Source organism: Trichomycterus rosablanca, chromosome 4, assembly GCF_030014385.1.
Source record: "Trichomycterus rosablanca isolate fTriRos1 chromosome 4, fTriRos1.hap1, whole genome shotgun sequence".
Lineage (NCBI taxonomy): Eukaryota > Metazoa > Chordata > Actinopteri > Siluriformes > Trichomycteridae > Trichomycterus > Trichomycterus rosablanca.
This window is the reverse complement of record NC_085991.1, coordinates 15,640,689-15,701,636: the sequence shown is the minus strand read 5'-3', so window position 1 is coordinate 15,701,636 and position 60,948 is coordinate 15,640,689. Positions and strand designations below refer to the sequence as shown.

At 42.6% G+C, this 60,948-nt stretch overlaps 5 non-coding genes across 5 annotated transcripts; 2 read left to right on the top strand and 3 right to left on the bottom strand.

Moving 5' to 3' along the window:
- Window positions 1-3,520: 3,520 nt before the first annotated feature.
- On the bottom strand, window positions 3,521-3,592 carry trnap-ugg (transfer RNA proline (anticodon UGG)). The gene has a single exon. It is a non-coding gene; the product is annotated as a tRNA-Pro (tRNA).
- A 948-nt stretch (window positions 3,593-4,540) lies between these two features.
- trnas-gcu (transfer RNA serine (anticodon GCU)) lies at window positions 4,541-4,628 on the top strand. The gene has a single exon. It is a non-coding gene; the product is annotated as a tRNA-Ser (tRNA).
- A 1,180-nt stretch (window positions 4,629-5,808) lies between these two features.
- Window positions 5,809-5,880, bottom strand: trnae-uuc (transfer RNA glutamic acid (anticodon UUC)). The gene has a single exon. It is a non-coding gene; the product is annotated as a tRNA-Glu (tRNA).
- Window positions 5,881-6,730: 850 nt separating this feature from the next.
- Window positions 6,731-6,812, top strand: trnas-gcu (transfer RNA serine (anticodon GCU)). The gene has a single exon. It is a non-coding gene; the product is annotated as a tRNA-Ser (tRNA).
- Window positions 6,813-34,252: 27,440 nt separating this feature from the next.
- trnap-agg (transfer RNA proline (anticodon AGG)) lies at window positions 34,253-34,324 on the bottom strand. The gene has a single exon. It is a non-coding gene; the product is annotated as a tRNA-Pro (tRNA).
- Between the last annotated feature and the right edge of the window lie 26,624 nt (window positions 34,325-60,948).

Genomic DNA, 60,948 nt, shown 5'->3' with positions numbered 1-60,948 from the left:
TCTACGCTCTCTGGCCATTTTATCAGATATTATTTGAGTGGGGTTTAGCTCCACCAATAACAACTCACCTTGCTGATGTACAGTTATAGCATTAATAAGGGATTAATAAAGTATCTATCTGTCTGTCTGTCTGTCTGTCTGTCTGTCTAACTATCTATTTAGTCTACTTATATTCATTTGCAATATGCATTTCAGCTGATGATCCCTGGAGTGTGCAGACAGAGCCATAGACAGTATGAAGGGTGGAAGACATGGGCAGTCACTAAATCAAAACGAGGAGCTAGGCCTCAAGCACCAGTTTTCAGCAGACACTATCCAAGGGCATATGAGAGTTCATTGCCAATCAAGAATGAGAAGCACCAGGACCTCATGACAATGCTGGACTACTTACCAACTTCTGCTCGATCTTTTTATGAATCTCTGGAATGTGAATAATAATCAGATTGATCTAAATTTTACTTAATATTACATTGTTTAATATTAGTTATGTTTCATGGGGGTTTTAGTGGGGGTGTTTTATGTATTGTTTATGTAATGTAAAAATCCTAAATTAAATATAGATTATACAGTATAGAGTTCTATTAAAAAGTTAATCATCTACAGAAATCACACTTAAAACTGACTGTATATGCATTATATGTCATATATAAAAGATTAATGGTTAATTAAATGCAAAGAATAAAGGTTAGAACTAATATATTTGTTAATGTCACATATACTGTTTTTCCATGAATTGACTTTGGCAGTGGAGATAAACTGTTCTTCAACATTCTATAAAATAAAACCAATAATATAAAGCATTATTATAAGCGTTATCTCTAATCACCTTCATGAATGAATAAATGCAAGTCTGCATAAAGCACATTTTAGTTTTTTAATGTAAAAAAAGTTGTCCACAGGAAAAAAAAATAAAAAAAAATATTTCTCCTTAACAGGACAAATGGTTGATATACAGTGGGGGGAAATAAGTATTTGATCCCCTGCTGATTTTGTAAGTTTACCCCTTTACAAAGACTTGAACAGTCTATAATTTTTATGGAAGGTTTATTTTAACAGAGAGAGACAGAATATCAACAAAAAATCCAGAAAAAAAACATTAAATAAAAGTTATAAATTAATTTGTATTTAATTAAGGGAAATAAGTATTTGATCCCATACCAACCAGCAAGAATTCTGACCCCCACAGACCGGTTATGTGCCCATGAGGCACACAAATTAGTCCTGTCCCTGTAGAAAAGACTCCTGTCACAGAATCAGTTTCTTCTGTTCAAATCTCTCGACCACCATGGGAAAGACCAAAGAGCTATCAAAGGACGTCAGGGACAAGATTGTAGACCTGCACAAGGCTGGAATGGGCTACAAGACCATCAGCAAGAAGCTTGGTGAGAAAAAAACCACTTTTGGTGCGATAATTCGAAAATGGAAGAAATACAAGATCACAGTCAATCACCCTCACTCTGGAGCTCCATGCAAGATCTCACCTCGTGGGGTAAGAATGATTCTGAGAAAGGTAAGGTCAGCCCAGAATTACACGGGAGGAGCTTGTCAATGATCTCAAGGGAGCTGGGAGCAGAGAAATGCTGGATATGACCCAAGAACACCATCCCCACCGGGCTTTTTTTTTGCCTCCAAACACGGTGAGTGGAGTTGATGCCAAAGAGCTCAATTTTGGTCTCATCTGACCATATCACATTCTCCCAAACTTTCTCTTAATCATTCAGGTGTTCATTGGCAAACTTCAGACGGGCCTGTACATGAGCCTTCTTGAGCAAAGGGACTTTGCGGGCACTGCAGGATCTCAATCCATTACGGCGAAGTGTGTTACTAATGGTTTTCTTGGTGACTGTGCTCCCAGCTCCTTGAGATCATTGACAAGCTCCTCCCGTGTAATTCTTGACTGACCTCACCTTTCTCAGAATCATTCTTACCCCACCAGGTGAGATGTTGCATGGAGCTCCAGAGTGAGGGCGATTGACTGTGATCTTGTATTTCTTCCATTTTCAAATTATCGCACCAACAGTGGTCTCTTTCTCACCAAGCTTCTTGCTGATGGTCTTGTAGCCCATTCCAGCCTTGTGCAGGTCTACAATCTTGTCCCTGACGTCCCTTGATAGCTCTTTGGTCTTGCCCATGGTGGTCGAGAGATTTGAACAGAAGAAACTGATTCTGTAACAGGAGTCTTTTATACAGGGACAGGACTAATTTGTGTGCCTTTTGTGCACATAACCGTCTGACAGGTCTGTGGGGGTCAGAATTCTTGCTGGTTGGTAGGGGATCAAATACTTATTTCCCTTAATTAAATACAAATTAATTTATAACTTTTATTTAATGTTTTTTTGTTTAATGTTTTTTTTGTTGATATTCTGTATCTCTCTGTTAAAATAAACCTTCCATAAAAATTATAGACTGTTCAAGTCTTTGTAAGGGGGTAAACTTACAAAATCAGCAGGGGATCAAATACTTATTTCCCCCACTGTATGGTTTTTCGTTGGAAGGGCTCAAATATTGATTCCATGTCTGACACAACAAAATAAATTTCACGTCTCAACAGTATGGTAACAATTTTGCTGAACACTGGCATTTCATCAACAACATTAGTGCAAACAACAAGACCAGTGCGATACTCAGTACCACTACATTTTACCCAACTAGTTTGACTTATTTCCAAGGACAGATCAAGCTGAAAATAGTCTGAAACCAATTCATTGTTTTCAATTTCATTCAACTCTACAGTTCTCACAGATCCAATGCCTTTGAATGCTATTTGGTGTTTTAGTGCAAGAGACTTTGTCAGATTCTTAAAATTTAAATTGGGTTAATGAGGGCTCATCCAGGATTTGAACCCAGGATCTCTTGCACCCTAAGCGAGAAGCATACCCCTAGACCAAAGAGCCAGCCAGGACAGATGCCAGGGCATTTCTTTGACCTCTGTAGCTTAGCGTCAAAACCATGTTGACTGGTTGCACTGGGAAGTGTATTCATGACAAAACAAAATTCAATGCAGAGCTTCATTAAAGCATTTCTAACAGTTTAAGCATGAGGTGTCATTAAAGACTCGCTTTGTCAGATTAAAAGACTTGGAAGCATTTGACAGGAGCTGTGTGCAGTCCCACTGACTTTATGCTTCACACTGTTTACGTTATGTATCATGTTTATCCACCCAAACTGTACAATACAAACGTTGTGATGCTGTCTTTAATCGGTTAGTTATACAAGAGATTTTGCAACATTTACATTACCATGATATTTTATCTTGTCGTGATGACTTCATGCTCCTTGCTGTTTGGATTTCGTAACATTTTCAATGCTTTGAATTTGCCCAAAGATTCTAAAATCTGGAGAAGAAAAAAAAAAAGCATTAAGCTGACTGGAAGAATTGTTATGAAAGGTATTTACATCCACATCCAAGCTTACCAACTTCTACCAGTGTATCAGCATGTCATTTCTGTTTGATCATTAGATTTTAACGGGACACTTGATAAGTTTTTTGTATAGTTCAATGACATATTAGACTAAACAAGGGCTCGTCCGGGATTTGAACCCGGGACCTCTCGCACCCAAAGCGAGAATCATACCCCTAGACCAACGAGCCAGCAGGAACAAGAGTCTTTGACTGACCTTCAACACTATGTTGTCTGGTTGAGCTGGTAAGTGTGGTCGGTGCTTGCATTACAAAACTATCAAAACCTCCAGTATCAGTACATAGACTGGTTATAACCTCTTTTAAAGAGTTAAAACATGAACAATATTTAAAGGCTCCAAATAGTAAAAACATCTTTTAATTAGTCAACTGTCAGGACTAGGAAGCATTTGAAAGCTTTGTGCTGTTTTCATAAAGTACCTTTGTAACCCCATGTAATTAGGCAGGTTTTACATGTTTACTAACTTAATGCCACCTTTGATTTCTAATGGACTCCTTGCACTCATGGCTAGGACGCATTTCCATTTTCAAATAATGCAGCTTGGATGTTTTCGGTTGTATTGTTTACATTATCCGGAATACGCAAAACCTTAAATTTTTTGCTAGTGTGAGATTAAAATGAGTGTCCGGAGTAAAGTTTTCAAGTTGGAACAGCTCAAGAAATATTCAGAGCACTGTTGTGTTCCTCTTTGCTCAGCGTCAGCGAAGTTTAATGGAAGTTTAAGTTTTCATAGCTTCCCAGCTCAGAGAGACCTCAGGAGGCAGTGGCTAATAAACATCTGTCGGGACCACTTTACTATTTCGCCTCATACGAAGGTCTGTAGCAGAGATTTCTTACCAGACCACTTGGTTGAACCAAAAATCCCAGGTCAATAGGCTGCAATGTTTTCAAAGCAGACCAAAGTAATTCAAGAGAGCTTTTAAAAGTGCAGGCGAATCCCATCCTCGTGGAGGTGAAAGTACTTTAACGGACATAAGAGTAGTAGTTTAGATCGTCTGTGTTGCCTCTTTCCACCCGTTTTCAGGCCAATCCAGCCCTCTGAATCTCCTCCTGCCACACTTGATTACAAATGACTCACCTGCAATCAGACCAGAAGAGCATTCCTCATAGCTTGACCAGACGAGGTGGCCGAGTGGTTAAGGCGATGGACTGCTAATCCGTTGTGCTCTGCACGCGTGAGTTCGAATCCCATCCTCATAGGAAACAATACCATTTAAACTCTTAATGCATGCTCAGTAATCCAGCTCCACAAATCCACAAGTGAAGACTGTTAAAAAATGTGTGGTTACTATCTGTATGTCATTAACATTGTTCAATGTTTAAAGGCTTGGTTTTCAATGAGGATATGATTCGAACCCATATGTGCAGAGCACAATGGATTAGCAGTCCATCGCCTTAACCACCACGTCAGAACATGCTCTACCTCCATGAAGTAAGCCAAAAACACAATTGCATTAAAAAAAAGCATGTATAAGATGTGCTGTTTCTCTCTGGTGTTACAGTTGTATTTTATGTGAGTAGTACCAATATGTTGTAAAAGTGAGAGCTTTATTATCAGAGCTGACAGCAAGAATTTCAGGGGTTTTGATCAATGTTTAAAGGTCTGATTTCCAAAACCACACATGCAGAGCACAACGGATTAGCAGTCCATTGCCTTAACCACTCAGCCACCTCGTCTCAACCTGCCTAGAAAAATGTGTTTCTGGGCCGATTGGTCTGATTGATCAACCCAGACGGCTTGAACAGCTACATTGCCTTTTAAGAACTATCTGGGTGTTTACCAGAATGTGCACGCACACTGCATTAGTGAATTATCTGTTAACAGTCAGTTTTAAAGAGAACTAAAATAAAATGAGCTTTCTGCTCTTCAGTCTTTTACAAATCTACAAAATCTACATTGATCAATCAGACCAATCAGACCAGAAACAAGCAGGTAAAGCAAGACGAGGTGGCCGAATGGTTAAGGCGATGGACTGCTAATCCATTGTTCTCTGCACATGTGGGTTCGAAAACCAGACCATTGAACAAAACCCCTGAAACTCTTGCTTTCAGATCTGGTGCTGCTCGCAAAAAAAAGCAGAACTGTAATACCAAATACTTATTTCTGTCTTTTGACCAAGGACAGAATGGAAAACTTTGAAGCACGGTATACAAAAACACCCTGCCGTGACCCGGATTCAAACCGGGGTTGCTGGGGCCACAACGCAGAGTACTAACCACTAATACAATCACGGCATTCCAATGATCAGCCACGTCCAGCTCACGTCACCTGCTCCCTGATAGACTGCAGTCATAGTTCCAACAGAACAAGCCTCTTGAGCTACAGCAACATGGGGCAGAGGAACTAATAGGCAAAGTTTTGCTCGAGTCCTATCATAAAGACGAATTCCCATACCGGGAGTTGAACCCGGGCCGCCTGGGTGAAAACCAGGAATCCTGACCGCTAGACCATATGGAAAACTGAAGGGCTCACCATCGGCTGACACCAGCATCAGTCTCTTCTTTCCACTTTGACAAGACCTGCATTGTTGGATCTGAGGTACCAAGAATCATACACAAGGAGTTAGAAAGACAAAAAAGGCACAAGGTAACCGAGCCAGCCAGGAGTCGAACCTAGAACCTTCTGACACGTAGTCAGACACATTATCCATTGTGCCACTGGCCCCTAAGAGACTATGCTTGTGACTTTCCTGAAGCTCCGGCCTCATTTCTGTCTTTTGACCAATGAGAGAATGGAAAACTTTGAAGCACGGCATACAAAAACACCCAGCTGTGACGTGGATTCGAACCGGGGTTGCTGCGGCCACAACACAGAGTATTAACCACTATACAATCACAGCATTCCAACGATCAGCCACGTCCAGCTCACGGCAACTGCTCCCTGATAGACTGCAGTAATAGTTCCAACAGAACAAGCCTCTTGCGCTACAGCAACATGGTGCAAAGGAACTAATAGGCAAAGTTTTGCTCGAGTCCTATCATAAAGATGAATTATCATACCGGGAAGGAAGCTACGAGCTTGGCACACTTGTTTCTGGACATTTTTGCCCATTCCTCTTGGGCATGTCCTTGCAAGTTCCGTCATGTTTTTTTTTAGCTCCTTCCACAGATGTTTAATTGGATTCAGGTCTGGGCTCTGGCTCAGCCACTCAAGGACATTCACAGACTTTCTCCGAAGCCACTCCTTTGTTCTGTGAGCTTCGGGTTGTTGTCATGTTGGAAGGTAAACCTTCACCCCAGTCTGAGGTCCAGAGCGCTCTGGAGCAGGTTTTCCTCAACCAGAAAGAGCATTCCACAGAGCTTGACCAGACGAGGTGGCTGAGTGGTTAAGGCGATGGACTGCTAATCCATTGTGCTCTGCACGTGTGGGTTTGAATCCCATCCTTGTCGAAAACAATACCTATTAAGGTCTTAATGCATGCTCGATAATCCAGCTCCACAAATCCACAAGTGGAGACCGTTAAACAATGTGTGGTTACTAATCTGTATGTCATTAACATTATATTAAAAGAACGGCTGTATAAGATGATCAGTTTCTATTTGGTGTTACAGTTGTGATTTTTTTGTGAGTAGTGCCAATATTTTGCACAGAGCAGAAAGCAAGAGTTTCAGGGGTTTTGTTCAATGTTTAAAGGCTTGGACTTCAATGAGGATGGGATTCTAACCCATACATGCAGAGCACAATGGATTAGCAGTTTATCGCCTTAACCACCACGTCAGAACATGCTCTACCTCCATGAAGTAAGCCAAAAACACAATTGCATTAAAAATATATAATGTAAAAATATAAGATGTGCTGTTTCTCTCTGGTGTTACAGTTGTATTTTATGTGAGTAGTAGGGGTGTAACGATACATCGTTTCACGATGCATCGCGATGCAAAAATGTAGCGATGTGCATCGTGGACATCTGCGCGATTGTACGAGTGCACGTGCGTTCTGTAATTTATTAGTGATGGGTCGGTCGCGAACAATCCGGCTCTAAGAGTCAGCTCTTTAAAATGAACGGCAGGATCCAGAGGCGATTAGTTTTTTTTCCCAGGTTTTTTTTTTTCGTTAAAGCCGCACGTGATTGGTCAAGATGCGTGGTGACGTTTGTGTGTTTCCACTGAGCAGGAGGGGCGGGGTTACATACAGACACACACACGGACAGCGTGCACATGAACAGGAGGGAGTGAGAGAGAGAGAAAGAAAGAGAGCACTTGATGAAGTTTTACATTGCGCTTTACGTATGTTAGGATTTTTGGAACATAACATCATTATTAAACATAAATTCAATATGGGAAGTTTTACGGCATTTTCCAAGTTTTACGACATTCATGCCGCATGGCCCTTTGTTCAAAATGGCTCCTTGGTAGGGTCCCTCCAGATTCCTGCCGAGGGGGGGGAGGCGGAGCCTGTGCTCTTTAGCACATTTCATTGGCTCCAACAGCAGCGGCGGAGGAGGAGCCTAGACTAGTTTAAAAGAACGGCGCGCTCAGACGCCGGGGCTCTTTCTTTGGCTGTTGTTTTTGTAGATTGTAGGAGAAAGGAGCGCCGATCGGCTTAGCTCTGACTTATATTCACAGATCGTTTCTTACACTTAATGAAGTGTTTTTGAAGAGTACTTTCTGGATTCTCCGACTGCTTATTTCAGAGCCTCTCGACAAAAGATTCATCCTAACAGATGGTAGCAGAGGACGGTTCGTAGAGGCCTGAAATAGCATCAAATTGATTCAGCTGACTGAGCTAAAGACCGAGATTCCGAGGATCTTTTGTACTCAGTACAAGGCGCGCCTATACAAGGTAAACAGATGTTCTCTGTATATATTAGCTGCATTTATTATTTAGCGTATTGAGTGTGAAAGTGTCTGATTACATTACTAAAGTATCATTAGATAGTTTAAAACTGTGAATATATGCCGAAGCTAAAAATGTATGTTTCCTGATTGCTGAGTTTGAACCAGACCGGTCTAAATAAACTGTACAGGGCGCCATTGTGTTCGGCTGGGTCGGAGCCCGGGACACTATTGGAGTGAGGAAAATCCGTCTGTTTTGGTAACGGGATTCGCCTAATTCGATTGTCACATATCTTAAAAGAATCTGTCTGTTTTGGTAACGGGATTCAATTAAGAAGAGTGTTCTAAATTTTAACGAATCCGTCTGTTTTGGTAACGGGATTCGCCTAATTCGATTGTTACAAATCTTAAAAGAATCTGTCTGTTTTGGTAACGGGATTCGATTAAGAAGAGTGTTCTAAATTTTAACGAATCCGTCTGTTTTGGTAACGGGATTCTAATTCGATTGTTACAAATCTTAAAAGAGCCCGTCTGTTTTGGTAACGGGGCTCGATTAATAAGATTGTTCTAAATTTTAACGAGCCCGTCTGTTTTGGTAACGGGGCTCGATTAATTTGATTGTTCTAAAGTTTAACGAGCCCGTCTGTTTTGGTAACGGGGCTCGAGTAATTTGATTATTCTAAATTCTAAATTCAGTTCGAAAATAATACATCAGGAGTTTGTTTGTCAGTGTTTCTGTGTGTATTTGTCTGCGAACCGCGGGTGAAACCGTGGGTGAGCAGTTTACTTTGTCCGTAACCTTTTGTTTGTCAGCCATCTTGCCCACGTGTGGCTTTCTGTCTGTCGGTTATTTTTGCTCTGAATGCGCAGCGTGTTATTTCTGTCTGTCGGCCATTTTGGCTCTGAATGCGCAGTGTGTTATTTCTGTCTGTCGGCCATTTTGGCTCTGAATGCACAGCGTGTGGCTTTCTGTCTGTCGGCCATTTTGACTCTGGGAGGGCAGCGTGTGTCCTTTTGTTCGTCAGCGCCATTTTTGGCTCTGGGAGCGCTGCGCATGCTTTCTGTCTGTCCGCCATTTTGGCTCTGGGGGCTCTGCGCTGCTTGCCTTGTTCATCGGCCATTTTGCCTTCGCATGCCTGGGGTGTGTAAGTTGTGCAGATAATTTTATAATTTAATTTTATAATCTTAAAATAATTATGAGTTGAGGCGAAGCATATGATATGGTACCTTATTAAGTGTGTTTTAAGGTAGATAGCGTTCTTAAACTTTAAGGTTCTTAAACCAGGAAAGGGGGTACTTAGAGTAGAATTCATCCATGTGTGACATAGGACATTTTCACACATAATTAAGGAAAATCTCCTTAAATCAGGGTTGTTATAGTGAATAAGATTAAAATTTTTGATTAACACAGCGCTTGTTAATCGTGTTAGAAGCTTTGCTGGATGTATTGTTGAGAGATTGTTATATTGTTTCTTTGTTTTAATGTGTGGGGCAGTGCTGGACAATAATTCGACATCAATATGTCGCAGTGGAGAATGTTTCAATAACGGTGATATGATTTTAAACAAATTCGATCAATACACATACATACAAGAAGCCAGTGCTTAGTGTTACCGCTCTGATCACACTGGTTACTGTAACAAAGTAGTTTTTAAAGCACATTTCACAGACTGTGATTTTGTTTTTGCTTGAGTATGTTTTGCATTAGTAATTGCTACATTTTGAATAACATCTGCTGCTGAGCAAAATAAAAACGCCAAAGAAATCGCGGCTGTGAAACTGCTGCAGCGAATTTTGCGACGGTGAGTCAAATCTTTTGTCTCGGTTCCTTTTGAAAAGCCGTATATTCGCATAACGGCTCCCGGAAGAGTCAATTCCTTTGTTTCAGTTTGGAGAGCCGTTTCGTGGATTCGAATCGTTTTGCGACACATCGCTAGTGGTTGTGCAGTTCGAAAAGGTTTTATGTCATTTGAAACGACACATTACACATCCCTAACCGTTTTAAATGTAGTATCAACATGTTTCTTCTATTACATTTGAATTAAAAACAACTATTGCGAGTTTTATATCCACTCCTGTTGGCATTACACCGTAGAGAACCCCTGCTGTTTACTGTGAGCACATTTTAAATGAGTTACTTTCTACTTTTTGCTTGAGTGGATTTTCAGAGTAGTAACTTTACTCGTAATTAGGTGGAGATTCATTAAGGTAATAGTACATTTGCTTGAATACACTTTTTGGTACTCTTTCCACCTCTGATTAAGACATGTGTTGATATATTGGATTATATACTGTCAAAGCTTGTGTTTATTTGAGAGTGATGTCGTGTTTTTATCTGTGTACAAATGCTGAATACAAGTAAAAGGTAAAAGCTAATATGTTACTGTTTCTAAAATATTGTGTAGTTGTAAAGAGTGAGATTTCATAGACTGTTGCAGGGTTCAGAGGTTTGCAAGTGAGGCCTTTCAATGTTGGTGTTTTTGGCGGTTTATTTTTTCCTTCTCTGGAGCTTGTGTTGTTCATATCGATATCGGAATTGTGTCGTGTCGACCGAAATTAGGAGTTGTGTCGTGATATAGATTTTGGCCATGCCATCCAGCCCTAGTGTGGGGGTTGTGGAGTTAGGAAACACGTGTCTATGTGATCCAAAAAGTTTAAGGCCTCCATTGTAGTGTTAATACTGTATGTGCTCCCCTCTGTAGTTGGTAGTGAATTGGGGGAATCTCACTGGGGTCCCTGAACGACCCTCAAGGGGCGGAGCTAAAGGGACATCACGAGTGACTGACATTATCTGCGACTCCCCATCTCTGTGTCTTTGAAAATGGAGATCTAACAGCAGGACAATTGCAGCAGGTAGTTATTAATAGGATTAAAGACACCACTCCAACAAAAGGTAGAGACGAGGAAGGTGAGAAATATAAAAAATTATTTCATAATTGGGTAACTAGGAGATTGTATCCAGTTTCAAGTGAGCCTGTTCCTCCAGCTGCACAGAGATTAAAAATCTTGGAACACCAGCAGGGAGAAGTTGGGGTGCAGCAGGAGAAATTAGATCAAGGAAGGCGACTGAAAGCATTAGCAAACAGGAGACAGCTGGTAAAGCTGCAGGATCAACTAGTTAGAACTAAGGTGGCTTTGCAACATATGAAAGTTGTGATAAGCAAGGCAGATAAAGAAATGAGCAATGGACTTGCGACTCTAGATGTTAACACACCACAACCTAAGTTACCAGTCCTTGATCCATCAGTTCATCCTCCTTCATATGAAAATGTAAGTAATATGTTGAAGGTTCTCCAGCAGATGTCGCTAGGGGATGAGAAGCATTCAGATCCTACTAAACAGGTAACTACACCTAAGGAGTTGCATCACCACAATGACCCTGACAGGTATACACATTCCACTGAACCACCTACCCAGTCTACTACAACACTCAGACATGATGTTGCTCCACCCACACATCACCGTCCGGAAGCCCAAGAGACTACTATGGTAGTGACCGGAGGACAGTTAGCCATACACTTACTGACACAAAACTGTATTGCAATTACATGAGACATACACCTAGGTATTTATAGCTAATAGTGGAGTATAGGGATTTTGATTTTTAGTACACTTAGGAGCTACCCACTAAGGTATTCAGGAAAACATAGTTTGATGTTTGACTATTAGTGCTACAAAAACATACTTATACTGAATGTTTTTCTATTCATATTATAATAATAGAGAGTCTTGGCATCAGTTCCCTATAAATCTTATGAGGTGTGATCATTTGTTTGCCTCTTGAATTAAATTGGAAATAATGCCTGAAGGTACCACTATTGCTGTAAAAGACAGGGACTCTGATCCCTTCTGGATTTGTGCAGGATTTTCTTTCTGTCTTTGTCTGCTACAGAAATATCCGTAGTTATACTAAGTGATCTTGAGGGTTATACTTATCTAACTCGGTTAGTGCCAAATTATTTTCTATAACTGAAAGGAAAACATCTCACGTATCAAGTTAATGATTGTATAAATACTACAGTGTACTTCTAAAATTGAACATTATTATCAAATGCTGTAATGTACTTAATCCTACCACTTTTTACTAATTGCAGGAGATGGTGAACATCATGACTGTATTACTCTATCTATTTTTTCTGGGCCTGATAGGAATCCTGAATTGGAAATGTTTGTGAAAGGATTTGCATCCAGAGATGCTTCAACAGACAGGAAACAAGTGGGCTTAGTTAAAATTTTAGCAAATGATACTTTGTGTCATTGTCCCTCCTATTCAATTTATTGGCTTAAATTGTTGAACTACATGCTTTAATAACAGCCTCTAGACTGGCTGAAAGCAAAACTGCTTACATGTTTATGAACTAAACTTTCACATATGGAATCGAACAATTGGTTGTATTTGGTGGGAGAGTGTCTTGTTTTGACTAATTTAAATTTGGAAATCGCCCACCATACCTTGTTGCACAACTTGTGGGTGCAATTCTGCTGCCCAAACAGAGAGCCATTTTGTAAATTGTGCATATTCTAAAGTTTTGTTCCAATTTTACAGGACAATGCCAGAGGTGACACTGCCGACAAAGCTGTTGTACACCTTCCACTGCTCACTAACGACATTATTTGTTTACAGGTCCAGCTAACACCAGACTTTGATTGAACTAACTTTAAAATTCTGTGCTTTCCAACAGGATAAACACATTTAGAAGGTTCTGATTGTGTGTCTCCTGATGTTTGGAGATGTCCAGTGGGCAAACCATGTCTTACTAAAATACTATACCATACCAAATTGACCCATGAGTAGAACCATGTGTCAAACAGGGGGGACACAATAAAACAATCTATGCAAATCTAGATAATAAAAACCTGCCAAATGCAACAAGGGCTCCTAGTGAAGGACATCCTGTCTCTAATCTTTTGAACTGAGACAACATTGTGTCTATTACCCAGCTACTGGAGGAGCTGTGAAGAGGGAAATCGGCACCAAACACTGAAAATAATAATTCTCATACAGATGAGCATGAGATAAACATAAAAAAAATTGCCTTTAGGCCGTTTGAAATTCTGTTTGGACAACTCTACAAAGACATGGATTGAAAATATTTAATGGACAAAATTCTAATTGGACACAGGCAAAAATGCAGATTTAATGCTTGGTTGCCGTCAATTTTTTAATTATTTTTGTTTCAGTTGCCCACATCTGGTGGAAAAAGGTTAAGAGGGGTCGGTCTCTGCATATGCGGAGTCTCCACACTGATCTCGTTTAGGTTTATTTAATGTTTTATCTTCAAGATTTGATTGTAAAATTTGAAAAAAGGGGGGAGTATAATGGCAGGAATGAGAGTTTATGTTTAAATATGGCAGGAGTACTATGGCAGGAATAAGAATTTATGTTTAATATGCTGCTTTGTGTATTAAATCCTGTGATACATTGTGCTGGGGCAGCTGGACTGGCAGACCTACGGATATGCATGCAGATTCAGGGACGCCTGGTGAAGGTAATCTTCAGCCTTACCTCCTGTTTAGAGAAAAGGGAGTTGTAGCAATCTGTAGTATCTCTCAGCGCTGCTGCTTGCTTGGACTCAGGTGAGATTAACCTTTTGCGACCCTGCGGTCACATATGAGGACATTACATTTTGGTTTTGTTATGCCTTATTCCTTGACCTGCTAAACTTCGATCGATTGTCCCCATTAGTGGACACTTTTGTCTGCCAGCTAGTGGTAGCAAAAGTACTAGAACACTAATAAAGTTTGTTTGTTTCTTTATTAAGATTTTGACATTATGTTTTGCACTTTGGTTGCATTCATGACGGAAGCGGTGGTTGCTCATTGCACAAGATTCAGGTTATATCAGGCACAGTCGTGGACGGTTCAGTGTCTCCGGTTCGCCTCGCTTGCATGTCTTTGGACTGTGGAAGGAAACCGGAGCACCCGGGGGAAACCCGCACGACAACATGCGGGCTCCGCGGAGGGGGGACTGGCTGCCCCATCTGGGGATCGGGCCCGGGACCTTCTTGCTGTGACAGTGTGCGACGGTACTACCCACTGAGCCACCGTGTCGCCCAACTAATAAGGTTAAAAACAAAAGGAATAGGAAAAATGCATTGAAAAAATCAAAGCTCGGGTCTCAGGAGATTAAATATAATTGCTTACACGGACTCCGGTAAGATTCAATTTAATTGGTAATATTTTTGGAAATTGTTAATTGGCAATTGTTAATATTTGATGCTTGTGTTGTATCCGATGAATCTTTTCTAGCTAATTGATCAGGTCAACTCACTCATTTTATAATTAAGAGGTTTATTGAAAAGTTACAAAGAAATCAGCTCTCCCCAGGCTCTCAGGCTGCAGCGTTTTGAGTCTTCACCCCTCGGGGAAAGTTGAAGCACAGACCCCGACCTGTGCATGCAAAAGGTTTTTTATACCCCTTGTCAAGACCTTATGCTCGTAAAGTGACACGTATCCCTAGTCACCAACCTGTCCTAACCATTTTTCCCTCCTGGCTTTTATCTGGTTTATGGTTTTACCACATTTATTGGGGTGAGTGTGTGAGCCCAGCTGGGCGCAGCTGCACAGCTGGGGGCAGCAGTTATGGAGAGCAGGATGTGATTTATTAGCCACAATTGTGCTAAGGTTTTAGTATTCTTTATTGTTGGCTGGAGACTTAAGAACTTACACAGTGAGGTGTAAGTTGGATTTACATAGAGAGTTGTAAATCGGGAGAATAAACAAGAGGCTTATTCGGAATAAACAAGAGGTTTATTTAGAATAAATAGGTGGTTTATTCAGGGAAGAAAATTGGGCCCTTCGAAGTTTTTTGACCAAGGTTTTAGCGTGGGAAACCTGGTGCGGACAGATGGGTTTGTAATGTTGTGAATAATGCACTACCCTCTCAGAAGGAGAGGACAAGTTGCATCCAACTAATAAACAATACAAAAACCAACTATACGTAGATATATGAAAATTGAGGATTGGTGACTGGATTGAAGAATTTATTGGATTTATGTTTTGTATGTGTCTATGTGTTGTATGAGACAATGTATGTGTTTGTTGAAATAAGAAGGGGGTGGAAGGTATTGTTTGTGTTGTACTTGTGTGTCTTTGTTCTAAGTGTTACACATAAACAATTTTTTAATAATCTGTCCAGGTGAACTTAAGCAGTAGAATGGAAAGTAAGAAGTAATTTGGAATGGAAAGTAAAAAGTAAGTTGGAATGGAAAGTAAAAAGTAAGTTGGAATGGAAAGTAAAAAGTAAGTTGGAATGGAAAGTAAAAAGTAAGTTGGAATGGAAAGTAAAAAGTAAGTTAGAATGGAAGGAATTGTGTAAAGTGGAATTGAGTTGTCTTAAGGGACAAAGTAGTTTGGCAGTTCGACAATACGACTGCAGCAGGTTGGAACAAGTCCAGACAGTATTGTTGTACTGTGGGGATTGATGGCGGTGTTATGTTTAGAAAATAAAGGAATGACCAAGACAGGGACAAGGAGATCGTCTGTAGATAAGGAAGAGATGATGGTAATAGTCAAATCAGAGATGGCATGGAGGGACCAATTGACTATAGAAACAGGTTATGATGACACAAATACCTGACTGGAATGGGTCAAGTACTCAGTATCTTCAGTGAAGATAGATAACTGCTTTGTTTGCGCAGCTGCAAAACCTAATTTGGCCACACATCCAGTAACTTCAGGAAATTGGACATGCCTACTCTCATTGTTCAATGAGATTGAGCCAGTAGGGTGTGAGAATTTATCCATGTCTCACCCACTAACTCAGGAACCAACCCCAACCAACATCAAAGCCTATAAAGGCAATTACACCTGTTTCAGGAGCAACAAACCAGGACCGATAAAAAGGGGACATTTTTCAGAAGGATGGTGTAAGAAAACCATTATCTTGGATAGTGATGGGAATTATACAGGCAGCCAGCTGAATGCACAAAAATTCAGTGGGGCGGATTTAGTATGGTTGTGTGGAGATATGAGAATCCGGCGAAGGTTGCATGGGAATTGGTCTGGGGAGTGTGCGTTGGTCTTTCTGATTATGCCTTTCAGAATTTACAAGCAGCACGGAGTGGAGGATGCCGCGGACGTCCTGACCAATCACCACAGCCATCGAAGAGACACCCGAGAGGTCAAACCTGGAGGATCCTTCGACAAGACCGTGTGGATTGATGGTATAGGGGTCCCAAGGGGGGTCCCAGATGAATTTAAGGCTAGGAACCAGATTGCTGCAGGGTTTGAAAGTGCACTCTTTTGGTGGGTAACTATCAATAAGAATGTAGACTGGATAAACTATCTCTATTACAATCAGCAGAGATTTGTTAATTTCAGTGTTCAGGCCATTGAGGGACTGAGAGACCAGCTAGACCAGACTTCACTTATGACCATACAGAATAGAATGGCATTAGACATGTTGTTAGCAGAGAAAGGTGGAGTTTGCCAGATTGTGGGGTCATCGTGTTGCACCTTCATCCCTAATAATACTGCACCCGATGGTAGTGTGACACGAGCTTTGGAAGGATTGAGGGCTTTGTCACGAGAATGGAAGGAAAATTCAGGGATAGACAATGAATGGGTCAAGTGGCTAGAAGGGATATTTGGACCATGGGAGGGAGTTATTGCGAGTTTGGTGATGTCAGCATGCGTGGGAACGGCAATTTTAGTGGTATGTGGTTGTTGTGTCCCGTGTATCAGGGTGTTAATGGGAAGATTTGTAATAGATATAGTGAGTAGAGGAAGCAGAGGGGGGCAGGATCCACCAGTCATTCAGATGATGTTGGCCGATTTGTCTAAATATCATATAGATGATGAGGTGGAGGATACCCTTGAAGGTGTGCCGGAAGACCCACTTCGGGCGGCATAAGTGCTACTAACTCTGCTTAATTAAAGGTAAAACCGACCAGACAAGACGAGGAGAGAGGACCAGCACTACTGATCATACACCGTGATGAAGGAAGGAGACTTGGAAGGACTGGCAGAGGCAGACTCCGTGGGAACTGGAAGACCCACTCCAAGGGACAGAAGTGCCACCAACTGGACCTGCCTACAGGGAACAAAGCACAGCAGGAAAGCCCGACAAAACCGACTATGTGGAAGAAGAGTCCAGTGGAGTCAACGGAACGGAACAAGAAGATGGGTGAGGATTTAGTTAGACTAGGAGAGAAAAACATAAACATATAGTTCGCAGACACATAGACCATCTTTGAAAACACTAGTTAAGTGCAACACACATAGCTTAGCTACAAAACGTAAGGGGTTAGCTCAGGATTGTTTACAATGTATATATGTTTGGTACTCTGCTATTTGTTAGGAGGGATATTCTCTGTGTTTCGTTGTTTAAAAGTTTGTGCCGCTGGAAGCAGGTAAGACCGACAGGGGAGAATCCATAAGACAGTAGGAGTCATGCAGAGACACAGGAGCTATGGGCCCCTTCTGAATATCTGCAGCTCCGTCTGGTGGAGGACAACCTGAACGGACTTCCTGTAGAAGCCACGCACCCATTGTTTTTATTTTATTTTTCTCGTTTTTGATTTCCTATTTTTAAATTGCTTTATTTTGTTTTCCTATTCTTATTTTATTTTCTATTTTTTGTTTGTTTGTTTGTTTGGTTTAAGGGTAGGAGCTGTTGCGATAGGTACGGTTCCTTTAGTTTAACTGGTAGCCTTTTATTTTTTAGATACCTTTTATTGTAAAAATTCAGCCCAGTGGCCATGTAGTCAGAAGGGGTTAAATTGGGGGCTATCCTGACAGCTATCCTTTTCTACTGGAATCTAGAAACACCTAACCTATAGTTAAAAGTTAATGTGAAAGCATTAAGATGCTTTCAAGGGGGGTTGTTAGGATTTTTGGAACATAACATCATTATTAAACATAAATTCAATATGGGAAGTTTTACGGCATTTTCCAAGTTTTACGACATTCATGCCGCATGGCCCTTTGTTCAAAATGGCTCCTACCATGCTCCCTTGGTAGGGTCCCTCCAGATTCCTGCCGAGGGGGGGGAGGCGGAGCCTGTGCTCTTTAGCACATTTCATTGGCTCCAACAGCAGCGGCGGAGGAGGAGCCTAGACTAGTTTAAAAGAACGGCGCGCTCAGACGCCGGGGCTCTTTCTTTGGCTGTTGTTTTTCTAGATTGCAGGAGAAAGGAGCGCCGATCGGCTTAGCTCTGACTTATATTCACAGATCGTTTCTTACACTTAATAAAGTGTTTTTGAAGAGTACTTTCTGGATTCTCCGACTGCTTATTTCAGAGCCTCTCGACAAAAAGATTCGTCCTAACACGTAGCCAGACATTACACGCTGGAAAGGTGAGGAAAATGAGTGACAGGAAACAGTAAAGTTTGGACACGAGGAACCACTTTAACAGAGAAGTTCAGACCCACTGAGACCCACATCTTCTACATGTCACTGTGTAATGTAGCAACATCTGTCCCCTCAGAGAGAATCTTTTCTAAAACAGGTCAGATCATAACAGAAAGGAGAAACAGGATCAACCCCTCAAAGATGAGCTCGGTTTTTCTGAATGCCAATCTTCACTAAATACTTACAAATACTGTCACCTGGATGCTGCTTTTTCTTTTGCACATTTTCATTTATATTTTGTTGAGTGATGCTTTGTTGAAGTGTTCTTTCACTCTAGATGCAAATTTACAAGTAATATACACAATCAGACCTTTTGGTCTAATTGAGATGGGTCTTTGTTTTTGTATTTTATAATTTATTGTTATAGCACTCTGTTCCATGTTGAGTATATAAATAAATCCATTTAAATAATAAACATTTGATACAATGTTTTTTTTTTACATTAGTAATTCATTTTACATGTAATTTGTTAATACATTAGTTCAAGCAACAAAGAACATTTGTTTAAAGACTCAGCTCAGCTCAATGAACTTGTTTGATTACTTTGATTTTCAATTTAAGATGGCAATTAACTTAAATTTGGTAAACCTGTTAGGTTACAGCAGACCTGGGCATTGTACGGCCCGCGGGCCACATCCGGCCCGCGAGACATCCCCAACCGGCCCGCATGAGGTTCGTGGCAATTAAAAATTAGACGTAAATAAATGTACATCAAACATGCAATATAACAGGATTGATTTTGACGGGAGCGCTGTGTCTTTAAATATCCGTTTCGTTTTACGTGTGTGAGAGTGTATCAGTTCACCGTAATGCGAACACAACTGAGTGTGACTGACGGTGGAGTTTTTAACAAGACGTGAACTTCTGAAGTATTTATTTACTGAAGTCAGGTGTAAAGCTGTTTAACGATCACAATTTAGGGTTTAAATCGCTGTTATGATACTAAACAGAACATGAACGATGCGGAGCGTCACACCTGAAGCTTTACTAACTAAACTGCAAAAGCAACAAGGACTTTTTATAAAGTTTAACACATCCAGAACTGAAGCAGTCAGGACCAGCTTTGTGATTTTAATAAGAATATCCAACAATAACAAAAGACTGAAAAATAAATGAGGTAATTAGACTCAAAACAAAATAGTGTAAAGTTTAAAAACCTGCACATTTTGTTCACATTTGTTTTTTTTGGGGTTTTTTTTGCATTTGTTTGTTTAAATAGTAAAATAATGTTGATGTTTTACTCTGCCTACTTCTAATTGTCATCTAAACATTAACAACTTATTAGAACTGCACAATTTACTGCTTTTAATAAATAGTGGGCAGTTGTAGCCTAGTGCTTAAGGTACTGGACTAGTAACCAGAAGGTCTCTGGTTCAAGCCCCACCACCGCCAGGTTGCTGCTGGCCCTTAACCCTCAATTGCTCAGACTGTATACTGTAACTTTATTGTAAGTCACTTTGGATCAAGGCGTCTGCTAAATGCTGAAAATGTAAATAAAGAGATAAAATTAATATTGAGCAGAATTAAGTTCACCTTATTGGTCCGGCCCTCCACAACAGTCCCAGTTGCTTATGTGGCCCCTTCGAAAATTTAATTGCCCACCCCTGGGTTACAGTAAAGTACTCTGTTCTTGGTAATTACCTTTAATTGCAGGGGACTAAAGTTTTTTTTTTTGTTTAAAAAATGTACAAGAAAATGTGCATTGTTTTTGCACTGTTTACACTTAAAAAAAAAAAATCGTGAGAAAATCGAATCGTGAGCTCAGTATCGTGAATCAAATCGAATCGTGAGCAGAGTGGATCGTTACACCCCTAGTGAGTAGTACCAATATGTTGTAAAGGTGGAGCTTAATTATCAGAGCTGAAAGCATGCATTTTAGGGCTTTTGATCAATGTTTAAAGGTCTTGTTTCCAAAACCACGCATGCAGAACACAACAGATTAGCAGTCCATCGCCTTAACCACTCAGCCACCTCGTCTCAACCTGCCTAGAAAAATGTGTTTCTGTGCCGATTGGTCTGATTGATCAACCCAGACGGCTTGAACAGCTACATTGCCTTTTAAGAACTATCTGGGTGTTTACCAGAATGTGCATGCACTGTCTTTTACAAATCTACAATATCTACATTGATCAATCAGACTAATCAGACCAGAAATGAGCAGGTAAAGCAAGACGAGGTGGCTGAGTGGTTAAGGCGATGGATGGTTAATCTATTGTTCTCTGCACACATAGGTTCGAAAACCAGACCACTGAACAAAACCCCTGAAACTCTTGCTTTTAGATCTGGTGCTGCTCACAAAAAAAATAAAAATCACAACTGTAACACCAAATAGAAGCAGTTCACCTTATACAGCTGTTCTTTTAATATAATGTTAATGACATACAGATTAGTAACCAGACATTGTTTAAATTGTTGTCTCCACTTTGTGGAGTTAGAAAGACAAAAAGGGCACAAGGTAAACGAGCCAGCCAGGAGTAGAACCTAAAATCCTCTGACCTGTAGTCAGATGCGTTATCCATTGCACCACCGGCCCTGAGGGATTTTGTTTGTGACTTACCTGAAGCTCCGGCCTAATTTCTGTCTTTTGACCAAGGAGAGAATGGAAAACTTTGAAGCACGGCATACAAAAACTCCCTGCCGTGACCCGGATTCGAACCGGGGTTGCTGCGGCCACAACGCAGAGTACTAACCACTATACGATCAATGCATTCCAGCTGTCAGCCACTTCCAGCCACATCCACTGCTCCCTGATGGGCTGCAGTCATAGTACCATAGTAACAGAACAAGCTTCTTGAGCTACAGCAACATGGTGCAGAGGAACTAATAGGCAAATACACGAGATATATTGCGGCAATCGATTTCTGAGAAAATTCTGGTCTTCTTTGATATGCTACATGACCACCTTCCCATTGGAAAACCTGCCCTTGATCCAATATGGCAGCTTTCAAGATGGCGGCCATGTTCCGGACATAGCCTAAAAGATAGGCCCCCTCACCCATTACTTGTTGAGGTATTCAGATATGTCATTTTCCCTTTTGTTTCTAAAATAAAAAAGTGTCCTGAGACTTTTGACTCACCCTGTACATATTTTACAGTAAGTACAGTGCTCTTGTGATTATATGGCAAGCCTTCTTTTTTTCCTTCTAAATGCTTGTGTGCAGATTTTTGACGTGTCTTTCAGTGCACTTTTTGCAAGCGTCTTCTGGCTTATTGCTTACCATGATAAATACTTCACTTATTATTAACCAAATGTACTAACAGTTGTGTGTCAGTAGTGCAATACATAAAATACATAATAATACATAAATCAAGAGTTTAAGTTATTGTTTATATCAAATATAAAATAGACAGCAGTTCTGTAAGAATAAACATATTAAATATAATATTTGCATAAATGATGAGTTATACAGTACAAATAGATGGTAGGTTTTGTTCCACACAGATGTAGTGAGTGTAAGTGATGGCACATGATGGCAGGCTCCATCTACATGTTACTAAACTCTGTAACAGGGCTGTACTGCTGGAAAAGGAAGTTAAAGAGAGGAAATTGTTTAATTATGTATAAGATATGATAGCAGGTGTTGAGCTACATTGTTCTGCAGGTCAGCCATGGCACTGTTTGGATTTCTGTGTCTTCTTTCCATTGTTTTAGGTGAGAAATAACATCACATAAAACATGAGAACCTTTATCCAAACCTTACATAGAAATTACAATTTATCTGCTGATAGATTCTTATCAGTTTTTTTCTTACACTCGTATCTTTATATATAAATAAACATTGTTCTTTATCTGTCCACAGGTTATAACAGCGCACAGGAAATTAATTCAGTTTCAACCACTAAAACTTTCTTGGAGAGAAACTCTGTTACTTTATCCTGCAATTACAAAGGATTTGGAACAAATTACCTGCAGTAGTATCGTCAGTTCTCCACATTCAGACCAGAGTTCATTATTCTGGTTGACGAATATAAAAAAGAAGCTGCAGGTTCTAAGTTTTCTGTAAAAATAAATGAAGATAAAGATCGAGTGGATCTGAACATCTTCTCTGCTGCAGTATCAGATTCTGCTCTCTACTACTGTGCTCTGCAGCCCACAGTGACAGGAAATCATAACATACTGTACAAAAACCAAACACCTAAGTTATATATTTTAGTTGCTTTAAATAAAATATGTATATTTTGGTAGCACTTCACATTACAGAAATCCTCGGTTCGAAACTCGGTGTTGCCTCTGGTCGGCTGGGCGCTATCTAGCAGGCATAATTGGCAATGCCTGCAGCAGTTACTAATTGGCAACCGTATCTGCAGGGTGGGGGCCGGACTATGTGTGGGTGGGTGTTTCTTCATACACTGTGTACGGACCCTGATTGGTGGAAGAAAAGAGGAGGGCTGTACACGTGTCGGAAGAGGTGTGTACAGTGACGTGCTCTCCTCGGATGCAAACTGGTATCTCTCAGCAGCGGAAGACAAAATTGAGTGCGCTAAATAGGGAGGAAAATGGGGAGAAAATGCATTTAAAAAAAAGCATCGATCAAATGTACACCTAAAGTGTCAATTATTTACTTTATAAAAATATTATACTTTAATATGCACCTCGTTTTAAATAAAGTTTGCGATTCAACCACCTAAACTGTGAAGGCACATCTGAATGGACCCGATATAAAAATAAATATTTTTGTTTCCTAAAGCACGGTTTACCACACGAATATAAACAAATAATAAAACTGGATTCAGAATCAAACAATTCCGCGTTTTGCTGACACTGATTAAAAAAAAACGGTGTTGGTGTAAGCATCTAACTCCCGCCTAAAGAATAAAAATCCAATCATGCATTGCAGTTTCTTGTAATTTACTGTAAACTAAGGCACGCCCGTATCATACAGTATAATACTGTAAATTATAAAATAGTATTTTAGTTTTAGACCTCCAAGTGACACTTCCTTGTATTATTTCAAATAAATCAAGCTTTATTTTTTGGACAACATTTTGCTGTGGACCTTGACTTTCTTTGGAGGTGGAGAGTCAGACGTAGCTGCTCAACCACCATAGTGGTTAACAACAGGACAAGAAATAACCACTACAACAAGCAAACAGTAAAACAATAAATGAATAAAATACTATTTCATAATAAACTAACTAAATAAAGCCACTCAACTTTGTACAAGCAAATGAAAAATATGTACAAATGTACAAATAAACTGTAAACCTAAACTTTAAATTAACCAATAATCTCAAAACAAATGCAAACGTAATGCTAAATTGCAGACATGATTGTATTCATAAATAAGATTTGTTCGTCTACCTTCACAATATCAGATGAAAGAGGAGTTAACATGACTAACTGAATTGGGGGTGGGGAGCTAGATGTGGTTACATACAGTAGAAACAATTCCTTATGTTTTATTTGAATCTGACATTCAGCACAATGATGTTACTTCTGTTCTTCATCTTCATTATTGCTGATGATAATGGTAAGTTATATAATAAGCATCATGTTTAATTGGTTGTGTATTAAATTTCTACTATAAACATATTTGCAATATCCAGTTAAATAAATTACATGTTATTTATTTATTTATTTATTTTAGCAGAGGCTGCTGAGAGCATTAAACCCAGTCAAACCAGTGTATCTTCAACTGAAGGAAGAAACATCACACTGTCTTGTATATATGAAGGATTAGAAAATGGTCTCCACTGGTATCGACAAAAATCTGGATCAAAACCAGAGTTTCTGCTGCTGATTTATGAAGGTACTGTCACCCAGGCTCAACCACCTGACCCGAGAATGTCTATCAAACATAACAAAAAGGATAATAAAGTGGATCTGGAGATCAACCCTGCTGCAGTTTCTGACTCTGCACTGTACTACTGTGCCATGAGGCTCACAGTGATATGAACTCAAACTGTGCTGTACAAGCCTGTTTGGTCAGAGGAGGGAGCTGTTAGCATGTTTACATTTAACTGCTGTTTGACTCCCAAAATATGATGACAAAATACTTTATAGCTTTTTGTATGATTGACTGTAAATGAGTCAAAAGCAATAAGGCACATTGGCATCTAAAAATATTACCAATCATATTCATCATAATTCATTACCGATTCCCATGTTTTAAAGACTATTATTTACTATTTATTCTATTTATTTATTTATCCGACAACAGTTATTAAAGAGTATTTGCCCAAACATTATTAATAACACACTAAAACCTAAAATGTATACATACTAAATACTATTATTAAATACTACAGAAACAAACCTAAGTAATGTTCTGCAAATATTTATAGGTTAGGTTTCATCTCATTTATTTCATATTAAACTGTTTTTTAGATCGTGTTATCAAATAACTTTATTATAAGTTCTAATACGTTTTTTATTTATTCATTTATTTATTTTTTTTTGTATTTTTTATAGTAAATTTTTGTAAATTATTATTTAATAATAATAATTCCCATAGTGCATCATGGTGCCATGCGTTCCCCAGGTAAGCGACACACACGCACCTGGCCATCCACGTGATGTAAAAGAAAATGTGATTCATCAGACCAGGCCACCTTCTTCCATTGCTCCGTGGTCCAGTTCAGATGCTCACGGTAAGCATGGGCACCCTGACTGGTCTGCAGCTATGCAGCCCCATACACAACTGTGGTGCACTGTGTATTCTGACACCTTTCTATCAGAACCAGAATGAACTTTGTCAGCAATTTGAGCTACAGTAGCTCGTCTGTTGGATCAAACCACACGGGCCAGCCTTCGCTCCCCAAGTGCATCAGTGAGCCTTGGCCGCCCGTGACCGTGTAGCCGGTTTACCACTGTTTCTTCCTTGGACCACTTTTGATAGATACTGACAACTGCAGACCGGGAACACCCCACAAGAGCTGTCATTTTGGAGATGCTCTGACCCAGTCGTCTAGCCATCACAATTTGGCCCTTGTCAAACTCGCTCAAATCCTTACGCTTGCCCATTTTTCCTGCTTCCATCAACTTTGAGGATAAAATGTTCAATTGCTGCCTAATATATCCCACCCACTAACAGGTGCCATGATAAAGAGATAATCAGTGTTATTCACGTCACCTGTCAGTGGTCATAATGTTATGCAACTTTAAATATAAAGCCAGGAAGAAACTGTGTCACTGTCATGTGGTGCCATGAGGTGGAGCTTCAACATAATGTATGATGCTACCACCACTGTAGAGAACCATTTACAGAAATATTCTCATACTGATACACACCCATCATGTTCACCTTTATATTCATGTGTATGTGGATTTCACTAGGTGAGTAAAAATCATGTTAACTTATGAAATATGGAAACATTAGTCTGTGATCAGAATGTGATTATGCTCTGTTCTCTATCACAGGTGACTCTACAACAGATCAAATCAAGCCACTTTATTCACATAAGAGTGTAACTGAAGGTAATACTGTTACTCTGTCCTGCAGCTACAAAGACTTCACTGATACAGTTAACAATCTGCAGTGGTACCGTCAATATCCAAAATCTAAACCAGAGTTCCTTCTTATCAGCTTTCTCTCTGGAGATCCAAATGAAAATATTTCATTACGTTTGTCTGCTAAAGTTCATAAGGATGTAAAACAAGTGGATCTGAACATCTCCTCTGCTGCAGTATCAGACTCTGTAATATATTACTGTGCTCTGACGCCCACAGTAACAGGAAACACAGCTGCACTGTACAAAAACTTCAACAGTAATTTTTTGGCAGATAAATATATCATGTTTTTCCTCCTACATATTGATTCTCTCTTACATTCTTTTTATATATGCAGATCTGTGCAAGTTTTAATCATGCACACACACAGATAAAATCCATTTATTGTTGATTTTTAAGTGTATATACACACAAAATTTTGCATATATCCAACAAGTGAACAATAAAGGCTGAGTGTTTGATGAGCAGAGATAATCAGAGGATCTCCAGTTTGTCAACAAATGCATGAGAAATGTTTAAAAACAAGGTACCTCAAAGAAAGATTGGAAAGGATTTGCATATCTCTCCCACTACAGTGCATAATATCATTAAATGGTTCTTTTTTGTGCTTGTTGTGTGTGTTTGCCTTTTGCCCATTGCCTTTGGCCTGTTTAATTTTGCCTTTTGCCTGTGTATGACCATGTAACTTTGTTTGTGACTTTTGATAAAGCTTACCGATTTGGACTTATATTGCTGTGTACATAATTCACCTGTAGATATCTATGTTGTTTGTACACCGGTGGTATGGAGTGGCTGCCATTTTCTTTATCATCTGTGTTTTGTCTCTATTTATGTTAGTAGGGAGTTAGGGAAGCACTTTGTCTTTTATTTTGATTTTTCTTCTGGGTTAGGGAAGCTAGTTTGTGGGTATATTAGATAGAGGGTGTCGTTTGTTATTTTGGCCTGGGTCACTCCTGAAGGTATACCGGTTTGTTTTGTGTTCTTGTGTTCTTTGTGGTCAATTTTTCCCTTATTTCACTATTTCTTAATCTGTGTTGCAGTCTAACCTAGACTAGGCTATACCACCAGTCATTCATTCTCATCGTTAATAACCCATGGGACAGATCATCTTCATAAGCCTTTGCACGCACGCACGCTGTAGCCTAGTTGTTTGTTTGTAGCCATTCACTAAATAACTTTTTATATACGTATGTTTTAAACATTATTTTATATTTTATAAACGTTAATTTTTCGCGTGTAGTTGATATAGAGTGCTATTTTGTCTATCGTAAAAATCGCTTGTGTTTACTAACGCAAATCCGTGCTTGTGAAAACTTCTGCTACCGGCATCCGAACGAAGCCGGTTTAGTTAGCTTGTTTTGTAATTCAGCGCATAAACGTCTTATTCATCCAGAATTAAAACCGCTTTCTTTTCGCACGAAGCGCGTTTGTGTTTGAATGTTTTTGTAGTTTAGCGCTTAAACATATTTGCATTGTGAAGAGTTAAAGCCGTTTTCTGTTCGTAGGAATCGCGTTCTGTTTGTTTGTTTTGTACACCAGCGCATAAACACCGATTTCCTTTAGAATTACAGCCGTTTTGTCGGAAACAAAGCGCGTTTGTGTTTGTTTGTTTCTGTAGTTCAGCACTTAAACACCCTTGCTTTGTGGAGAGTTAAAGCCGTTTTCTGTTCGTAGGAATCGTGTTCTGTTTGTTTATTTTGTACACCAGCGCATAAACACCGTTTTTCTTTAGAATTACTGCCGGTTTTGTCCAAACGAAGCACGTTTGTGTTGTTTGGTCGTTGGTTTTTACATTCCAGCTCATCATCGCCTGCTTTCCGGAATTTAAGCCGTTTTTCTGTGACTACCAGCAGAAGCGCCGGTGAATTCAACTTAAACAGCAACTCCAACTCATCTTCTAAAGCTAAGTACTTTCTCTCTGTTATTATGGCCCCAGCAGGAGCCTTGTATCCATGTTCCGAGTGTAATATGTTCAGTTATTCTTTCTCCGTCTTTAGTGATAACTTTACATGTGATAAGTGTAGATTAGTTGTTAGTCTGACGGAGAAGATCTCAGTGTTAGAAGGGCGCATTCGGGCGTTAGAACAGACTACTACTAGTGAAAGCCTAGATTTAGCTGTAGCAGTCACGAATGCCAGCAGTTCAGGTACAGAACCCCAGACTCCGGCATTAGAGCCCTCACAGCGGGGCGACTGGGTGACGTCTCGGCGACATAGTCGTAGGGCAAAGCACCGACCATCTCAGCTGCACGTGTCCAACAGGTTTTCCCCACTCAGTGAGCCACCCGCTGAGCAGCCTGTTAATGTAAGTGCTCTGGTTATAGGAGATTCTCAGCTCCGACACGTGCGTATTGCAACCCCCATAGAGACACCAGCAACCATAGTCACTTGTATTCCGGGGGCCAGGGCGCCTGACATCAGAGCAAATCTGAAAGTGCTGGCTAAGGCTAATCGTAGATTTTCGAAGATTGTTATCCACGTCGGCACTAATGATGTTCGTTTACGGCAGTCTGAGGTTACTAAGTGTAATGTTAAAGAGGTGTGTGAGTTAGCTAGGTCGATGTCTGAGGCAGTAGTGTGCTCTGGCCCCTTACCGATTCGACCCAGTGGCGAAACCTACAGCAGGTTGTTGTCGCTGAACTGCTGGATGTCTAAATGGTGCTCAGAAAACTGCATTGATTTTGTAGATAACTGGTCCACTTTTGAGGGAAGACCTGGTCTTTTGAAGCGGGATGGTGTCCACCCCACGTGGGAGGGTGCTGCTTGCATTTCTTGCAGCATAGGTGACAGGCTTTACCACCGCGTTAGTGTAGCGGCAGATAGTGGTAACTGACTATCCAGAGCCAAGACCAGGCAGCAGACTAACAGGCCTAACCAACTGTCTGCGAGTCGCCATCGGACATCACCCGGAATCCTTAGGTCACAAACCATTGAGACTGTGTCTGTTTACCGTGGCAGGTGTAAGCCAAAACAAAATCAAAAAGTATGTCATAATAACTTAATTAAAATTAATCTAAATGAGCATCATGAAAACACCAGTAAGGCTAAACTAAAGTTAGGACTTCTAAACATCAGGTCACTTGCATGCAAAACAGTAATTGTAAATGAAATAATTACAGATAATAGTCTTAGTGCACTTTGTTTAACTGAGACCTGGGCTAGACCTGATGAGTATCTAGGTTTAAATGAAGCATCTCCTCCGGGTTACAGTTATGAAAATAAGCCACGTCTTAGTGGTCGTGGTGGAGGAATAGCCACAATTTATGACAAGGACATAGGTCTCACTGTAAAATCAACTCCTATAACAAACTCATTTGAGGTTCTTATCTCTGACATAGCCAGTAAATGTTCATCTGATAAAACTAGTATGTTTAAGCTGGTTACTGTTTATCGACCGCCTGGTCCTTACTCAGAATTTCTTAACGAATTTGCCGATTTTCTTTCTAAATTAGTCTTATCAACTAAAAAAGCTTTAATTGTTGGTGACTTTAATATTCATTATGAGGATAAGTGTAATCCACTCAAAATTGCGTTTGATTCTATTTTAGAATCTTTAGGCATTACCCAAAATGTAACAGGACCCACTCACCGCTGTAAACATACCTTAGATTTAATACTTACTTATGGTATGAACATAGACAACCTGGTAATCATACCACAGAATGACGTAATCTCTGACCACTCCCTACTAATTTATGAAGTGTCCCTGTCCAATAATATACAGCAATCGCATCGTTTTAAATGTAAGCGCACTATTACATCTGCAACTGCAGCAGCGTTCATAAACTGCCTACCAGAATTACCAAATATATCAGCATCAGAACCTAAAGAACTAGATCAGGCAACTCAAAACCTAGAGACTGTATTACGCACAACCTTAGATAACGTAGCCCCACTTAAAACTAAACTGATTAGGGAGAAAAAACTTGCTCCATGGTACAATGACCATACATGTGCTCTTAAACAAGCAGCACGGAAATTAGAACGCAAGTGGCATCACACTACACTGGAAGTGTATAAGATTGCTTGGAAAGATGCTCTAACTGAGTATAAACATGCCATTATAAAAGCTAAAACTTATTATTATTCGTCCCTAATAGAGAAAAATAAAAACAATCCTAGATTCCTTTTCGAGACAGTGTCCAAATTAACTAAAAACATCAATGAAACTGAATCTAATATACCACCCGACTATACCAGCGATGATTTTTTACATTTCTTTAATGACAAGATAGAAAAAATACGACTTCAGAGTCAAAGTGTGTCACCTGCCAATATTAAATATGGACTCACTCTGAGCAGCATTGGTGATAATAGTGATGATAATAGCAACAAGTTAATCCAACTAAATTCCTTTAATCCAATCTCCCAAAATGAACTAACTGTGTTGATTAAATCATCAAAGTCATCATCGTGTATACTCGATCCTGTTCCAACTCGTTTACTTAAAGATTTACTCCCAGCTATAGTAGAGCCCCTGCTTACATTAATCAATGCATCCCTTAGCCTTGGGTACATACCTAAATTGTTTAAAAGTGCCGTTATTAAACCACTGATTAAAAAACCTAATCTTGATCCATATGTTCTAGCTAATTATAGGCCAATTTCAAACCTTCCTTTTGTCTCTAAAATATTAGAAAAAGTCGTTTCCAAACAGTTATGCTCTTACTTGAATGAAAATTGTATTCATGAAAAATCATAGTACCGAAACCGCATTAATTAGAGTAGTTAACGAGTTGTTAATGTCTTCTGATAATGGATGTGTCTCTTTTCTTGTTCTATTAGATCTTAGTGCAGCATTTGATACGGTCGATCACAACATTTTACTGGAGAGGCTAGAAAATACAGTAGGTGTTAAAGGACTCGCACTCTCTTGGTTTAAATCATATTTGACTGACCGCTCTCAATTTGTTTATGTAAATAATAAATGCTCGGAAACAACAAAAGTAAAGTGTGGTGTTCCGCAGGGGTCGGTACTGGGACCGCTATTATTTACACTCTATATGCTTCCACTAGGAGAAATTATCCATAAACATGGCATAAACTTTCACTGCTATGCAGATGACACACAGCTGTATATATCAGCCAAACCAAATGATACTGACACAATCAGTAAGATAGAAGATTGTGTAAACGACATCAAAAACTGGATGTCGTGTAATTTTCTTTTACTTAATTCAGATAAAACAGAGGTTTTACTTGTTGGCTCTAAAGCTGCTAGAGACAAGTTCTCTAACCTGGTGCTAAACCTAAACACTTTCTCTGTTACACCCAGCCCAGATGTAAAAAACTTAGGTGTCACACTAGATTCAGATCTCTCCTTTGATACACACGTTAATAATATTACTAGAGTTGCTTTCTATCATTTGCGTAATATTTCTAAAATAAGAAATATACTATCTGTTAACGACGCCGAAAAACTGATCCATGCGTTTATAACTTCTCGGTTAGATTATTGTAATGCTCTTCTAACTGGATGCTCTGGTAGATCCATAAACAAACTCCAGTTAGTTCAAAATGCAGCAGCTCGAGTGCTAACTAGAACTAAAAAATTTGACCATATAACTCCTGTTCTATCATCTCTACACTGGCTGCCAGTTAAATTCCGCATTGATTACAAAATACTTTTACTAACCTATAAAGCGCTACATAGTCTGGCTCCACAGTATCTGAGTGAGCTTATTAATCACTACAACCCAGCGCGTCCACTTCGTTCACAAGATGCAGGATTACTTATAGTTCCTAAAATTAAAAAGACCACAGCTGGTGGAAGAGCATTTTCTTACAAAGCTCCACAACTTTGGAATAATCTTCCTGCCTCTATTCGGGATTCGGACACAGTCTCAATGTTTAAGTCTAGACTGAAAACATATTTATTTTCTCAGGCGTTTGATTAGTATAGACAAAGGTGCAGAGCTTGAGGGTTCTTGGTCATATAAACTTGTGGTGATCAGGGATGTTGGGTTGCTGTCGTTCTGCCTCTCTTGTCCGATCACTCAGGTTTGGGTAGGAGAGGTGGGCGCTGATGTCCTGTGAAAGCCTTCATGACCTTGTTACCTGCTCGCTCTCCCTTTTAGTTATGCTGTAATAATTAGGGCTGCCGGAGTCTAAAACTCTCTGTAAAACTGTTTTACTCAACTAGCATTGTACATTATTAACTACATTCTTTGAAGATTTACTCCAAGGGCATTCTGACGGGAACCTGTTTACCCGCCGAGGTTAAGGATTAAAGTCGAGACTGAGACCTGGGCTAGACCTGTCCAAGGGCATTCTGATGGGAACCTGTTTACCAGCCGAGGTTAAGGATTAAAGTCGAGACTGCCGTGACAACAATGCTGCTCCTGTCAGATGTGACGGGTCTGGAGTAATTTGCACCAAGAACGACAAGAAATCACTACAGACTTTATTGAAGACTAGAGCGGATAACAAATCTATTATTATTTATTTGTTTATTTATCTATTTATTACCAGTTATGACTTTTAGATCATTTAATTCTGTGTTTGTATGATTTGTGTAAATCGTGTATTTATTTAAAGTTTCCTCCAGGCCACCCAAGAAGGATGGGCCCTGCTGAGTCTGGTTCCTCTCAAGGTTTCTTCCTGTAATTTTCAGGGAGTTTTTCCTTGCCACAGTCGCCCTCGGCTTGCTCAACAGGGGTTTTTGTATCTGTTGGTCCTGGATTTTGTAAAGTTGCTTTGAGACAATGTCTATTGTAAAAAGCGCTATATAAATAAAATTGACTTGACTTCAAGGAATCAGGAGAAATTTCAGTGCAGAAAGGCCAAGGGTGCAAGCTTAAGCTGAACCATATAACCACATGGGTCAGGGATTACTTTGGCAAACCTTTGTCAAGCACTACAATACAGTTACATGTACAAAACACTTTTACTGTGCAAAAAAGAAGCTTTATGTTAACCATGTCCAGAAGCGGCATGGACTTATCTGGGCTCAGAGGCATCTAGGATGGACCATTACACAGTGGAAACGTGTAGTGTGGACAGATAAATCAGCATTCTAAGTCTCCGGACCAAAATGGAAAGGACCATCCAGACTGTAATCAGCAACAAGTCCAAAAGCCAGGGTCTGTCATGGCTGTGGAAGAAGAGGATACGGGTACTGGACTGGCCTGGACTGGACTTCAACAGCTTAATCAAATACATCAGTTGTCACAGCCCTTAGTACATGACTCAGTTAAGGGTATTCTCACAAGGTACTGTGACAGTATAAATGATTCACTCATAAAAGCTGTGGTAAACACAGTATCAGAGAGCAATGCCCTTTTGAAATTCTGTGGCACAAATGGTCCTTTATCTACCTCAAAAAGATGAGCATTATATGTGTTGAGAGAGTTTCCGTTAGTAATGCCAGTGGAATATGTGGTTGATAAGGGCAAGAAATCTGTTGAGTATGTAGCAGTCCAGTCAATACTGCAGAAGTTGTAAAACAAGCAAGATGTTCTGGACAATGTCCTATCAGTATGAATACCATTCTTACAATGATGGTTCAAATTTCAAGGGAAATGATGAACATGGCTATGCAAGCGTTTTGCAACCACTTATCAAAGACCTTGTTTCATTAGAGCAGTATGGTGTATATGTTGAGCCTTTAGGGAAAAGTGTTAGGGTCACAGTTTTGCATGTTTCAGCTGATAGCTTAGGAGCTCACTCTCTTGCAGGATTTTAAGAAAGCTTCACAGAACAGTGATTCTGCAGGTTCTGTATGACAACAAGAAGTGAAGTTTAGCACAGAGAGGTGAATACCAGAGACTTTGATCCTCGCACTATAGAAAATCACAATAAATATGTGTAGGACGTGAGGCTAGAGCCTGCAATAAGTATTTCAATTTAGATTTCCTTAACCAGGCAATAAAGTCATTTGCATATTCATTCACTGACAAAACTGACCAGCCTCAGCAAAGTGCCAAAAACTTTTCTAGCAAAGGGACAGTTGGTGGAAATGGCCATGAAAATTGGACCCTACCTAGGCTACTTCCACTTCTCATTGGTCACAGTGTCCCAGAAGGAGACAATGCCTGGGAAATTCTAATGGTTCTCAAAGATATTGTGGAACTGTCTGTAGCACCAAGACACACTGAGGAGTCTGTTCATTTCTTGGAAAGTAAATTGTCAGAGCACAGAGAATTGCTGCAAGCTAATTTTCAATTGCAGCCAAAACACCATTTTGTGGAACATTATCCTGAGTTGATTAGAGTGTTTGGTCCTGGTCTATGAAATAGGACGTGGGTAAATAAGGGCTCGTCCGGGATTTAAATCCGGGACCTCTCGCACCCTAAGCGAGAATCATACCCCTAGACCAACGAGCCAGCCTGGATGCCAAGGAATTTATTTAACCTCCGGGGCTTAGCGTCAAAACCATGTTGACTGGTTGCACTGGTAAGTGTATTCATGACAAAACAAAATTCAATGCAGAGCTTCATTAAAGAATTTCTAACAGTTTAAGCATGAGGTGTCATTAAAGACTCGCTTTGTCAAATTAAAAGACTTGGAAGCATTTGACAGGAGCTGTGTGCAGTCCCACTGACTTTATGCTTCACACTGTTTACGTTATATATCATGTTTATCCACCCAAACTGTACAATACAAACGTTGTGATGCTGTCTTTAATCGGTTAGTTATACAAAAGATTTTGCAACATTTACATTACCATGATATTTTATCTTGTCGTGTTGACTTCATGCTCCTTGCTGTTTGGATTTTGTAACAACGAGCCAGTGGGAACAAGAGCCTTTGTGTTACTTTGATCTGTGTGACTGACCTTCAAATCTATGTTGTCTGGTTGAGCTGGTTATGCCTAGATCACGCTACACGATTTTTGCCCTGATTTTCGCTAATTTTGCTAATAAACCAGCAAGTCATACAGCCACTGTTTGACTTTTGTTTCAGTATTTTGTTGCTGAAAGCTTACAAGAGCTCATGTTTAGAGCGCTTTTATAAATGCTGGTAAATACTAGTCATTATGATTCCTAGTTACTTGAGCTCATTTTGGTTGTTTCTAATCCCTGTTTATAGTTGTTAATTAATTATCACTAATCATTATGTAATTGGGTTTGCTAAGTTGGGGTCTCTGTAAAGCTTCTTTGTGACACCATTAAAAATGTTATGAACGTATTTAAATTTCCACTGTTATTAAACTAAGTTAAAAGCCAAATGTGAAGAAAGAGTTTTGATATATTTAATATATTTTTTGTCAAATACTGACTCACTCAGCCAACTAACTGCAAAAGTCTTCAACAGTGTCTTAGTAAACAACTGATACTGAGATTGTGGATGTGTGTAGTTGTGCTGTAGCTCCTGCACTTCCTGTGTGTGGCTTCCTAGAGACGTATGTGATAAGTTTCATTCAGCACTACTAGACTATTAGAGTGCTCACAGAGCTGTGTTCAGAAATGTCTCGACCAGGCAACTTATTTCATGATACATAACACTGATTCTCACTGTAGCATCAGGTAATATTAAACATCTATTTATTAATAAAAAAAAAGTTATACATTTATTACATTGTGTTTGCAATGTAAATTATTGAAATGAATTTCACATTATTTCTTTTTATTTTTCTCTCTTTACAACAGGTGGTTTTGCAGATGAAATTAGACCAGTAGAGGACAACATTGTTGCAAAAGAAACAGAGACTGTTACTCTACAATGTTCATATCAGTCCAGCAGCAGCAACATTTATCTTTACTGGTACAAACAAAATCCTAACAGCGCACCACAGTTTTTACTGTATAAAGGTGCCAAATCACGTAGTGGTTATGAGCACAATCCTACTGACTCTCGCTTAAAGTCCAACACAGGCGATACATCTACTGTACTTGTTATTAACAATCTAAAGCTCTCAGATTCTGCTCTCTATCACTGTGCTCTTCAAGCAGCCCACTGATACAAAACTATTGAGATGCTGTACAAAAACTTGTTATTTGAAGTTTCCCCAAAATTCAGAAGATCAAAGTTTGTTTTTTTCTTTTTACTTGTTATCAGTTAACCACACAAACACACAATACATTACAAACAGCACCTGCTCTCTGTGACATGGATGTTTATTAATAAATAATATGAAGTTGAGCAGATAAAACATGAAATATCTCAGGTTCATCCTGTCTGTAACAAAATAAAAGTCAAAGTAAATGTATTTGCATTTTCCATGCTGTCCCAACTTCTTCTGATTTGGGGTTGTATGAAAATAACCATATGGTATATTCAAATTAAGATAGGATGAATTAAAAAATTGTAATTAAAATGTTATAATACAAGCTCCATTTCTATAAAAGTTGGGACATTTTGTAAAATGTAACAAAACAAGAATCTGTGATTTGGTGATGAACCTTTATTTAAATGACAAAGGTGCAAAGAAATGACTCTCATTGGTTGATTAAATTGTATGAATATTAACAAATGTTGATTTTAGTGCCTGCAACACTATAATAAAGATGGGACAAAAGCAAAATCACTGTGAAAAATTTCATAAATATTTGAGTGACATTGTATTAATAAATTCCACAATAAGCAGAGTAACTGGTAACAGGTAAGTGTATCATTTTCAGGTATATCCACCAAAGTCAGCAAAGTTTTTGCAAGCAAAGATGGGTCGTGGATTACCACTCTGTGGTAAATAACTGTTAATCATAATCAAAATAACATTTCTCAACAACAGATTGCAATGGCTTTTAATTATCATCTGTACATACATTCTAAATATAATCTTTTACAGATCTGTCTCCTATTGTAAATACATGCTGCATCATGAAGAGGTTGATCAGTCTACACTGACCACAGACTGAAGTCTTGTATTAAGCAAAACATAATAAGTGAAAGTACAGTGTTACCTTGAAACTCGACCTCAGTTGGTTCTGGCAGAGGGGTCGAGTTTAAAAGGTGTTGAGTTTCAAGTTATTTTTTCCCATAAGGATGTACGGGAAACCTGTTAATGTGTTCCATGGCCCTGTAGAACTGCATATATATTTAGGCTAATGTAAAATAATGGGGTTGTTTTTGACACTTATACACTGAAAATAACACAAATATAATATAAAACACTAACATACAATTAAAAACAGTTAAAAATCCATAAAAAATACAATAAAACCCTCACCTTTACTCCTTTATTGTTTCCTTATGCTTCTTAATCGTGGAGATGCTTGATCTTGGAATACCGTATTCCATTCAGTAAAGGTGCATTCACATTAGAAGTGACAAAATAGCTTTTGCACTGGCTGTGCCATTATTTAGTGTTTCTATTTTGTTATTTTAATACATTAAGCTTTTTTTACGATAAGTGTGTTAGAATCCAGATAAACACAGATACATGTGGAACTTTTAGAGTGAATTTGATGCTTATTCCACACAAATGCAGATTCGTCTCATATTCACACTTTGATGATGTTTTACTGCACCGCTCAAGACGAGCGCTGAACAAAACGGCTGTTCATTGTTAATTTAAAATTAAATAAATATTTTTTTTAAAAAGAAAAGCTGAACATGTTGAGTTTAAGGGTACACATTTCTCGACGAGGGGCATCAAGTTTAAAAGATTTTGAGTTTAGGGGACGATACTTGGATGCTTGGATGCCCCTGTATTATAATTATCAGTCACTTGGACTTTGTTTCAACTATTTAAACAAAATGTAATTAATGATTTTAATTATATTAAGTAATTAATCACTTAATTATTAACATCCCTAATACAAATAAAAATGTGCTTTTCAACTGACCCTCAACCTACCAACACACTCACCAGATTCACCCCACTCACTTGCAGCTTGCACAGCTCCTCTCATCCAGCAATCCCACTACATGCACACTTGACCCTATTCCATCTACTATCCTATCCTCAAAGACATCTCACAGGACCTAATCCCCTTCATCACACCCATCATCAACAACTCCCTGACATCAGGTGTTGTCCCTACTGCTTTTAAGAAGGCTCAGGTCATTCCCCTTCTTAAGAAACCTACACTAGACACCACAAACATTAACTAACTACAGACCTGTCTCACTCCTCTCTTTTCTATCAAAAATCTGCCTTTCTTACTCAGAATGATCTCCACGATCCGTACCAGTCTGGCTTCAAGGCAGCGCATTCTACAGAAACAGCACTTGTAGCTGTTACTGAGAAGCTTCATGCAGCCAAAACAGCCAAACTGTCATCTGTCCTCATTCTTCTTGACCTCTCTGCAGCCTTCGACACAGGGAATCACAGCATTCTCTTGTCCACTCTCTCCAACCTTGGAGTAACAGGTTCAGCATGGCAATCGATGGCCTCCTACCTCGAAGGGCGCTCCTGCCAAGTGTCATGGAGGGGATCCATATCACCTCCATGCACTCTTTCAACCGGTGTTCCTCAGGGCTCTGTACTTGGCCAAGTTTTCTCTATCTACACCCGTTCTCTGGGTAAGGTCATAGCCTCCCATGGCTTTTCTTACCACTCTTATGCAGATGACACTCAGCTCATTCTGTCATTTCCTCCTTCAGACACACAAGTCTCAGCTTGCATTTCAGCATGTCTGCGAGATATCTCACAGTGGATGTCAGCTCATCATCTAAAACTTAATCCCAGCAAGACAGAGCTGTTACTCACTCCTGGAGATCAATCTCCAACCCAGGACCTTGTCATCTCTCTTGATGACTCCCAGATCAGACCATCTGATAAGGTAAGAAGCCTTGGTGTTGTCCTGGATAACCAGCTGACCTTCTCTCTTCATGTAGCCAACATGACGAGATCGTGCCGGTTCCTCCTCTACAACATCAGGAAGATTCGGCCATTTCTCTCCACGGAAGCTACTCAGATTCTTGTGCAGTCACTTGTAATCTCACGGTTGGACTACTGCAACTCCCTACTGGCAGTGTTAGGGTGTCTGTGGCGTCTGACGAACTTACCACCAGTTCTCAGCGTCGCAGACGTTACAGAACAAAGAGCAGCGTGGCCTCTAATAGGAGGCCAGCTGATTAGTGCGTACGACCGGCACCTGCGAGCTCACTTTTTAAGGGGGCGTCGCCAGGTTGCCGGCGTCGCACCTTTTGTTCTGTTTCACGGCTTTTGGCTGCACCGCATCAGCCCGTTCCTTTGCTAGCTCTAGCCGGTTCTCAGGCGCTGTACAGTTGTTGGGGTTCGTAGGTCGAAAGGCTGAGGTATATTAGCTTAGCTTTTGGTTAAAGAAGGCTGGTGCGACTCCGTGCGGCTCACGAGCTGCGTTTCTTTTGCTCGGCGTCTTCGTCGCTCGCCGGTTAGCTACCGGCTAACGTTAGCGCTGCTAACGCTGCGTCTTTTTAAGCGCTTCCGGAGATTCGGGTTTTATCACGGCGCGCTTGGCTCACAGTTAGAAGAGCTGCGCTACCGCCGGAGTGACCCCGGTTCGATTCCGCCCATCGCTTTTCACTTTTTGTCTCCCGATTAAAGTCGGCCACTTCCCAGCAACTCCCGTTGGTGACAGAGCCACTGGGGTTCCTCGAAACCCGTATTTCTTGCGCCCCCTTTAGTCTCGTGGTTCTTTTGCTCGAGATTCAGCTCGCGCTGCGCTCCCTTTTAAGCGCTGAGCCTCTTTTCGTTTTCAGTCTCGCCATAGCGAGGTGTTAGTTACATTGACTAGTGAGTGGGTGACCAGGGTTCGCGCCTCGCGTTTTCCATATTTCTTTCTTTGTGTTTTCTTTTTTTGTTTTTCAGCGCCTGACGTCAGCGGCGGCGTTCGGGATTCCCCGAGTTGTTTTTCGTTCTCCTTTATTGCTTATTTTACATTGTTTATTGTTGTTTATTAAATAAAAATAAACCTTTTTCTCTGCATCTTGGGTCCTCCCTCTCTTGCTTTATAACAGAAAGGTGCGATTAAGATGGACCCAGCAGAGACTCCTCCCATGGCTGACGTCCTTCGTCACCAGGGGGTCGCACTGGGGAGGCATGAGATGGCTCTGTCAGAGTTGACACAGCGGGTGACCGACATCGCCCAGCTGTTGTCGACTCTGGCGACCGGATCTGGTAGCCCCAGTCCCCCTCCCGCTTCACCTACCCCTCCAGTTCCTCCTGTAGGAGTGGAAACCTCCATTTCGCCCCCGAGCGTTTTTCAGGGGAGGCGAAGAAATGTCGAGGCTTATTCCTACAATGCTCCCTCACGTTCGAGCTACAGCTGTCCCGCTTCCCTTCCGAGCGCTCCAAGGTAGCGTTTATTATATCTTTGCTTACCGGCAAGGCCTTGGAGTGGGCTACGGCCCTGTGGGAACAGAATGCTCCTGAGTGTGCTTCTGAGTCCGCCTTCAGGGGGGCCTTAGGGACACCTTCTTTCATCCCACAGGGGGAAGGGAGGCGGGTCCGCGCTTGCTCGAACTGTCCTGGGGAGGGCGCTCAGTCGCCGATTATGTCATTGAGTTCCGTACTCTGGCGGCTGAGTGCGGTTGGGACGAGGGGGCATTAGTTGCCATTTTCCACCGCGGGCTAGGAGAAAGAATTAAAGACGAGCTGGCTACTCGAGAACTTCCCACTTCTCTCAAAGCCTTCTATCTCCTAGCTACCTCAATCGACACCCGACTCCGACAACGTAACCGGGAGCGGGGGTCTCACCAACCCTTTTGTCGGCCACAAGGTCAGCCCCGGGCCGTTTCGGGAGATCAGGACCTGTAACCCATGCAACTGGGGTCTACCCGGGGGGCCGTCCCACGTCCATCCGACTCCGCCACGAGAGCCCGCCCTCGGTTAAACGAGTAGGCCGCTCTTGTGGCAGGGAGTCGGGGGCGAGCCATTCCACCATCCCTGGGCAAGGCCTTTTTCTCAGCGCATCGTTGCGCTGGGATTCTGGGTCCACTGATTTCCAGGTCTGTGTCGATTCAGGTGCGGTGGAAAATGTAATCGATCGCAATCTGGTACACGGGTTGAGGATTGAGCTCCAACCTTTGCGAGTCCCCATAGCTGTTCACGCTGTGGACGACCGGGCGGTGGCCGGGAGTCCTATCACGCATCAAACGCTTCCTCTCACGATGCGTTTGGGGAGTCATGAGGAGCGGGTCACCTTCTTAGTGACCCAGGTTCCTCGGCTCTTAGTGGTACTGGGGCACTCATGGTTGAAGAAGCACAATCCCCAAATCGATTGGCAAACCGGGTCAATCTTTGCCTGGGGAACGCGGTGCCACGATGCTTGCCTGTTGCCAGCAAGCATGTCATCGGCCCCATCATCGTCCGTAGAGGCGACCCCTGACTTGGCTCGGGTACCCCCCGTGTACCATGACCTACAGGAGGTATTTAGCAGGTCTAACTCCTGCCGAGCGTAATTACCCGGTAGGAGATAAGGAGCTCTTGGCCATCAAGCTAGCGCTTGATGAGTGGCGACATTGGCTCGAGGGAGCGAAACACCCCTTCCTTGTCTGGACAGACCACAAGAACCTGTCGTTTATCCAGCAAGCGAAGCGGATGAATTCCCGTCAGGCTCGTTGGTCACTTTTTTTCGGTCGGTTCCACTTCACCCTGTCTTATAGGCCAGGGTCGAAGAACACCAAGCATGATGCTATGTCCAGGCAGTGGGAACCAACCAGACCGGAAACTGAGCCTGGTCCTATCCTCCCTCCGAGCCAAATTGCTGCCCCAGTGACATGGGGCATATTCAAGGCTGTTTGGGACGCTCATGCGGTTGAGCCCGACCCAGGTGGAGGGCCACCTGACCGGCTGTATGTACCATCTGCAGTTCGTCGTCAGGTGTTTGAATGGGCTCACGCGTCCCCATTTGCGGCACACCCAGAAGTCTCTAAGACCCTGGTGTTCTTGCGCCGAAAGTTTTGGTGGCCGGGGATGGAGGGGCAGGTCAAGGACCTTGTCCGAACCTGCGCTGTCTGTGCAACTAACAAAAGCACAAGAGAGCGTCCTCGTGGACTCCTCCATCCATTGCCAGTACCCTCAAGACCGTGGTCCCACCTGGCGCTGGACTTTGTCACAGGGTTGCCAAAATCCAGGGGATTTACGGTGGTACTGGTAATTGTTGACCGGTTCACCAAATCTTGCCTTTTCGTTCCGATGCCCAAGCTCCCGTCCGCCATGGCCACGGCACAGGCTGTTCTGCAACATGTGGTGAGAGCACATGGGGTCCCGTCCGACATTGTTTCGGATCGGGGCCCGCAGTTCATCAGCCAGTGCTGGCGAGCCTTTTGCCAACTTCTTGGCGCGACAGCTAGCTTATCTTCGGGATATCATCCCGAGTCCAACGGGCAATCGGAGCGGGTCATTCAAGATCTAGGCAAGATGCTTCGGTGCCTAACTGCAGGCAATCCAGCCACTTGGGCGGATAAGTTATTGTGGGCCGAATTTGCTCACAATACCCTGCACCACGGACATACACCATTGGGTATGTCACCGTTTGAGGCACAGTTCGGTTATCCCCCTCCACTGTTTCCTGATCAGGAACAGGAGGTTGCGGTGCCGACTGTGTAGCAACATATCCGTCGCTGCCGCGCTGCCTGGCGGAAAGCGAGACAGGCCCTTTTGGCCTCTCAGCGCTCCATGAAGCGCAATGCCGACCATAGGCGGCAGCCGGCTCTAACGTTCCGGCCGGGCCAACGCGTCCTCTTATCGACGAGGGATCTCCCCGTCAAAGGTACCACTCACAAGTTGGCGCAGAGGTACATTGGCCCGTTCAAGGTAGTTAGACGGATAAACTCGGTGACATATAGGTTGGAGCTGCCCCCCAGGATGAAGGAGCATCCAACCTTTCATGTCTTCCAAATTCGCCCGTTCGCGAGCGGGGGAGCCTTACCCCCCCCCACAACCTCCCGCCCCTCGTATCATCCAGGGTGCCCCTGCATTCACGGTTCGCCACCTCCTGGATAGCAGGAGAGTGCAGGGCAGCACCCAATACCTGGTGGATTGGGAAGGTTACGGCCCCGAGGAACGTTCGTGGGTACCGGCTCGGTGTATCCTGGACCCCGAACTGATCCGTGAGTACCGAAGGAACCGGTCTGCGGGTCTTGGGACCTCGGGAGCTGTCCGTAGAGGGGGGGTCCTGTTAGGGTGTCTGCGGCGTCTTACGAACTTACCACCAGTTCTCAGCATCGCAGACGTTACAGAACAAAGAGCAGCGTGGCCTCTAATAGGAGGCCAGCTGATTAGTGCGTACGACCGGCACCTGCGAGCTCACTTTTTAAGGGGGCGTCGCCAGGTTGCCGGCGTCGCACCTTTTGTTCTGTTTCATGGCTTTTGGCTGCACCGCATCAGCCCGTTCCTTTGCTAGCTCTAGCCGGTTCCCAGGCGCTGTACAGCGGTTGGGGTTCGTAGGTCGAAAGGCCGAGGTATATTAGCTTAGCTTACCGCCGGAGCGACCCCGGTTTGAGTCAGCGCATCGCTTTTCACTTTTTGTCTCCCGATTAAAGTCGGCCACTTCCCAGCAACTCCCGTTGGTGACAGAGCCACTGGAGTTCCTCGAAACCCGTATTTCTCGCGCCCCCTTTTAAGCGTGGTGTTAGTTACATTGACTAGCGAGTGGGCGACCAGGGTTCGCGCCTCGCGTTTTCCGTATTTCTTCTTTTGTGTTTTCTGTTTTTGTTTTTCAGCGCCTGACGTCAGCGGCTGTGTTCGGGATTCCCCGAATTGTTTTTTGTTCTCCTTTATTGCTTATTTTACATTGTTTATTGTTGTTTATTAAATAAAAATAAACCTTTTTCTCTGCATCTTGGGTCCTCCCTCTCTTGCTTTATAACAGGCAGGTGATCCAATGTCCACTATTAAACCCTTGCAGCTCATTCAGTCAGCTTAAAACAATCTAATCTAATCAAACCCCGCTCTGTACCACGCAACCTCCGAGCCACTAGTCTCGCTCGACTTGAGCCTCCACCCAGGACTAGAGGAAGACAAGCATCAAGGCTCTTCTCTGTACTGGCACCCAAATGGTGGAACGAACTTCCTCTGTCTGTCCGAACATCTGAGTCTCTTGCTATCTAAAACGATTAAAAACTCACCTCTTTACTAAACACTTAAGCTGACTTGTACTTACTTACTACCACACTTCCATTAAAAAAACACTTTGGTTCTAACAGGTTTTAGCAGATTTGTGTTCTTGGACTGTTGTCTACTTAAACTAGAAGAATAAAATGTTTAATTATGGAACGCACTACCCAACTTTTTAAGATCCGCTGATTCTGTGGATTCTTTTAAAAACAACTAAAGACAGATCTTTTCAAGCAGGCATTTGAATTATGCACCTGGCACAGGGTTTTGCTGCTGTTTATTTTATTAGGTGTTTTTATTGTATTTTATGCTGTGTGTTTAAGTATGTAGATGTGTGTGTATATGTTATGTTATGTTTCTGAAAAGCACTTTGTGATTTATATCTGTGAAAAGTGCTATATCAGCTATATCTACAGTATATATAGTGCTATATCAGCCATAACATTAAAACCACCTCCTTGTTTCTACACTCACTGTCAATTTTATCAGCTCCACTTACTACAGGTCCTTCTCAAAAAATTAGCATATTGTGATAAAGTTCATTATTTTCCATAATGTAATGATAAAAATTAAACTTTCATATATTTTAGACTCATTGCACACCAACTGAAATATTTCAGGTCTTTTATTGTTTTAATACTGATGATTTTGGCATACAGCTCATGAAAACCCTCAAAAAAAATCTTTTGAGAAAAATCTCAAAAAATTAGCATATTTCATCCGACCAATAAAAGAAAAGTGTTTTTAATACAAAAAAAGTCAACCTTCAAATAATTATGTTCAGTTATGCACTCAATACTTGGTCGGGAATCCTTTTGCAGAAATGACTGCTTCAATGCGGCGTGGCATGGAGGCAATCAGCCTGTGGCACTGCTGAGGTGTTATGGAGGCCCAGGATGCTTCGATAGCGGCCTTAAGCTCATCCAGAGTGTTGGGTCTTGTGTCTCTCAACTTTCTCTTCACAATATCCCACAGATTCTCTATGGGGTTCAGGTCAGGAGAGTTGGCAGGCCAATTGAGCACAGTAATACCATGGTCAGTAAACCATTCACCAGTGGTTTTGGCACTGTGAGCAGGTGCCAGGTCGTGCTGAAAAATGAAATCTTCATCTCCATAAAGCTTTTCAGCAGATGGAAGCATGAAGTGCTCCAAAATCTCCTGATAGCTAGCTGCATTGACCCTGCCCTTGATAAAACACAGTGGACCAACACCAGCAGCTGACATGGCACCCCAGACCATCACTGACTGTGGGTACTTGACACTGGACTTCAGGCATTTTGGCATTTCCTTCTCCCCAGTCTTCCTCCAGACTCTGGCACCTTGATTTCCGAATGACATGCAAAATTTGCTTTAATCCGAAAACAGTACTTTGGACCACTGAGCAACAGTCCAGTGCTGCTGTTTTTGGTTCAAAAGTGGCTTGACCTGGGGAATGCGGCACCTGTATCCCATTTCCTGCACACGCCTGTGCACGGTGGCTCTGGATGTTTCTACTCCAGACTCAGTCCACTGCTTCCGCAGGTCCCCCAAGGTCTGGAATCGGCCCTTCTCCACAATCTTCCTCAGGGTCCGGTCACCTCTTCTCGTTGTGCAGCGTTTTCTGCCACACTTTTTCCTTCCCACAGACTTCCCACTGAGGTGCCTTGATACAACACTTTGGGAACAGCCTATTCGTTCAGAAATTTCTTTCTGTGTCTTACCCTCTTGCTTGAGGGTGTCAATGATGGCCTTCTGGACAGCAGTCAGGTCGGCAGTCTTACCCATGATTGCAGTTTTGAGTAATGAACCAGGCTGGGAGTTTTTAAAAGCCTCAGGAATCTTTTGCAGGTGTTTAGAGTTAATTCGTTGATTCAGATGATTAGGTTAATAGCTCGTTTAGAGAACCTTTTCATGATATGCTAATTTTTTGAGATTTTTTTTCTGTATGCCAAAATCATCAGTATTAAAACAATAAAAGACCTGAAATATTTCAGTTGGTGTGCAATGAATCTAAAATATATGAAAGTTTAATTTTTATCATTACATTATGGAAAATAATGAACTTTATCACAATATGCTAATTTTTTGAGAAGGACCTGTATATAGAAGCACTTTGTAGTTCTACAATTGCTGATTGTAGTCCATCTGTTTCTCTACATACTTTTCTAGCCTGCTTTCACCCTGTTCTTTAACGGTCAGGACCCCCACAGGACCACTACAGAGCAGGTATTATTTAGGTGGTGGATCATTCTCAGCACTGCAGTGACACTGACATGGTGGTGGTGCGTTAGTGTGTGTTGCGCTGGTATGAGTAGATCAGACACAGCAGCGCTGATGGAGTTTTAAACACCTTACTGTCACTTCTGGACTAAGAATAGTCCACCAACCAAAAATAACCAGCCAACAGTGCCCCATGGGCAGCGTCCTGTGACCACTGATGAAGGTGTAGAAGATGACCAACTCAAACAGCAGCAATAGATGAGCGACCATCTTTGACTTTAAATCTACAAGATGAACCAACTAGGTATGAGTGTCTAATAGAGTGGACAGTGAGTGGACACGGTTTTTAAAAACCCCAGCAGCGCTGCTGTGTCTGATGCCAGCACAACACACACTAACACACCACCACCATGTCAGTGTCACTGCAGTGCTGAAAATGATCCATCACCTAAATAATACCTGCTCTGTGGTGGTCCTGTGAGAGTCCTGACTATTGAAGAACAGCATAAAAGGGGGCTAACAAAGCATGCAGAGAAATAGATGGACTACAGTTAGTAATTGTAGAACTACAAAGTGATTCTATATGGTAAGTGGAGCTAAAAAAATGGACAGTGAGTGTAGAAACAAGGAGGTGGTTTTAATGTTATAGCTGATCGGTGTAAATAAATTATACTTACTTACTTAATTGAGTGCACACATAAACCCTTTAGAATTATCAGTAAATTAGCTATTTGATTAATCAAAAAAAAAATAAAAAAGATTAATCAATAAAAATTAATAAGCTCTACAGTCGGAAACAGCTTAGCATAAATGATCAGTTACCAATTTGTTTATTTTGCACACAGATGTAGGGAGGGAAAGTAAACACATGATGGCAGACTCCATCTACCTTTTGCCAAACACAGTGACAAAGCTGTACCGTTAGGGAAGTTGAAGAGAGGAAAAGGTTCAGACATATATAAGAATGATAGCAGTCTTCGGGCTACGTTATCCCATGTAACAAAGGTGAAATTACATCGTTTAGTTTCTTTAGAAAAATCACCTTAATAATGATTAATTACATAATATACTTTAAACCATGCTTACTGATATAAGATAAAACAATACATGGTCTGTATGCTGAGTCATATGTATGTGATGCATTTTACTGTATCACAAACACTATGTATAAAATTATTGAGACATTGACACATTACACCAACAGGAGCTTTTATGATATTATAATCTTAATCCATAGGCATTAATATGGAGTTGCTCCCCTATTTTCAGCCATAACAGGTTCAACTCTTCTGGGAAAGCTTTCTACAAGATTTTGGAGTGTCTCTGTGAGAATGTTTGCCCATACATACAGAACAAGATCAGACACTGATGTTGGATGAGAGGGCCTGGTATAGAATCTCAGTTTCCAGTTCATCCCAATTGTGTAAAATGGGATTAAGGTCAGGGCTCTGTGTGGGTCAGTCAAGTTCTTACACACCAAACTCACTTAACCAGAGCTTAATGGATCTTGCTTTGTGCACTGAGGTACAGTCCTGCTGGAACAGAAAGTGGAATTCCCCAAACTGTTCCCACAAAGCTGGAAGCATTCATTTGCCCCAAACATCTAGTATGCTGAAGTATCAACATTTATTTTCAATTGAGCTAAGAGGCCTAGGTCAATACCTCAAAAACAACCCCATATCATTAGGTGATCCCTTCTGAAACAAACTTTACAGTTGGCACAATGCAGTAAGGCAGGTAACGTTCTCCTGGCATTTGCCCCAAATACTCTGGCATCAGACTGCCAGATAGAAAAGCATGAATTATCACTTATCAGATAGACAGATATAATATTTTATCTGTGAAGTGAATACAGTGTATTTGATTAAAATATTCAGTATGGCTGTGACTGATTAATGTAGAGCTCTGCTTTCATTCACCCCTCAATCAACTAAATATAGGAGGAGTTTGTACAGAACTGTAAAGAAGCACAATCACTCCGTCCTTCCTTCACTTCTCACAATACAAACATGATGTTCCTGTGTTTTCTTCCTCTCTTCTCAACTATACAATGTAAGTACATCTCATTATTTTTATTCAGTCACAGTACACAATGTGTTTAACTTTTTTTTACTGTATTTATTTATTCCATCACATAAAACACATTTATCTGATTTGCAGGGAAGAGTTTGGCACAGTCAATAAAACCACTGAATGATGTAATAAATGCAGCAGTGGGTCACAGCATGGTTCTCTCTTGTGAATATAAGAGTGTTAATTATCTGCAGTGGTATCGTCAGTATCCTGGATCTACACCAGAGTTTATTGTTTCTATGAGTCCATATGAATCCTTCAAGAGTTCCAGCATTTCTGGTTTATCAGCTACAGTTGATGGAACAAAAAACCTTGTGAATCTGAAGATCTCCTCTGCTGCAGTATCAGATTCTGCTCTGTACTACTGTGCCATGCAGCCCACAGTAACAGGAAACTCCACTGTGCTGTACAAAAAACAGTGTATACAGATCACAGACTATCACATGGTTTACTGTTTCAGATTCACGACTTATAAAGCCACATTATTTCTATTAAATACAAACCCAATGTCATGAAAAGTTTGGACTGTTTGTAGATTTCAATAAAACAAGATTACAAATATATTTTATAGCATTAAAAAAATAATAATTAATAATAATAAATAAATAATAATAATAAAAAAAAAATTTTTTTTTTTTTTTTTTTTTTAAAGTCTAAAATAAAAGCCGGCCAGTCAAACACAAGCACTCAGAGTCTACAAAGTTACACTCTTGTAGCACATGCAGAATGAGGCCCAGGATTGGTTTGCTGTTCAATTATGTCACATCGATGGCAGCACGTTTCTCTAAAATCTCAATATACACCTCGGCGAAGAATGTGAAGAAAGATGTGAAGTAAAGATGTAAAGCCAAAAGGCACAAATGTATTGAATAATGACACTATAAAGTACAAATAATTAATCTTACATATTTTTCTGCAATATAATCTATTTTATTTTTAATGTTGGAAAGCTTTGGAGACCTTTGGAGACAAACATGGACTCAAAAATTAGATATTGTGATGGTAGGCTGCTCAGGTGGTGCAGCGGTAAAATATGCTAGCACACCAGACCTGGGATTCCAAATACATCATATAAAAACTCAGCTCTGCCACCCGGCTGGGCTGGGTGGCTGCATGAACAACGATTGGCTATTGTTCATCGGGTTAAGAGCAAGCCGGATCATGCGTCCTCATGGCTGGTGCGGTTGCGACCCCTGCTGGCTGATTGATGGCGCCTGCACAGGGCTGAGGAATAATGCTGATCAGGGTATGGCTCTCTGTACACAGTGCTGACTGGTATATGAACTTGACTTGTGCAGGTGAAAAATGCAGTCTGTACTGAGCACGTGTCGGAGGGGGCGTGTGTCAGTTGAGAAGCATCCTCAGTCAGCGGTAGAGGGTTGAATCAGTGGAGGATGCAATCTGGGTAATTGGACATGACTAGATTAGGGGAGAAAATTGGGAGGCAAAGGTTGGAAAAATAGAAAATTTAAAAAAAAAAAAAAGATATTGTGATGGTAAACAACATTTGCCACATGAATAAAAAGTTGGTAATCGAATCAGCTTTATAACTTTTAAACTTGTGTTATAGCTCGGGGTGCTGAGAAATTGGGAGAATCAGCTTTTCAGAGAAAGTCTAAAACGCTTATTGTTAAAAAAAAAAAAGTGACTTAATGAATTAAAAGAACAACGTAGAAAAACTAAAAACCCCTCTTTATTATTACTGCTCATCGATTCTCTCCACTAATTGTCACACTGCTAGCCTCGGTGTGCTCATGTGTGCCACGCCCCTCTTCTCTGTGTGCACACTCACTCCCCTGCCATGCCTCACAGGTGATTGGCTCCCTGAGCTAATCAGCCCCAGCTGCTCCTCATCAAGGAGCATTTATAAGGAGAGCTGGGGCAATGGGCAGGTTGGAGATTATTGAGTGTAACTCTGTCTGTTTGCTGCTGGTAATTCTGTCTGTTTGCTGCTGGTAATTCTGTCTGTTTGCTGCTGGTAATTCTGTCTGTCTGTTTGCTGCTGGTAATTCTGTCTGTCTGTTTGCTGCTGGTAATTCTGTCTGTCTGTTTGCTGCTGGTAATTCTGTCTGTTTGCTCCTGGTAATTCTGTCTGTTTGCTCCTGGTAATTCTGTCTGTTTGCCCCTGGTAATTCTGTCTGTTTGCCCCTGGTAATTCTGTCTGTTTGCCCCTGGTAATTCTGTCTGTTTGCCCCTGGTAATTCTGTCTGTTTGCCCCTGGTAATTCTGTCTGTTTGCCCCTGGTAATTCTGTCTGTTTGCCCCTGGTAACTCTGTTTTACCTTCCTCCTAGCTCCTGTCGGTCAGTTTAGCCTGTTCCTGTTATGTTAGCCTGTTTAGTCTGTTCATGCCTTGTTTAGTCTGTTTAGTTCTTGTTTAGTTCTGTTCATTCCATGTTTCATCTGTTTAGTCCTTGTCTAGCCTGTTTAGTCATGTTTACCTGTGTAGCTTTGTTAGCTTGTTTAGGTTAGTCCCTGTTTAGCCCCTGTCTGTTAGCCTAGTCCTTGTTTGTTAGCCTGTGTGTACTAGCCTCCGTTTAGCCTTTGTTTAGTCTTGTTCAGTCTGTTTAGCCCTGTTCGTCTGTTTAGTCCTGTTCAGTCCTGTTCTGTCAGTTTAACCCTGTCTTGTCTTTATTATTAATAAATATAGTTTTTTCACACATCTCCGCGTTTGTGTCCGCCCCTCCTGTCCGTCTAGCCCACAAACCGTTACAGAATAATCTCCCTAAGCAAGGACACAGCGAGATGTTCATTGTTCATGTCTTCCCGGAGTTTAACTCCATGAGGTTCCCTCAGACCTTCCCGTTAAGTAGGCCAGCTCCGTATGATGGAAGCGACTCAGGCGTCGAAGGCTTCCTTCTGCAGAGCCAGCTCTACCTGCAGAACCTTTTGAACCCCCAGCCAGCTGAAACCGATAAAATTCGGTTTATGACGTCTAGGCTGAGGGGTCCCGCTCGTGACTGGGCCAGGAAGCTGTGGTCTGACCGGGGAGTTGTGCTGAACTCGGCAAAGGTGTTTGAGGGCCTCATGCGAGATCAAAAGGACTCAGGTTCGGGTGACTCCTTTGCCAGGTCCGTCTGTTTCCGTGACTCGTAGTCAGCCCAAGTCTTTTGTTAGGAAAGTTGATGATGGTATCCTGCCAGTTTGGATGGCTTTACGTTCTCCAGTGTTTTCGCAAGTGACTTCGGACACCTCTCCAGGGTCCTCGCAGCCGAGTGACATTTCTCCAGTGTTTTCGCAAGTGACTTCGGATGCCTCTCCAGGGTCCTCACAGCTGAGTGCTGTTTCTCCAGTGTTTTCGCAAGTGACCTCGGACGCCTCTCCAGGGTCCTCACAGCTGAGTGCTGTTTCTCCAGTGTTTTCGCAAGTGACTTCGGACGCCTCTCCAGGGTCCTCACTGTTCTTTCAAGGAATTTCTCAAGGATTTTTGCAGCTGACTTCGGACGCCTCTCCAGGGTCCTCGCAGCTGAGTGCTGTTCCTCCAGTGTTTTCGCAGCTGACTTCGGACGCCTCTCCAGGGTCCTCGCAGCTGAGTGATGTTTCTCCAGTGTTTTCACAGCTGACTTCGGACGCCTCTCCAGGGTCCTCACAGCTGAATCAAGGAGATTCTCAAGGATTTGTGCAGCTGAGTGATGTTTCTCCAGTGTTTTCGCAGCTGACTTCGGACGCCTCTCCAGGGTCCTCACAGCTGAGTGCTGTTTCTCCAGTGTTTTCGCAAGTGACTTCGGACGCCTCTCCAGGGTCCTCACTGTTCTTTCAAGGAATTTCTCAAGGATTTTTGCAGCTGACTTCGGACGCCTCTCCAGGGTCCTCGCAGCTGAGTGCTGTTCCTCCAGTGTTTTCGCAGCTGACTTCGGACGCCTCTCCAGGGTCCTCGCAGCTGAGTGATGTTTCTCCAGTGTTTTCACAGCTGACTTCGGACGCCTCTCCAGGGTCCTCACAGCTGAATCAAGGAGATTCTCAAGGATTTGTGCAGCTGAGTGATGTTTCTCCAGTGTTTTCGCAGCTGACTTCGGACGCCTCTCCAGGGTCCTCGCAGCTGAATGACGTTTCTTCAGTGTTTTCGCAGCTGACTTCGGACGCCTCTCCAGGGTCCTCGCAGCTGTATGACGTTTCTCCAGTATTTTCGCAGCTGATTTCGGACGCCTCTCCAGGGTCCTCGCAGCTGAATGACGTTTCTCCAGTGTTTTCTCAAGTGACTTCGGACGCTTCTCAAGGGTCCTCGCAGCTGACTCCGGACGCCTCTTCGCCAGGGTCCTCGCAGCTGACTCCGGACGCCTCTTCGCCAGGGTCCTCGCAGCTGACTCCGGACGCCTCTTCGCCAGGGTCCTCGCAGCTGACTCCGGACGCCTCTTCGCCAGGGTCCTCGCAGCTGACTCCGGACGCCTCTTCTCAAGGATCCACGCAGCTGACTCCGGATGCCTCTTCTCAAGGGTCACCGCAGCTGACTCCCGAAGCCTCTTCGCCAGGCTCACCGCAGCTGACTCCCGAAGCCTCTTCGCCAGGCTCACCGCAGCTGACTCCCGAAGCCTCTTCGCCAGGCTCACCGCAGCTGACTCCCGAAGCCTCTTCGCCAGGCTCACCGCAGCTGACTCCCGAAGCCTCTTCGCCAGGCTCACCGCAGCTGACTCCCGAAGCCTCTTCGCCAGGCTCACCGCAGTTGATTTCTGTTCCCGAGTTGGCGCATCCCGATGGCGCTCCTGTTCCCGAGTTGGCGCATCCCGATGGCGCTCCTGTTCCCGAGTTGGCGCATCCCGATGGCGCTCCTGTTCCCGAGTTGGCGCATCCCGATGGCGCTCCTGTTCCCGAGTTGGCGCATCCCGATGGCGCTCCTGTTCCCGAGTTGGCGCATCCCGATGGCGCTCCTGTTCCCGAGTTGGCGCATCCCGATGGCGCTCCTGTTCCCGAGTTGGCGCATCCCGATGGCACTTCTGTTCCTGAGTTGGTGTCCTCCGACGGCACTTCTGTTCCTGAGTTGGTGTCCTCCGACGGCACTTCTGTTCCTGAGTTGGTGTCCTCCGACGGCACTTCTGTGCCTGAGTTGGCGCCCCCTGATGGCGCTCCTGTTCCAGAGTTGGTGTCCTCCGACGGCACTCCTGTTCCCGAGTTGGCGCCCCCTGATGGCGCTCCTGTTCCAGAGTTTGTGTCCTTCGAAGGTGCTTCTGTTTCCTCATCGGCACCCACCGACGGCGCTCCTGTTTCCGAGATGACGCCCCCAGATGGCGTTTCTGTTTCCGTGTTGGCGCCCCCCGATGATGCTTCTGTTCCCACATTGGCGCCCCCCGACGGCGCTTTTGAACTCTCGTCGGCGCTCCCCGACTGCGCATCTGGATTTCTGTCGGCAGCCTGCGTCCCACCATTTTTATCACGCCTGCCTGAGGACATTTTTAATGATTTCAAATTTACCCCGCAGGGCCCAGGACCTCCTTGTTTTTTTTTTTTTTTTAGGCACTCCAGGTGTAGTGCCTTTGGGAGGGGCATCTGTCACACTGCTAGCCTCGGTGTGCTCATGTGTGCCACGCCCCTCTTCTCTGTGTGCACACTCACTCCCCTGCCATGCCTCACAGGTGATTGGCTCCCTGAGCTAATCAGCCCCAGCTGCTCCTCATCAAGGAGCATTTATAAGGAGAGCTGGGGCAATGGGCAGGTTGGAGATTATTGAGTGTAACTCTGTCTGTTTGCTGCTGGTAATTCTGTCTGTTTGCTGCTGGTAATTCTGTCTGTTTGCTGCTGGTAATTCTGTCTGTCTGTTTGCTGCTGGTAATTCTGTCTGTCTGTTTGCTGCTGGTAATTCTGTCTGTTTGCTCCTGGTAATTCTGTCTGTTTGCTCCTGGTAATTCTGTCTGTTTGCTCCTGGTAATTCTGTCTGTTTGCCCCTGGTAATTCTGTCTGTTTGCCCCTGGTAATTCTGTCTGTTTGCCCCTGGTAATTCTGTCTGTTTGCCCCTGGTAATTCTGTCTGTTTGCCCCTGGTAACTCTGTTTTACCTTCCTCCTAGCTCCTGTCGGTCAGTTTAGCCTGTTCCTGTTATGTTAGCCTGTTTAGTCTGTTCATGCCTTGTTTAGTCTGTTTAGTTCTTGTTTAGTTCTGTTCATTCCATGTTTCATCTGTTTAGTCCTTGTCTAGCCTGTTTAGTCATGTTTACCTGTGTAGCTTTGTTAGCTTGTTTAGGTTAGTCCCTGTTTAGCCCCTGTCTGTTAGCCTAGTCCTTGTTTGTTAGCCTGTGTGTACTAGCCTCCGTTTAGCCTTTGTTTAGTCTTGTTCAGTCTGTTTAGCCCTGTTCGTCTGTTTAGTCCTGTTCAGTCCTGTTCTGTCAGTTTAACCCTGTCTTGTCTTTATTATTAATAAATATAGTTTTTTCACACATCTCCGCGTTTGTGTCCGCCCCTCCTGTCCGTCTAGCCCACAAACCGTTACAGAATAATCTCCCTAAGCAAGGACACAGCGAGATGTTCATTGTTCATGTCTTCCCGGAGTTTAACTCCATGAGGTTCCCTCAGACCTTCCCGTTAAGTAGGCCAGCTCCGTATGATGGAAGCGACTCAGGCGTCGAAGGCTTCCTTCTGCAGAGCCAGCTCTACCTGCAGAACCTTTTGAACCCCCAGCCAGCTGAAACCGATAAAATTCGGTTTATGACGTCTAGGCTGAGGGGTCCCGCTCGTGACTGGGCCAGGAAGCTGTGGTCTGACCGGGGAGTTGTGCTGAACTCGGCAAAGGTGTTTGAGGGCCTCATGCGAGATCAAAAGGACTCAGGTTCGGGTGACTCCTTTGCCAGGTCCGTCTGTTTCCGTGACTCGTAGTCAGCCCAAGTCTTTTGTTAGGAAAGTTGATGATGGTATCCTGCCAGTTTGGATGGCTTTACGTTCTCCAGTGTTTTCGCAAGTGACTTCGGACACCTCTCCAGGGTCCTCGCAGCCGAGTGACATTTCTCCAGTGTTTTCGCAAGTGACTTCGGATGCCTCTCCAGGGTCCTCACAGCTGAGTGCTGTTTCTCCAGTGTTTTCGCAAGTGACCTCGGACGCCTCTCCAGGGTCCTCACAGCTGAGTGCTGTTTCTCCAGTGTTTTCGCAAGTGACTTCGGACGCCTCTCCAGGGTCCTCACTGTTCTTTCAAGGAATTTCTCAAGGATTTTTGCAGCTGACTTCGGACGCCTCTCCAGGGTCCTCGCAGCTGAGTGCTGTTCCTCCAGTGTTTTCGCAGCTGACTTCGGACGCCTCTCCAGGGTCCTCGCAGCTGAGTGATGTTTCTCCAGTGTTTTCACAGCTGACTTCGGACGCCTCTCCAGGGTCCTCACAGCTGAATCAAGGAGATTCTCAAGGATTTGTGCAGCTGAGTGATGTTTCTCCAGTGTTTTCGCAGCTGACTTCGGACGCCTCTCCAGGGTCCTCACAGCTGAGTGCTGTTTCTCCAGTGTTTTCGCAAGTGACTTCGGACGCCTCTCCAGGGTCCTCACTGTTCTTTCAAGGAATTTCTCAAGGATTTTTGCAGCTGACTTCGGACGCCTCTCCAGGGTCCTCGCAGCTGAGTGCTGTTCCTCCAGTGTTTTCGCAGCTGACTTCGGACGCCTCTCCAGGGTCCTCGCAGCTGAGTGATGTTTCTCCAGTGTTTTCACAGCTGACTTCGGACGCCTCTCCAGGGTCCTCACAGCTGAATCAAGGAGATTCTCAAGGATTTGTGCAGCTGAGTGATGTTTCTCCAGTGTTTTCGCAGCTGACTTCGGACGCCTCTCCAGGGTCCTCGCAGCTGAATGACGTTTCTTCAGTGTTTTCGCAGCTGACTTCGGACGCCTCTCCAGGGTCCTCGCAGCTGTATGACGTTTCTCCAGTATTTTCGCAGCTGATTTCGGACGCCTCTCCAGGGTCCTCGCAGCTGAATGACGTTTCTCCAGTGTTTTCTCAAGTGACTTCGGACGCTTCTCAAGGGTCCTCGCAGCTGACTCCGGACGCCTCTTCGCCAGGGTCCTCGCAGCTGACTCCGGACGCCTCTTCGCCAGGGTCCTCGCAGCTGACTCCGGACGCCTCTTCGCCAGGGTCCTCGCAGCTGACTCCGGACGCCTCTTCGCCAGGGTCCTCGCAGCTGACTCCGGACGCCTCTTCTCAAGGATCCACGCAGCTGACTCCGGATGCCTCTTCTCAAGGGTCACCGCAGCTGACTCCCGAAGCCTCTTCGCCAGGCTCACCGCAGCTGACTCCCGAAGCCTCTTCGCCAGGCTCACCGCAGCTGACTCCCGAAGCCTCTTCGCCAGGCTCACCGCAGCTGACTCCCGAAGCCTCTTCGCCAGGCTCACCGCAGCTGACTCCCGAAGCCTCTTCGCCAGGCTCACCGCAGCTGACTCCCGAAGCCTCTTCGCCAGGCTCACCGCAGTTGATTTCTGTTCCCGAGTTGGCGCATCCCGATGGCGCTCCTGTTCCCGAGTTGGCGCATCCCGATGGCGCTCCTGTTCCCGAGTTGGCGCATCCCGATGGCGCTCCTGTTCCCGAGTTGGCGCATCCCGATGGCGCTCCTGTTCCCGAGTTGGCGCATCCCGATGGCGCTCCTGTTCCCGAGTTGGCGCATCCCGATGGCGCTCCTGTTCCCGAGTTGGCGCATCCCGATGGCGCTCCTGTTCCCGAGTTGGCGCATCCCGATGGCACTTCTGTTCCTGAGTTGGTGTCCTCCGACGGCACTTCTGTTCCTGAGTTGGTGTCCTCCGACGGCACTTCTGTTCCTGAGTTGGTGTCCTCCGACGGCACTTCTGTTCCTGAGTTGGTGTCCTCCGACGGCACTTCTGTGCCTGAGTTGGCGCCCCCTGATGGCGCTCCTGTTCCAGAGTTGGTGTCCTCCGACGGCACTCCTGTTCCCGAGTTGGCGCCCCCTGATGGCGCTCCTGTTCCAGAGTTTGTGTCCTTCGAAGGTGCTTCTGTTTCCTCATCGGCACCCACCGACGGCGCTCCTGTTTCCGAGATGACGCCCCCAGATGGCGTTTCTGTTTCCGTGTTGGCGCCCCCCGATGATGCTTCTGTTCCCACATTGGCGCCCCCCGACGGCGCTTTTGAACTCTCGTCGGCGCTCCCCGACTGCGCATCTGGATTTCTGTCGGCAGCCTGCGTCCCACCATTTTTATCACGCCTGCCTGAGGACATTTTTAATGATTTCAAATTTACCCCGCAGGGCCCAGGACCTCCTTGTTTTTTTTTTTTTTTAGGCACTCCAGGTGTAGTGCCTTTGGGAGGGGCATCTGTCACACTGCTAGCCTCGGTGTGCTCATGTGTGCCACGCCCCTCTTCTCTGTGTGCACACTCACTCCCCTGCCATGCCTCACAGGTGATTGGCTCCCTGAGCTAATCAGCCCCAGCTGCTCCTCATCAAGGAGCATTTATAAGGAGAGCTGGGGCAATGGGCAGGTTGGAGATTATTGAGTGTAACTCTGTCTGTTTGCTCCTGGTAATTCTGTCTGTTTGCTCCTGGTAATTCTGTCTGTTTGCTCCTGGTAATTCTGTCTGTTTGCTCCTGGTAATTCTGTCTGTTTGCCCCTGGTAATTCTGTCTGTTTGCCCCTGGTAATTCTGTCTGTTTGCCCCTGGTAATTCTGTCTGTTTGCCCCTGGTAATTCTGTCTGTTTGCCCCTGGTAACTCTGTTTTACCTTCCTCCTAGCTCCTGTCGGTCAGTTTAGCCTGTTCCTGTTATGTTAGCCTGTTTAGTCTGTTCATGCCTTGTTTAGTCTGTTTAGTTCTTGTTTAGTTCTGTTCATTCCATGTTTCATCTGTTTAGTCCTTGTCTAGCCTGTTTAGTCATGTTTACCTGTGTAGCTTTGTTAGCTTGTTTAGGTTAGTCCCTGTTTAGCCCCTGTCTGTTAGCCTAGTCCTTGTTTGTTAGCCTGTGTGTACTAGCCTCCGTTTAGCCTTTGTTTAGTCTTGTTCAGTCTGTTTAGCCCTGTTCGTCTGTTTAGTCCTGTTCAGTCCTGTTCTGTCAGTTTAACCCTGTCTTGTCTTTATTATTAATAAATATAGTTTTTTTCACACATCTCCGCGTTTGTGTCCGCCCCTCCTGTCCGTCTAGCCCACAAACCGTTACACTAATGAATTTCATAATTCGTTGTTTTAGTTCAATAAGTCACGTTAAGCTTTGTGCACTGGCACACTCAATAGGAAATAGCAGCACAGGCGGCATAAAAGCGCTCATGTGAATGTGTGCTTACTGACCTCGCTTATGAATACTGTATTCCAAGATCAAGCATCTCCACAATTAAGAAAGAAACAATAAAGAAGTAAAGGTAAAGTGCAGTTTTTATTGTATTTTTATATTGATTTCATACTATATTAGTGTTGTTTTCAGTGTATATGTCTAGATGTGTCAAAAACAACCCCATTATTTTACATTAAGCTAAAATATATGCAGTTCTACGGGACCACAGAACATATTAACATGTTTCCCATACATCCTTATGGGGAAAAAATACCTTGAAACTCCAACTGACGTTGAGTTCCAAGGTACCACTGTACTATCCTGGTACCAGATACCACAGGAGATCTTCGGATGTCTTGTGGAGTCCATGACTCGACTGGTAGAAGCTGTTTTGACATTTTAGGTAAAGCCATAGTCCTCACTAGCTTATTTTAATTTAGCTCACTAAACACAGACTTGATTTCAGGTATTTCTGTACAATATAAATCATGTTCATCGTACTATTACCATCACAACAAAGATGTTTTCTTACATTCTTAACTATGCCACAATCTAATAAAAAAACAGAAGAGCTCAAATAAGTGGCTGACATACACTCTATGTCTAAATACATGTTTCATACACTATTTTTGCACAATTAATAGGTGGACACCACTAATATATCAGATTTTACCCACACCCAATGCAAACATTTCACTTGTAACTCGTGGTACAAAGACAAATCTAAAACTTCATGACTTAATCCAGTTTAAAGTAAACTCACAAATATTGAAAAAATTAATTGCAGGTAAAATTATATAATCCAAATATAAAAATAATGTTTTATTGAATATCTTGTACATACGTAGTTCAGGGGTCCACTGCTGGAATCTGGGTTTAAATCTCTGTAGGTGCTATTGGCTGGCCGGGCATCTACACAGATGTGATCGGCTGTGTTGGGGTTGGTTAAAGCCCTGCAGTAGTTTTGCCCTGTCCAGAGTATTCTTGCCTTTTCTGAGGGAACTGGACCCATCACAACCAAAATCTGGATAAAGTGGTTTATAAAAATAAAATGAATGAAATAAAAATCTTCTACATACTGACAGACAACACAGTACAAAAGTCTCCAGCAGTGACTCAGTGAACATTAGATACTGTAAATGATGATGTGTGTAGTTATGCTGTAGTATCTGCACTTCCTGTGTGTGGCTTCCTAGAGACTTATTATGGGTTTTATTCAGCACTATTGTACAGAGTGCTCACAAAGCTGTGTTCAGAAATGCCTGAATTATGCAACTTGCTGCACATTGGAAGATACATAACACTGATTCTCACTGTAGCATCAAGTAAAAATATTTATTAATATTAGGTAAAAAGTGGGTTACTTTCTCAAGTTTAAGATACATTTATTTGTATTTGTATTAAATTACACATTTTTTCTCTTTACAACAGGTGGTTTTGCAGATGGAATTGGGCCAATAGATGACAACATTGTTGCAAAAGAAACAGAGACTGTTACTCTAAAATGTTCATATCAGTCCAGCAGCAGAGGCATTTATCTTAACTGGTACAAACAAGATCCTAACAGGGCACCACGGTATTTACTGCAAAAGATTACAGTACAGAACAGAGCACTCCTGATGACCCTCAATTAAAGTCAAACACAGATGATACATCTACTGAACTTATTATTAACAATTTAAAGCTCTCAGATTCTGCTCTCTATCACTGTGCTCTTGAAGTAGCCCAGTGATACAAACCAGACCTTGTTATCAGTTAACCACACAGACACACACACTCGTGCAGAACAAAAGCATATGTCTCTTCTTTGTCTTTGTAATTGAATATCTCTTACACTGTATGATCACGTATTATTATATTGTATACATCCAGGCTGAATATCCACTAGCCCTGAAAAAAATCTCATCTTCAGCATAATCATCAGGAAAACAGTTAATATTAAAAATAATTTACTATTTTAATTAATGCAGTTTTAGTACCATGGTTGGGTCTTTATCCTGATTAAAATGTTCCATGAATATCATTTCTGTGTAGGTATGAGCATAATTGTTGCTTCTTCTAGAATCTTTGAAACAAAAGGACGGTTTCATATCAGTCTACACTGAACAGCACATTTAGGTTTTGGCTTCTTAATCAAACCTGAGGGATGAAATTCCTCCAACTTCATAAATCATGTAATGATATTATGCACTGTGGAGGGAGAAATATGCAAATCCCTTGTTTTAAGGATTATTGGTTTATTTTAAGCATTTTAATAGTCTCTCACACATTTGTTGAAAAAATAATTATAACCATCACCTGTTAACATCACCGGTTTAAAATCACATCATTACTGGGTTTTATTTATTTAGATGATTAATCCAAATGTACAGACGGGTGTTTTTCCATACAAAATATTTACTGTGGTATAAGAGCAGTGCATGACATTTACATTTGCAGCATTTAGCAGATGCTTTTATTCAAAACGACTTACAATTATGACTGAATACAATTTGAGCAATTGAGGATTAAGGGCCTTGCTCAGGAGCCCAACAGTGGCAACTTGGCAGTGTGAGGCTTGAACCTGCAACCTTCTGATTACTTGTC